Source organism: Labeo rohita, chromosome 3 (assembly GCF_022985175.1).
Source record: "Labeo rohita strain BAU-BD-2019 chromosome 3, IGBB_LRoh.1.0, whole genome shotgun sequence".
Taxonomy (NCBI): Eukaryota; Metazoa; Chordata; class Actinopteri; order Cypriniformes; family Cyprinidae; genus Labeo; species Labeo rohita.
The window spans coordinates 32751521-32819660 of record NC_066871.1 but is presented as its reverse complement, the minus strand read 5'-3'; the positions used below and the strand labels follow the sequence as shown (position 1 = coordinate 32819660).

Genomic DNA, 68140 nt, shown 5'->3' with positions numbered 1-68140 from the left:
TTAACAAATGGTAATTTGGCCCGCACAATGGGACATTTTCCGGCCCTCAACCTAAAATGTGACGTGGACCACAAAACCACAAAATATAAGGGTCAATATTTTGAAAGTGAGATTTATACATCACTGATTAAATATGCTTTCAATTTATGTATGGTTTGTTAGGATAGGACTAACTGAAACTCTGGAATCTGAGGATGCAAAAAAAAAAATCTAAATATTTAGAAAATCACCTTTAAAGTTGTCCAAATGAAGTTCTTAGCACTGCATATTACTGATCAAAAAATACGCTTTGAGATATTTACGGTGGGAAATTTAAAATATATTTTTATGGAAAATGATCCTTACTTAAAGAAGAAGTCCACTTCCAGAACAACAATTTACAAATAATGTACTCACCCCCCTTGTCATCCAAGATGTTCATGTCTTTCTGTCTTCAGTCATGAAGAAATTATGTTTTTTGAGGAAAACATTTCAGGATTTTTCTCCACTTCATTGGTGCCCCAATTTTGAACTTCCAAAATGTAGTTCAAATGCAGCTTCAAAGGCCTCTTAACGATCCCAGCCGAGGTAGAAGGGTCTTATCTAGCGGTCATTTTTTCGAAAAATAATTTTTAAAATAATTTTTAAGCACAAAAGCTTGTGTAGCACTAGCTCTGGGATTTTCTGAAAAAAAAAGAAAAAAAGACAGATCGTAAATTGTTGTTCTGGACGTGGACTTGTCCTTTAATTTCCTAATGATTGTTGGCATAAAAGAAAAATTGATCATTTTGACCCATACAATCTATTTTTGGCTATTGCTACAAATTAACCCTTGCTACTTACAACTGGTTTTGTGGTCCAGGGTCACAAATGAGTTTGACACACCTGCATTAAATGCTGAATTCATTGATCACTGCCTAAACACTGACTTATCGGGTAGTTATAAAAGTATAAAAACCATAAATAAGTTTGTTAAAGGCTGCTGGGTTGGATGTGGCTTGTGGCTTGTCTTTTAAGAGGCTTGTCTTTTGATCATGAAGAATACACGAAATAGTGACCTGCAGCTGGAAGAACAGAGATATCAAGTGGCAGCAGGTGTTGAGTAGTTTAGCCTGACTGCATGATCTGAAAGAGCTGCTGCATTAATGAACGCAGCAAAATATTTAGGCTGTACACAGCAGGTACTCATATTAGGCCTACAGTCATAAAGTAAACCTGACTGAACATTTCAGAAGTACTTGGTGGATGTGTGATCTGTAGGCATTGATATTCATCTCTGCACTGACACAAAGTCACCTTCAGCAAGCTTTTCTTTGTTACTGTAGTAACCAGATAGTGAGTTAAATATTTACTATGTCGAAACCTCAATTAAAATTCATTTTGATTCCCATTGCCCATGACACAAAACCAGAGCTTTGTTTTTTGGTTCAGCCTGAGGCCAGAACGCACAGATAATCAGGAGTTATTTTTATTTTGCCTTTGTTTGAGCCAATAAGCATTAATAGTGTATTTTAGAGTACATGTCTGCTTATTTTTCTCATAAATAGAGACTGAAACCTAATTCGCAGGAAGGAGTGGTTTTATAAAGATGCTTTTCCAGTTATAAAACAAAAATCTTTCAGTCACCAAGGCCACGTCGTGCAGCCAGCATTGATTTGGTCTCTAGGTGATTTCAGAACGATGCATAACTTGGAGGACAAAATGTGAAGTTTACAACTGAGAGTATTATAGTATACTGTTCCTATGCAGTGCAACATAAAATTAATTATAGTGGCATTTATTTTATTATCCAATCAATAACCATGGTGTCACACCCCTGGACTATTTGTATTGGTTTCTCCCTCATGTGCCCATATATGGTTTTCCTGTTCCTGCCCTCATTATGCCATTATTAGTTAACCATGTATCACCTGTCTTTATAAGTTGGCTTCAGTTCAGTGTTTGTCGTCTGGTCTCGTCTATATGTACGTGTGTTCCTGCCCTGCTTGTGGATTTACCCGTTTGGAATATATAGAAAACTTTTGATTTCATTGACCTTCGTCTTTGTGCTTATCCTTCACACGTAGTTGTGACAGAAGACCGGACCGTAAAAAGTGTAGCAGTGTGTTTACCCTGCGTTTTGTTTTTTCGTTTGGTTCAGTGTTTTATTTATTTTTTGGTTGTTGCTGTTATGGGTGACCCTGCCATCCTCGTCCTCCTGCTGGAGCAGGAGGAATGCTCTCTCGAGGACCACACCACGGACTTTGTGTTTCTTGTCAACCTGACACATTACCTGGACAGCTGCCTCTGCTCATTTTATCAAGCTGGACTAAACACCAGCACATAAAAACAGCTGTCCGGGGAAGGTCCTCGAAAGAGCCTCGCCACCATTGGGAGTGGGTGCTGGTGTCCTGCCAATCTTTACTGACTGTGGACTTTGTGGACTACGACATCAGCCCCACTCCTGATCCAGTGCCCATCCCAACATCACCCCGCAGCGCGGAGCATCAGCCCGAGCCCATCGAGGACAGTGAGCCAAAGCCCACTGTGTGAGAGACAGAGCTGAGGATCGCCCTGGAGCCTGATCCCATCACGTCCGACCAGGTGCGAGAGCCGGCAACATCGCACGCGACGGAGGAAATCTCAGTGGAGCGTGAGGAAGCCAAGGAAGGCCCGAACCACTGCACCTCCGCTGAGGGTGAGCAAAAACTGGAACTGGGACAAATGGACCTGGTAAACTTTGATGAGGATATATATGCAAACATGCCCCCCTTTATCCCACCATCATCAGAACTATCAGTTTACTCTGAACCCTTTGTCTGCCCTGACCTGTCTGTCTGCCTGGATTTCCCTCCCACCCACCCTCCCTCTCTTGCCTCATCCACTCATCCCTGCCTCAGCCATGCCACCTCTGTTCCCTGACAGCCCCTCTGCTCACCCTCAGCCCACCATCTGTACAGTGGGTTCGCGTGGGTCTGCCAGTTTCCATCAGCGTCGTGGCTGGAGGATCCCTCATCTCCAACTCCAGCCTCCGAGTCCTGGACTCGGCCCTCTGACCCCATGGCTCCGCCCCGGCTCCTGGCTCCCTCGTCTCCACCGTCGCCTGTTGGCTCACTAGCTCCACCATGCTCCCTCGTCCCTCCAGCTCCGTCTTGGTCGGTCGGCGTCCCGTCATCTCCTCAGGACTCCACTCCTCCGGCTATGCCTCGTCGCTCCGTCCTACTAGCTCTGTTAGGCTCCTCCCTCCCTCCGGGATCTGACCTCGGGATCTATGTCTCGGTCACCTGAGCCTTGGACTCCGCCTTGGCGCTCTGGATCCTCTGTATCATCTGGACTCGTCAGCTCTCCGTCTCAGGCTCTACCTCCATTTGCTCCGCCACCGTCAGTCGGCCCCCTGGAATCGTCAGCCCTTCCTCCACCATGGCTCCTCCTTCCGTCGGCTCCGCCTTGGGCTGGCATCATGGCTGCGGCCTGGGTCTTGCCTGCCTCCTCCTGCTCCGGGTTCCTTCTGTCTCCACCCTGGCTCCTCTCTACTTCTGATCCGCCCTGGAGCATTCTGTCTCCACCCTGGCTCCTTCCTCAATCGTCACCACAATGGACTTTGTTTGTTGTCCTTCTCCCGGGAGTCCGTCCTCCACCAGAGCCTCCTCCTGCACTGACTTCCTGTTCCCAGGTCCACTATTTTGTTCACCTCCTAAGTTCCCTCCGTCCATCCCTCTTTTTTTTTGTTTTTCTACAGCGTGAGGTCGCATCTTCTGGAATGGGGGAGAACTGTCACACCCCTGGACTATTTGTATTGGTTTCTCCCTCATGTGCCCATATATGGATTTCCTGTTCCTCCCTTCATTATGTCATTATTAGTTAACCAAGTATCACCTGTGTATTAATTAAGTTAATTGTAATCACCTGTCTTTATAAGTTGGTTTCGGTTTAGTGTTTGTCGTCTGGTCTCGTCCATGTGTACGTGTGTTCCTGCCCTGCTTGTGGAATTACCCGTTATATTAAAGACTTTTGATTTCACTGACCTTTGTCTTCGTGCTTATCCTTCACACATAGTTGTGACACATGGCAGTGTGGTAAAGCTCATTTTAGGGCAGATCACACTCGTTTGAGCAGCTTTGACAGTGTTGACATTAAAAACAAACACTTTTGCATCGGCAGGCTTTGCGTGTTTGATGCGTGTCTAGTGATGGTGAAATGAAAAGAGGCTTTAAACATGTGGAGGGCACAGGACAAACGCAGAAGCGCTTCATCTGAGCACGAGCGCTTCAATCCTCGCAGGGATCCATAATCCAGGCAATGTCCTTATCTGTCCCTGACCATTTCTGATTAGTTTTCATCTGGGAAATCACACAGAGGCTGGATTCCATATCCGGCAATCAGGATTAATGTCAGTCGGAATATCAAAATGGACTATGATACTTTTAGCTGTGTGCTATTTGTGGAGATGAGCTTTTGTGACAGCTGACTGAAGCATGACACATCAGCTGTGACAAAAGCATGAAGACATGAATTCATAGTGTACAAGTTTTGATATTCTTTTGTCACCTAATAACATGTACAGGTGATTATTTATTCTATTTGAAAGTAACTTTTTTCCTTATAATTGTGAGCTAAAACTTGCAATTTCAAGATAAAAAGTCAGAATTGCGAAATATAAACTCACAATTTTGAGTTATAAAGTCAGAATAGTATGTATATAGGTCTTTCTACAGAAATGTCCACTTTTGGTATGGCAAGATGTCTTTAAATGTATTTATTTTTCTAACATTTAAACTTAGACCACATTTTTAGATTACCTTTTGATTTCATAAATACATATAAATAAGAGCTTGATTTTTTTCATATATTTGTCACTGGTGTTTACCTTCTTTCGCAATATTAAAGGTTTTTATGAAATATTATTTCTCAATTTTTTTTCTGCACATGTTGTCAACATGTTACAGAACAATAATTAAAATGCAAGAAATAAGGATATTATGTTTTATTTATTTAATGTGACAGAAAAAAAACCCACAGTAACACCAGTGACACAATGAATCACCAATACATAAAACCTGATATACTGATCTTCACTGTTGTTACCCATAAGGAAGGTAACACCAGTGACAATTTACATGAAAAATGCCTTTTACTAAATGGCTGCTGCAAGGTATCAAACCACATGTTGTCAGTCATTGTATACTCACTAAATTAAGTAGTTTAATTTATTTGTATTTTAGTTTTTTTTTTTCCCTAAAGCAGGTCACACCAGTGACTTCAACTAAAAGCTTCATATGAGATAAATGAGAAAATTTCTGATAACTGAAAATAGATAGTGGACCTATCATGGGCCTTTCTTCATAGAACTTTAGAAAATAGGAAGAAGAAAGTCAAGTGATGTCATCAGTGTGATTTTTATTTCAAAATAAATGATTTTTGTTAAACAGTAGTGACACAACTCCAGGGGACCACTACTTTCATTATATATTATTTTATAATATTTATTCAGCATTTACTTTTTAATGCCATTTACATCCTATATTGGATAGTTATGAATACATTATTGTATTTTAAATGGTAGAAAAACCTGTTTTTGACCTCAAAAAATGTCCTTTGCTTCTGGACATGGCTGTGGGGACGAGCAGTTTTGTGGTGCTTGGAATTTTATATAATTAATGCCTCAAGAAGGTGTAATTGTTCAAATAAAATGTTTCATTTGAAAATATAAAGAAATGTAAGCCTAAAGCAGTGTTCGAATTGAGGGGGGGCTGGGGGGGTCTCGGACCTCCCATAAGCATTAAGGGACCCCCCATAAAAGTCGTTGCTGAAACCTGGAGTTTTGTTCAGATTGAACTCGCGAATTCCCTCATCATAAGCAACAAAGTGCAGATGTACGAAATATGTAAGTAAGAGATTTATTTATCATACAGTATATGGACAGCTTCACTGATTATAAGAGGAGTTAAGACATTAACTTAAGCATTAGCTAGACTGACTGTGCTCATTTAGAGTGCATTCTTTCACTGCATGATTCAGTGTAATAATATGCATTTTCCCAAAATTCAGGATATGGGAGCCGATTATTTCAAATAGTAAATCAATATCACACGAAGAGTGACTTTTTATTTATTTTTATTTTTTTTGCAAAAATCACAAATGTTCACAAATATTGATTTTATACAACAGTTCAATAAACCAGAAGCTATTATTAAAAGACTTACCTTATAAACACAATATTGCCTATTTTTGCTCTATTTTGCCAAAAAAATCATTCCAAACACAGCCACTGCACTGTTTTGCATCTCTAAACAACTTGACGGTATTTCGTTCCTGAAGGAATCAAACGTTTAAATGATTCGGTTCAATCGCAATGACTCACTTATTAACTGTGACTTACTGACACCTACTGGCAGTTGAAATTTCACATTTAAATTACCTTTTTATTTTTTTAAATGATTTTAAATATCAGCATTCAACCTTTTAGGATTAAAATGTCTGGTTAGGGGGACCCCCCAAGAGCTTTGACACAGTTCGAACACTGGCCTAAAGTGTTTTTCAGGTGTAATATTTCTGTAAAGGCTAGGGACAGAAAAATGGACATTTCCATAATTACCCATATAGGATAGTATAATAGGATATAATCTCATAATTCTGACTTTTTTCTTGCAATTGCGAGTTTATATCTTACAATTCTAACTTTTGTCTCAGAATTGTGAAACTCGCAGTTATGTATAAAGTATAATTCTGAGGGGAAAAAAGACTGATAGGTTCTCGGAATTGCGACTTCTTATCTCATAATTCTGACTTGCAATTTTGTGTTATAAAGTCAGAATTTACATTTCGCTATTTTGACTTTTTTCTCAGAATTGTAAGATAAAACATGCAATCATGAGAAAACTTACACAGATATAGAGATATAGAGATATAAAGATATAGACTCACAGTTTTGAGTCAGAATAGTAAGAAATAAAGTCAGGATATAATCTTGCAATTCTGAATTCTTTTGGCAAATGTAAGTAATACTGGCTTTTTTTCTCATAATTTTGAGATATAAAACCCGAGTTATAAAGATTCATTCTGAGGGGGAAAAAACTGACATGTTCTCAGAATTGCTATTTTCTATATCACAATTAATACTTAATAATGCAAACTCGCAATTCTGAGAAAAAAAGTCTGAATTTTGAGTTTATATTTTGACTATTTCTCAGAAATGCAACCTTATTTTTCATAATAATTTTTCATAAAAGTTTATATCATGCAACTCTGACTTTGTAACTCACAACTACGAGTTTATATCAGGAAAAAATGTGAAAAAAGTCAAAATTCATATATAAAGTTCATATCTCACAATTTCTTTATTTCTCAGAATTGCAACTTTATTATTCACAATTGCAAGTTTATATCACGCAATTCTGAGAAAAAAGTGAGAATCGTGAGATAAAAAGTTGCAAATGTGAGTATCTCGCAATTCTGACTTTTTTACTCGCAATTGCGAGTTTGTCTCACAGTTCGGATTTTTTTTTTTAGATAAAAACTCACAATTGTGAGTTATAACGTATAATTCTGACGATAAAAAGACTATGTTCTCAGATTTGCAACTTTTTTCTTACAATTATGACTTAATAACTCAGAATTCTGACTTAATAAGTCAGAATTGTGAGATATAAAGTAACAATTCTGACTTTATTTCTCAGAAATGTGAAAATTGCAAGTTTATATTAAGCAGAAGATTAACATAAGATTTATGTATTTGAATTAAATATGAAATCTATCTGAAATGCATAGCTTTAGTTATTTTTTTAAACAAATTAATAAATTGAACGGGATGCATATTTGTCATACATAAAAGAAACGAGTAAGAAACAGGTCTGATTTCTGTAAAAGAACTAATAAACAGAGTGTGTTTTAAATACACAGTATCTAAGTTTCTATATCATGAATAAATCCAGTTTCTTTCAATCTCATTTTAACGGAATATTGCTTGTTCCAAAGCCATATTTTAACCATGTTCATACTTTTTAACTAAATACATTTAATTATTTTCACAATAAACATATTTATGTTGATTCTAAGCATTTGAATAAATGCAGTTTGAAAATATGATTATTTAAATATGTGCAATAGTTATATATGCAATAGATGCAATTAGTTAATAAACTTCCTTTTTTTTTTTTTTTTTCAGAAATCTTACCTGTTTCTTACACATTTTATTTCTTTATTTCTTTATTTATTGTGATCTAAGTGGAATGGGAATTTTATATGCAATTCAACCACATAATTCTTAAAACATATATAGAGACTTGATATGCCTTTATTATTTATTTATTTGTGAAAATAGTAATGAGAATTTAGGGGGATTTGTGCTTAATTACTCTGAAAATGATGCAAAACACCTTACTGGTCCTAAAATAGTCTTCATTTACTTTTTTTTTTTCCATGTTCATTTGCATTTTTTGGTCTTGATTCTGGCATTAACTGACCTAGTCATGTGTTTGTGAGACCTGAACTGTTACATATCCAATCTAGATCTAAAGTGGGTTCGCTTGATGTTCTGAGGGTGAATTGAACATGAAACAGAATAGTAACCACACAAGCTGTTTTTAAACAGAACACCTAGGGTAAGCAACAAACTTCAAAAAACACAAATTATGTAACGAAGGAAAATATAAAAAAAAGCAAAGATGACGTTTTTGGAGACGCTAGTTACCGCAAAGAAGGGATGAGCAAGAGCGTGAAGAAGGGCTTGTGCGGAAAGGAGGATATGACATTCAGGTTTCATAATTTAATGAGAGTTGTTGAGCTGAAAAGGCTTTTGTGAGTAGTTTTCATGGAACAGGATTGTCGAGCGGAGACTCTGTGTGCCTGGAAGAGGTCATCCTACTGTTCCACATCCTCTCTGACTGTAATTACGGAGAAACACATGTTAGCTGGCTGGATTTTCACTCACAGATCTTTGTCTGAGGGCAGAACTGAAACTGTGGCATTTTAATTTGCCCCCACAACTGTGAAACTTGCCCTTTTCCAAATGGATACAGAACTGTGTGTGCTAATTACTAGTTCATACTCGGCTACTCTCGGCTTCAACACAACCTCTAGGCAACAGCGAGAACTTGTGCTCCTTCTCTGTGCTGAGAAGTCCCGCTTAGGGAATGCATAATGAAGGGAAATTATAATTAAAACCGCAGCCATGTTTTTTACAGCGTTTGAATTAAGACTCTAGTTTTATATTTTTAACCTCACCATATGTGCCCAAAGTAGAGTGCAAATCATAATTCATTTAACATTATTTTAATCACAGATAAAGTACCGAACATCCTGTGTGCTTTGTGGTTTAGGTTAATAGCAGATATAAAAATGGTTCAATGGCTCCTAAGAGGATTTTTTATTATTTTCTTTAATGGACCCTTGAGAAAAAGAAATAGACTTAAATAGACTTGCATACTTTAAAAAAAACAGTATGGCAACACTTTACAATAAGGTTCATTAGTTAACATGAACTAAGAATGAACAGTTCAACAGCATTTTTAAATCTTACTCAGTATTTACTAATGCATTAAAATCTTAAGTTGTGTTTGTTGACATTAGTTAATGCACTGTTAACTAACATTAGCTAACAATCAACGACTATTTTTATTAACTAACATTAACAAAGATGAATAAATAGTGTAATAAATGTATTGTTCATTGTTCGTTCATGTTAGTTAATACATTAACCAATGTTAACAAATGACACAAAATAATATACTTTAAAAATGAAAAATGTATTATAGATAAAATGAAAATGTGTTATAGTTTAAATTTTTATTAAATGCAATTAGATCAATTTTAGAGTGCTTTTTGGACACTTAAATAGGTAAGTACATAATTTACAGTAAATGAAAATATACACTGTAAAACATAGTTTTTAGTTATAAAGAAAAAAGATTATTGGAATAAGTTTAGCAAGAAAATATTTCTACAGCCTTTCTACATAATTTCCAGTTTAATTCAACATTACATAGTTTCTTTGTAATTAAGTGTGAAATTTACCAGCATTTTTTGAGTGAAAATTATTTCAGTGTACTTCAATGTCAATTACATTAAAACTTGTATTCAAAAGCAAAAACTAAATATATATATATATACTAAATATATATAATATATATATATATATATATATATATATATGTCGTGGAAAAGTTCATTTATTTCAGTAATTCAACTCAAATTGTGAAACTCGTGCACTTAAATTCAGTGCACACAGACTGAAGTAGTTTAAGTCTTTGGTTCTTTTAATTGTGATGAATTTTGGCTCACATTTAACAAAAACCCACCAATTCACTATCTCAACAAATTAGAATATGGTGACATGCCAATCAGTTTATCAACTCAAAACACCTGCAAAGATTTCCTGAGCCTTCAAAATGGTCTCTCAGTTTGATTCACTAGGCTACACAATCATGGGGAAGACTGCTGATCTGACAGTTGTCCAGAAGACAATCATTGACACCCTTCACAAGGAGGGTAAGCCAAACATTCATTGCCAAAGAAGCTGGCTGTTCACAGAGTGCTGTATCCAAGCATGTTAACAGAAAGTTGAGAGAAAGTTGTACACCACCTGAGAGAACCGCAGCCTTGAGAAACTTGTCAAGCAAAATCGATTCAAGAATTTGGGTGAACTTCACAAGGAATGGACTGAGGCTGGGGTCAAGGCATCAAGAGCCACCACACACAGACGTCTCAAGGAATTTGGCTACAGCTGTCGTATTCCTCTTGTTAAGCCACTCCTGAACCACAGACAATGACAGAGGCATCTTAAGGAGAAGAAGAAACGAACTGTTGCCCAGTGGTCCAAAGTCCTCTTTTCAGATGAGAGCAAGTTTTGTATTTCATTTGGAAACCAAGGTCCTAGAGTCTGGAGGAAGGGTGGAGAAGCTCATAGCCCAAGTTGCTTGAAGTCCAGTGTTAAGTTTCCACAGTCTGTGATGATTTGGGGTGCAATGTCATCTGCTGGTGTTGGTCCACTGGGTTTTTTGAAAACCAAAAGAAATTTTATAGCACTTCATGCTTCTTTCTGCTGACCAGCTTTTTAAAGATGCTGATTTCATTTTCCAGCAGGATTTGGCACCTGCCCACACTGCCAAAAGCACCAAAAGTTGGTTAAATGACCATGGTGTTGGTGTGCTTGACTGGCCAGCAAACTCACCAGACCTGAACCCCATAGAGAATCTATGGGGTATTGTCAGGAGGAAAATGAGAAACAAGAGACCAAAAAATCCAGATGAGCTGAAGGCCACTGTCAAAGAAACCTGGGCTTTCATACCACCTCAACAGTGTCACAGACTGATCACCTCCGTGCCACACCGAATTGAGGCAGTAATTAAAGCAAAAGGAGCCCCTACAAAGTACTGAGTACATATACAGTAAATGAACATACTTTCCAGAAGGCCAACAATTCACTAAAAATGTTTGTTTTATGAAGTATTCTAATTTGTTGAGATAGTGAATTGGTGGGTTTTTGTTAAATGTGAGCCAAAATCATCACAATTAAAAGAACCAAAGACTTAAACTACTTCAGTCTGTGTGCATTGTATTAATTTAATACATGAGTTTCACAATTTGAGTTGAATTACTGAAACATTCTAATTTATTGAGATGCACCTGTATATATATATATATATATATATATATATATATATATATATATTTGTAACAAAGTAAACAAATGATATGGTCTTGATAATAAATCATCTATTTACTTTGTGTGAATGTAAATTTTTTGTTTTTGGATAAATTTATATTTTTGATTTATAACAAATCAAAATTTTAGGTTTGAACTAAATCATAAATGTAGTTTGAAGAAAAACTAAGAAATGTGGCTGTAACAAATTAGAGTAATTTTTTTTTAAGTTGGTCCAAATTTTTTTTTTCAGTGTATGTCATGTATTTAAATGTATTTGTAATTACATTTAAAATATGTACATTTTAAATGTAATATCAACTATTTAATACTACAGTTTAAACTAAAATCAAGCTTTTTTTTTTTTTTTAAATTGTACTTAAGTGTGTAAAGCAACAGTCATGAAAGTGTCTCCATTTCATTTCATTAATATTATATATTCTACAGTTATTATATTATATTATATTACAAGCACACTTTTCAGTTTCATTAAGTCTAAACCTTGTTTGTTAAATTCAATAGCCGGACAGTATTTGCATAGTTTGACACACTGTCAAGATGTCTTTTGAAGCACTAAAGAAGACACTTCTCAGTAATGTGTGATTAATGGGGTTGTTTACTCGGGAGATAATATCTGAGATTAATGAGATGCGAGCACTAATAAGATTCTCTATTTAACATCATTTAGCAGAAAAAACTGAGATGATATAAAGCATCTCATTTGTGATGTTTTTTCCTATGGGGCGGCTGCAGCTGAACCCAACAATAGCGCTGTCAGATACTCACCATGCTTCATCAGTATCTTCCTCCTGTCATTTGTTTTTATATTGTATGTGTAATTCTGCCATAGTTAAAGCACTACAGCAATTACACAGTGACGCCTTGGGAAAAGGAAACCCATGAATTAATGCCAATGACAACCCCGAGAGTGCAAATTAAAACAGAGAGCCCCGGAAAAGCACGACCTACATTGCTCTTCTCATAATCCGCAGATTTTTTCATTTCCACCTGGCGTCTTGCCAGGATGAAGGATTTTGCAGCTGTTGGGAGCAATTTGATCCAAAACAGAGGACCGGAAAAAAACTGCCATTTATGTCTATTCAAGGCTTCTGTGGACGCAAACAAAACGGCACAGCATCTCGCTTCCATTATGAGAAGAAAATCAACACAATGCCTTCCCAGAAAGCCCATCTTACGTGTGATCTGAGAAGCGATGCGTCAGATAACAAGCAGAGTCTAGACATGTCCAGAATAGAGACACGCACACGGTCCACAAGACAATTTCATTACACGTCATCCCTGAGCTCCAGTAATAACTCACTCTGTCAGGCTTTGTACGTTGCTTCACCAAAGCAAAGTCATTTACGAAGAGTTCAAGGACAACAGAGGTGCTACATAGAAAGGGTTTGAACCCATAATCTACTGTACGGGGTTTTACCCACAACAACTGTGTCAACTGAGACATGGTGGTTTGAGATCGTGGTACATAACGTTAGGATGAAATATTTATATCTATCTTTAAATTATTTCTAAAGATAAATGGACAAAATTAAAAAAAGAGAAGTAAAAATAGCATATTGTATGAGATGAGGCAATCAAGGTTGCCAGGTTTTCACAACAAAACCTGCCCGTTTGCTACTCAAAACTGGCCCAAAACTAGCCCAATCGCTTTTTGGAGGGGGTCCCCCGGTAAATATAAATAAATAAATGCTTTTTGGCAGGGTTCCCCTGGTAAAATTCCCATTCCAGGAACTAAATATCACGTTATTGGGGTCGCTTGGACATGAAAAACCACCGCGACAACAGTGTAAAAGTGGTCCAATTCTGTGTGAAAATCACAGACTTGGCAACACTGGAGGCGATCAAGAAACTGACACAATCTTGAATTCAGACCAGAGGGTTTGTCTGATAAATCTTCAAATGCGAAACACCATTCATGTGTGTCAGACTTCACAACTCTCCTTAAAATGGTTGCAGGCTTTCATAAACTCCCATTGCAGAGGAAGGACAAAAGGGAAAAGTACTGTAGACACAGCAGGAACTGCACATCTTTGGTCTTAAATCCTCTAAAGCTTTGAATAGAAACTGATAGTTCCATTATAATGAATTGAATGGACTATCGCATTAATGTATCCATTCGACCTTGTTAGTGTTCAACCATATCGTCCAAATAAAATGGGTAGACAATTAATTCTGAACTTAATGCTTGCTGAGCACAGATTGACAGGTTATGAGCAATCATGAAGAGATGGATTTTTTTTTTTTTTTTTTTGGTTCCAATTTTGAAAGTCATTTTTATGAGACCAATGACTCATTAGTAGATTTGTCCATTTCTGGCTAAGCCGCAGAAAGTGTTTTAGGCACAGTTGATTTATTTTTTTAAGCAAGTACACGTTATAATTACATTTAGATAAATTCGGTTTACGTGGGATGAATATGCACTAAGTCTGAGGTCAGAGCCAATTTTCTTTAAAAGAAATTAATACTTTTATTCAGCAAGGATGCATTAAATCAATTTAAAAGTGACAGTAAATACATTCTAATGTTACAAAAATTCTATTTCGAATTATTTGAATTTTTAACTTTCAATTGATCATAAAATTCTAAAAAAAAATATAGTTTAAATATATTGTTTATATTTCAATCTAAAAATATTAAGCAGCACAACTGTTTTCAACAATGATAATAATAAGAAATGTTTCTTGAACAGCAAATCAACATATTATGATTTCTGAAGGATCATGTGACATTGAAGACTGGAGTAATGATGCTGAATATTCAGCTTTGAAATCACAGGAATAAATTACATTTTATAATATGTTACAATAGAAAACAGTTAATTTAAACTGTAATAATATGTCACCATATTACTGCTTTTAATGTATTTTTGATCAAATAAATGCAGTCTTGCTGAGCATAAGAGATTCTTTCAACAAAAATCTTACCAACCCCAATTTTTCTGAAAAGTAGTGTAAATGGTATCAATATTACTTAAAATTATTTAAAACCTGATATGATTTTTTTTTAGGTTCGATATGCATTTCATGTTGTAGTGTATTTCAAAAGCTGATAGAGTGCGTACTGTTAATAAACAGAAAAGAAACAGACTCAAGTGTGTTGCAACTGTAAAAGACTGAAATATTCCCTGAGGCACAACTCTGATATATCAGTGATTTTCAGAATCATTTATTGGGTGAAGAAGGACATTCAACCATTCCTCCATGCTGAACAACATCGCCAGGTTGCTCTGTATACAAGGAAAGAGAGATTTCACATTAAACCCATTTTTTGGTCTATTATTTCCCTCGCCCTTGTCATTTCACACTGCGGTCTTACATTAGAGGTTGAATCCTTGAAAAACCCAGAAAGCACAGTCGGTGCTCAGAAAAAGGCCATTCATTTTGGACAAAAATATCATGTTACATTCTGAAACAAAATCAGATCAGATTATAAACAAGTAAACATTTCGCCCTAATGCTGCCTTCAAGTCCAACATGCATGTGTGTTTGGAAATCATAATTACGATTTGGTCAGAATAACATGGACACACTGGACAATCCGTAGTTTCTATTACTTTTTCAATTTCTGAAATGACAAGAAACCAATGAAGAGCAAAAGATGCACATTAGGAGTGCAACTGAAGGTTTATCTCTTCACCACCCAAATTTAATTGTTTGTTCTTCATCAACAATCATGACCAATATCAGTTAGCATCCACCATGATTCTTTAATTCAATTCAGCGGTTCCCATTGGTCGTTACGACATATAATGATCTCAACAGGACCTGAAGGCAGCATAACAGATCAAAATGCATTTACATACGAGATTTTTGTTCCTCTAAGTACATGTATGACACAAAATAGCAGTAGATTACATTCAAAAGAAAGAAACTGAGTATTCAGAAGAGTGTCATCTCATTCCAGTGCATTTCGGTAGAGCGGTAGAGCTCTTGTAGCCCAAATACAAACACGTGTCGACAAGGGAAACACACTAATGCATTATTAGTGTCTATTGTGTAAGAATGCCGCACCACAGTGAATTTCACAGACTTTGATCTGGCCTTTGTGCACAACACGTTGAAAGATGAAATGAAAACATCCATGTAACACAGCGAGACGGAGCGACAGCGACAGGCCCGCCGGTGCATTTAGACGCGAAAACACAGAAACGATGCTGAGGACAACATTTACATAAAGTGTCCCATATATATTGCACTGCTCTACTTCAACACAAATGTACAATTTGAAGAAGTCATCTAAATATATCAAGCACTAAGAAAATCAGAAAGCACACAAGTGAATCTCACGAAAACATCTGCAGGTTAAAAAAAAGCCTCTTTTTTTGTGACACTATTATTATTATATGCACATTTCCCTTTTTTGAGTTCTCAAGGTTGATTCTCGTTATTGTAATGCCAGTAATACTGTTTTTATTTCAATAAAATTACAGTAAAATAATATTTACGTAAAAAAAGCAAACAGGACTACCATAAACACTTCACAATAAAAATATATTTTTTTGCATTATGGTAATGAGAATCTGGGGCAAATGTGCTTAAATTTAATGTTAAAGTGCATTTTCTTATGCAAAATATAATTTCTCTTTTTTCTCTGTTTTAAATTTGGAGGGGAAAATATGACCTGGGCATATTCTTGACAGGTTTCGTGAGATTCACTCATTTGTAGCATCAAACTGTCAGATAAATCAAACTTCCTGACATCACGCTTTAAACAAGCGCAAGCGCTGTCAACCTCATTAGTGCCTATCAATATTTCTGTTTCATCTGAACGAAAAATATGTTTTTTTGTTTCAGTAAAACGCTATTAAAAAAGTATAGCACACATTCCTGGTCGAGTTCTCACAGTTAATCTCATTACGCCATGTTCTGCGCATGTCAAAAATCAGCACAATTTGGGATTCACAAACTGAATGAAATTAAAGTAGCTTCACGAGGTGAACCACATCAGCCAGACCGTCCCGTTCTGTCCCGCAGCCAGACCTTCCCCCGGGAGCTTCTGAGAGCTGCGGGTCAGTCCTTGGCAGCTTTGCTACTTTTTAAGGTTTCTGGATGTCAGATCTGCTCGAGACGGCAGCTGCTGAGGGATAGCGATGTTAAAGCAGATTTTTCAAATGTGAATGTTTCCTCCACTAATCTCTGGATCAAAGACACAGACATAATTCTGTCTGAATGCTTCCTCGTGTGTTGAACGTCACAGCTCATTCATTAATGTTTAACAAAGAAACTATGCAGTTGAATTCTTTTCAGGGGTTTGAAGGGCATCGGCTTATACACAACATGACAAAAGCTCAAAGCGAAAATGGCAAAAAAAATCCATCATTTACTGCATTTCTTAAAATACCCATGAGTTTGTGGAGAGAGAAGAAGTTTCTGAAGGACACAGCACAGAGAAAAGCATATATCATATCAACAAGAAAGTTTAGCTTCAACCAGAGCCGCAAATACTCTATTCTGACCTTGAAATGTGCAGAATGATTTTTTTTTTCTAATTAATCACAGTCATTTTAGTTATTGGTCCAGCTGACAGCAAAGTCTCAACAAACAGAAAGCAGAATAGAAGACGATATAATCCATCATGTGAGAACGTAAACGTGTTTTTTTGAGCTGTCTTTGTTTCCCAGAGCAGTATTGGGATGTGGGTTACCTCTATGACGAGAATGCTTCCAAACTGACAAACGTGTCCTTAGGAATCAAAGAGACGGTCTTCGCAAATCTCCAGCGCTGCTTTTGTGGCACCGCCAAATACCTCCACGTTGGCATCGACCCACGGCACCACATTGCCAGGCATGTAGGCTGAACAGTTGGCCATAGCAGAGATGTCTATAGGACGCAGGACTCTGTCCCAAATGTTGAAGTGGCTTAACTCTCCTACGAAAGCTTGAGTGGCATCAAATCTCCCACCTACGATGTCCTGTGGGATAACAGCACACGTCACTACACATGGGATGGGTCACGATGGTTGAATTGAAATAAAACCATTCAAACATTTAGGATTGGTAAGATTTTTTTTAATGCATTTACAGTTGAGGTCAAAAGTTTACATACACCTTGCAGAATCTGCAAAATGCTAATTATTTGACCAAAATAAGAGGGATCATACAAAATGCATGTTATTTTTTATTCAGTACTAACCTGAATAAGATATTTCACATAAAACAAATGTGCATATAAATCCACAAGAGAAAATAATAGTTGAATTTATAAAAATGGACTAAATAAAAAGGGACTCTTATGTAACCATTACAGAAGGTTCAAACACTCTCTGATGTTTCAGAAGAAAACATGATGCATTAAGAGGTGGGGGGTGAAAACTTTTGGAATTTGAAGATCAGGGTAAATTTAACTTATTTAGTCTTCTGGGAAACATGTACATATCTTCTGTAGCTTCTGAAGGGCAGTACTAAATGAAAAAATATGACATTTAGGCAAAATACGTAAAATGTACACATCTTCGTTTTGTTCAAAAGTTTTCACCCCTCGGCTCTTAATGCATCGTGTTTCCTTCTGGAGCATCAGTGAGCTTTTGAACCTTCTGTAATAGTTGCATTGAGTTGTCCTCAGTGTAAAAAAAAGATGGATCTCAAAATCATACAGTCATTGTTGGAAAGGGTTCAAATACACAAAAATGCTGAAAAACTAAAGAATTTGTGGGACCTGAAGGATTTTTCTGAAGAACAGCACGAAGTTTAACTGTCCAGGACAAACAAGGGACTCATGAACAACTATCACTAAACAAAAAACACAGCTGTGCATCATTCAGGTAACAACGCAGTATTAAAAATCAAGTTTATGTAAACTTTTTAAAAGGATCATTTTCTCTTGTGGACTATATGTAATCAATTTTATGTGAAATATCTTATTCAGGTAGGTACTAAATAAAAAATAACATGCATTTTGTATGATCCCTCTTATTTCGGTAAAATAATTAACATTCTGAAAGGTGTATGTAAACTTTTGACCTCAACTGTAACTCCAATTGTATTCGTTTGAAAGAAAAAAGTCATATACACCTAGGACGGCTTCAGGGTGAGTAAATCATGGGGTAATTTCCATTTCTGGGTGAGGTATCTCTTTAAAAAACATTTATTAATTATTATCAATGTTGAAAATAGTCGAACAACTTCCTAGTTTTGTGGAAACTGTGGCACCGTGATTCTTTAATGAATAGAAAGCTCAAAAAAACAGCTTTTATATGAAATAAATCACTATCACTTTTGGTTAATTTAATGAATCCTAGTTAAATAAAAAAATTTAAAAAAGAGAGAGAAAATCTTATTAACCCTGAACTTGCACTTTATCTGTGAAACATTTGACATCTTTTTTTATGATTTAATTGTTCTTTTCATTTAACTTCTTTCATTTCGCCTTTAGAGCACTGCGACTAAAGTCAAACACATTCAGACAGAAGCCATTGTGTTTCTGAGTGTCCTGTCGTGAGGGTTGCATAATTCAATCACAGTCTTAGGCTGAACCGTTACAAACAACGATCCTCGAAATTACACCGTCAGAAAAAGTCTTTCAATGAACTTCTTGTTCAGGCAACCTACAAACCGGTTACTGGCTAATGTTAAAAATACATTATGTAGCTTTACATATTTCTAAAATCTTTCAGTGTTTTAAAAATCTCAGCAAACTGGGACTCTGATCCAAACCCTAATGAGCTGCCTTGCTGTCTGCTTCGGCTTACAGTATGTAACCTGCTAATGCTAACTGATGGAAGCTCACAGGAGACTAGACTAAAATCCTCTGCATGGGAAATTCTGCTGAGACCTGAAGTAAGTTAATCTGTCTACGTACTTTGTAGCTTGCTGCCTGAATAAAAACACATTCAGTGTAATTCTACAGACATCTGATATTCCTTTCATGCCAGTTCCTTTCTGGATTCCCTGTACTCTAAACCGTCAACCCAACATCAACCAAATGCATGGGTTGGGCCTGCTGGGTAAGGAAGCTGAGTTGATATGACCCAGTTTGGGTTGATAATCATTTATAAGCCAATGGTGGTGGGCTGGGAATGCGGCATCATGCATATCACACAAGTTCAAAGGGTTCTTTGAGTGTCGAGACCACTTTGTCTATCTGTTTTTGTTGCACTCAGGAGAGAAATATGTTTGTTAAATATAAGAAAGCTAACTGAAGCAGAGAAAGAAGAGAATTTTGAAACTGCCTGCAATGAGGATTGTATTGTTTTAAAACTGCAGGAGTGTTTTTTTCTCACACTGAAATCGGTTGAGTGGTGACCGGTGACTGGGACGTGAAAAGGCCAGACTGACGGTTGAGAGGATTGATTAAAAATGCTTTAAATGCAGACAGTAAGATCTTGTCATTTTGATAAAATACATAGCTTTTTCTTTTTTTCTAAATTTCATTATTTATTACGGGTTTTCAGTTTCTTGGCGGCACTCAGCACCTTATGCTTTGGCCACGGTGGGTCTTTTTTAGCTGGCAGGAAAAAAAATACAAAATAATTGCATTTTTAGAGTGTGTAGTTTAACTAGTAGAATATGAGAATAGTAATGCCAAGGACGTTGGTTCAGTCCTCAGGGAACTGATTAAAATTCATACCCTGTATGCTCTGCCAAAAGCAGTAAAAGCATTACTAATGAAGATGATGAATTCTGCGATGTTTTGTAATGTTTAGTTCTAAAACAATCCATTTGTTTAATAAAACTACTGAAATCTGTATAATAACAATTAACATTTCAGAAAACGGTTTCGCATATGAACTACGCATGTAAGTTAAAGGCATAGGTCACCCAAAAATGAAAGTTCTGTCATTTATTACTCACCTTCATGTCATTCAAAACCAATTAGACCTTCGTTCATCTTCAGAACACAAATTAAGATATTACTGATGAAATCTAAAAGCTTTCGGACCCTGCATAGACAGTAATGCAACTGACACGTTTAAGGCAATAAAGGTAATAAGGACATCATTACGATAGTCAATGTGATATTTGTGGTTCAATCTTAATGTTTTGAAGTTGTTAAAAGCTATAAAGCTGTTATCTCTGTTTTCTTTACACACAAAAAGTATTCTTGTATCTCTCAGCTCTCAGATTTCATCAAATATCTTAATTTGTGTTCCGAAAATGAATGACGGTCTTATTCATTTACTCATGAGGGTGAGTAATTAATGACAGAATTTTAATTTTTTGGGTGAACTAACCATTTAACTGTTAGTCCCTCAGAGCAATGAATCTGAATTAAGATTTTTGGTTGGCATTAATGGTTCCATGAAGAGCCTCTAACGTTAGTGGAACTTTTCCATTACACAAAGGTTCTTTATAGTGAAAAAAGGTTCTTTAGATTATTAAAAAGTGTATCATGTAAGAAGTGTTTGGGTCATTCTATAATTGTGTGTACGTCTCATGTCCGTGAAGTATATTTTTAATATATTTCCATCAACATAGTACACAATTCTAGTACACAGTTATATTTTTTCCCCATCACACTATTATATGTTGAAAAAGCCATATCTTTTGTTCAAAAATGATGTTTATATCACATACAACCCTGGTATTCAGCTGTCTGGTTTTGTAAAGTTGCTAATTCTACTCTGCATTTAAGCATGAAAATGACCTCAAATATAAATTAATTTCATAGTTTTGCCTTCAGTTAGATTAGGTTATCAAGACATTTGGGTTTGTGCTTCAAAAATAATAAGTGTTTATTGTGATATAACTTTTTTTATTTGTGTCCAAAAAAAAGTTACCCTCAAGAAAACCCTCCCTCAGAAAGGAATGGTTTGTCCCATTCTCACATAATTTGCACAGTATGATGATATTTCCTCTAGAAGCACATAGATGAAACACTAGACGTTACGGTCTCTCTCTTTCCCTTAATATTGATTAAACTAGCAAACCTGTGTCAAGAGTGGATTAACTGACTGTCAACAGTGTTACACAAGTATTATTGCTGCAAATATTGTTTTGCTTATGAAAATATATTTCTAAACATACCATATGCTCAGTAGTTCTAGGCATCCATGTTGAGTATAGGCCCAAAACACTAAAAATGTCAACTAAGTTACCTGTCAGCTGTGTTACCCAGTAAAGATAACATTGTGGACAGTAGCAAACATAGATAGTATTTTATGCACATATTCCTACAGATCACCTTTATTTCTATAGCACTTTATACAATATAGATTGTTTCAAAGCAGCTATGAAAGGTCGTGTTTGGGTTTTTGGGAAACAGGAAAACTTTTTTCTTCACATTGTCAAATTCTAATTATAGAATGACCCCTATGGCATCATTATGAAAAACTGCCTTTTGGGACATTTATTTTTAAGAGTATTTTAAATATATATATAGCTTACAACACAAGCATATTCATTAGGGCTGTTTGATTCCGAAAATTTTCGAACCGAGTCCGATTCCTGGTTCTTGAATCGATGAGATTCGATTCCAAGAATCGATTCCTCACTGTTGTTTTCGATTCTTGTTTGTTTTTTTATAGTGAAGGAACCTAATTTCGCCATGACTGTAGGATATAAAGGTCTTAGAAAGTAGCCTTATCATAATATTAAGCTTTATTTTTTAAAAATATGATACATTTCTGTATTTAAATTGAAATTTTGTCCGTATTGCACATGAAATTAGTCATAGCCCACAGTGCAGCAGTGGACATGCGTTTATTGCATGAATGGAACAAGGCCCATTTCAGCTGAATGACGAGTACTTTAACGCCAGTAGCCTATGCTTTGCGCAAAATTAAAAAACTGTACACTAAAACAAGATAACCAGAACAACAACACTGATATAAGAGCTGGTGGTTTATCTGTCAAATCAGATGTACTCTCTGCGTTTTCTTTCAGAATTATCATTGGCTGATAGAAAGGTTAAAAAATAGTATTTTATTTAAGATGAAAATAGGATCAAGACCCTTGATCACATCATGATCTATTCTGTTGTGCAGCGCTCAAAACTGTTGACAATATAAGGCCATTTCACCATAAAATAACTTCTGAATCGTTTTTGGACTGGTTCATTCAAACGATCTATCCAAAAGAACCTTATCGTGGAAACGAATCAGACTTATAATCATTATTAGCGAGCAAGGCTGCATCCTCAAACTCAAACGAGCTCAGTACTGACTCTTTTTTTATTCAGTTTATTTTCGTGAATCGATGTTCAGCGACATTTGATGACAGCAGCCGAGATATGCAGCCTTCGTATGATGCAACCTTTCGTTTGAGAGGCGCTCATAGATAAGCTTTGTTGAACTGAAAATGGCTATGAATGGGGAGTCGATTCCCCTTGATAGGATCGACTCTAGATTCCCAACGCCTCGGAATTGAGGCATCGATTCTTTTTGGAATCGACTCCCAGGCCTAATATTCATTCTAAAAGAGTTCCAATTTTAATGCACAACAAAAATGGCCCAAGGTTTTAAACGGCAATACTCACTAATATTATTTAACTGCACTGACAAAATTTAAACTCAACTTACACTAATTTCACAACATCGATACTTACTGAACTGAATTGAATCAACACTGAACTAAATAATGAGCTGAATAATGACACTATTATCCTCTGTAGAGCTGCTTTACAGCTGAAATCAAATTTGTTTCTTAACTGATGAATTATACAACAGTAACCCTGTTGCATTTTCCTACTTATTAATGAAGCTGCTTTGAAACAATCCGTTTTATATAAAGCAGTACATAAATAACTATGACTTGACCCAGCTAAAAGTTATTAATCTATCACTTCTTGCAATTTAGGTCACAGATTGTGCTTTCTCATGCACTGTTAGCAGTGTGAATGTGCTCAATAATCAGAGACTCTCAGTGCAGGTGACCAGATTATGTGGATTTTGTGTGCCTGCTCTCTGTGTCACATGTAACATTTCTCTCAAGACATCCCCGAGCTGAGTGCTGCTGAGAGGTGACGTCTTCTCATCATCGCGTGTGAAGACTTATTATTATCGTTGCATGCCTTCCTCGTGAGGGATCAGCTCTTTTACGTCCTCTCTCTCACTCCCATGCACTCACCTGTTCTTGGCCTAGGATAATGACTCCTCCAGGTTTAATTGGGTGCCAGGGGGCCAGATTCTCTCCAGTCCCTAGTCGCTCTCCATCCTGATAGGCCTCCCAGAAGCCGTCTCTGGTTGTCCAGGTGATGCAGATGTGATGCCAGCGGCCGTCACTCACGGAGAGAGGAAGCTGAGCTACCTGTGACAGCAAGGGCCAAACCGTAGGGGGTTATTACTGTGGAAACTGATGCTAAAAAGTGCATATTCAAGAGAAAGTAACTGCTTTCACAGTAATTATTCACTAGATGTACGCTGGTTTCCTCCGTTGTGTCCCTACAGACATAATCCTGAAATGTCTCATTGTAACTCACTTCCCATCGAAGAATATAACTGGATTTGCTGAAGGAAATGTAAGTGTGCTAGTCACAGTCACAATGCTAAGGTGTTTTGAGTTGTTATGTGGCTGTTCTGGGTGGTTGGCCATGTCAAACGAGTAAATCGCCATATTCTGATCCCTAAATACGGCTCAAGTCCTTCTTTAAATGCAAGTCTATGAGTCTGCACCAACAGGATGTTTGAGAGGGCTCTGTTCAAACTGTGAACTGTAAGAGAATTATAAAGCAATGAGCCCCTAGAAGCCATGGTTTACAGTGAATTTATAACAGCAAAAGGGGCCTGTTTGCTATGCAATGTCTATTTACTTCTCTACAATGTTGTCTGCTATTTCAAATACGCAAGCCCTTTAAATTTCAATGAAGTCTGATTAGCTGTCAGTGTTTTATTGTTCATCAGCTGTAAAATAAAATTGTTCTGAAAGTGATCCCAACAATATCTTTCCCCTGTATCGTTATAGGTGTGAACTCTGCTATTCTCTTAAATTTAAAACGATTTTTAGAATGTTATCTTTATAGTTATAGTTATCGTTCTTGGCGTGAACCGGCTTTAGGCCACAGTCTATAGATACAGTCCAGATACATTTGAACTGTGTATTTGTTTCAAAACGCTCTCTGTCCACCCTAGCATTGTCAAAAGTTTCTGAAGTTAACTAAAAAAAAAAAAAAAAAAAAAAAAAAAAAACTTTACATTCGCTGTACTGCACGCTCATTTTGGCTGATAGCCGATGCCGATACCGATATGCTTCCTTTTGTTTGGAAACATCAAGTTCTTTTATAATGACAGTACACTGAAGCTTTGAAAATAAGTATAAATAAACTATATATCAATCGCTGCATTTGTTTTTGTTTTGTTTTGTCCTCAAAAAAATGCAGTGGTAACCATAACATTTTATTTTAAGATTTAACGTTTGTAAATGCTCTAAAGCAAAAGAGTTGTACAAATTCTGAAAATCTTAATTTAAAGCTCATAATTATTTTTGAAAAAGTTAACATATTATACATTAATTGACATCAGTATATATAAAATTATTTAATTTACAAGTGTCATGATTTTTTAAAAATCATGTATGCCATAGCTTCTGACCTTTAAAACATACTCATCGTTTTACGACATCAATTATGACTTTATTTAATCAGAAACAATCTAAATGTTATTTGTGCATTTTACTTTCATTTTATTAGAAGTAGGCCAACAGTGCCCCCAATGGAATTAAAACTCCTTACCGAATGGGCATTAGGACATGGGATAATGACTACTATCCCTACTACTGTTACTGTTGACTCTATCACACACCCAATGCATTAATCTGTATGTGCAATCTCAGATTAAATGCAGCGATCCAAAACAGTGAATCTAATCATCATTCGGTCAAAACTTTGCGTTAAGAATGAGCCACACTGCTGACCTGATCTAACCGCTAGCACACCCTGAGCACATGTGAGTTATTCCTCCATATCAGCGTAATTATTCATATCGGGCTGATGTTGATACTTTCAAAGCCATTATCGACCGATTCTGACAATATTGTGCATCCTCAAGAAGAGTGTACAAAGCAGCATATCTTTAGCAACAGTGTGAAAGTAGCATAAACAGGCAATATACCGGTATAAACATAGATATCTATTGGTACAATATGCGTCACATGACTAACAACATGTTCTCACTCCAAACTCGTCACATGTTGATGCTTGGTCAGGACCCTTTGGCATCACTTCTTGACGCTCAGGGTAGCGACTGCCATCTCTGCCCGCCGTCCTGTGTGCTGCACTGCAGTCTATCTGTGCGCGAATTCAAAAAATGCTGGCAGCCTTTCGGCAGACTTGTTGTGAAATGCTATTGGCTCTTGTGTGTCTTGTGTCCGAATGCATCACGCTAATGTTCGGGAGTATCTTTTAGAATGAGATGTAATCGCGTTAACGAAGCGGGATCATTTCAGTGATTAAAACCCTCAATCTTTGCACAAAGAGAGTGTATGGCTTTAGACTTGGAATGCAACAGGACTTGTTTGTAATGCTTTTATACTGCTTGTTTATGGTCAGTTTTTGCAATAAATACCTGTGACTGTACTAATATTTGTCTGCTACGTCTTTTATATTGTTTAGAAATAGGTAGGTTTAGGTGCTCCAACATTTATATAAAAGTACTTTTGTTTTTTACAAATGCATGCAAACCATTAAATTAAGACAAACAATGAAGACAACTGAAAACAATGGAGGATACTGTGCGTCGAAAAATTACACAAAAGGGGTACCTTGAGCGTCAAAAAGTGATCCTAACTAAGTGTCAAAATGTGACGAGTTGGGAGTGAGAACGTGTTGTGACTAAACATGCATTATTGTTTTTAATACGTCCACACTGAAAACCACACTGTTTTCCATAATAAAAACGCTGTCTCAGTGCAGACTAAAGGCCAGAATGGAGAGAAAATTATGCTTTTTTAAACAAAGTCCAAAGTCATTTAAATTTGTCGTGCTGACCAACAGAAAGCTGCTCGTTTGGGAAATGACTTCTGTGCAATCTGCACTTCAGACATCGACTACTGAAAACAGGCAATAGACCGCTTCTGGCAAAAATATCAAGTCCATAATCCATAATAACATTTCCCCTGTGAAAAATAAAACATTCTTTTGTCCTCTCACAGCAAAATCCATCAACATGTTTGCTTAGATGTGTTTTGGAATGTGTTCACTGGTAAACAGTGCTTGATCTGTGCATATTTTTCTTCTGATCCAGACAAGACAACTTTTTCACTGGAGAAAGCAATATTATGGATAAAGGACTTGATATTTTGGCCAGAAGCAACGGTTTGAGGTTAAAAACATCATAATGATGATGGATTTGTTTCTTACAAACACACAGCTTTTCACATCACAAGACATTAACTGATTGACTGGAGTTGTGTTGATTACTTGTGGATTATTGTGATGTTTTTATCAGCTGTTTGGACTCATTCTGATGGTACCCATTCACTGCAGAGGATCCATTGGTGAGCAAGTGATGTAATGCTACATTTCACCAAATCTGATGAAGAAACAAGCTCACCTACATCTTGGATGCCTTAAGGGTTCTTTAAAAGTTGACTTCCATTCATACATATGCAAATATTTTTGACATTTTCAGTCTATTATGTTTTTAAAAAGACACCTTAGAGTGTAACGTCATATTATGACCATTGCGTCGTCTGTAGAAATTTTGCATGCTCAACGTCTAGCCTGAGTGCATCTTATGGGAGGATATAAAGTGTCTCGATGAATCATCATAAACCGCCCTCTAAAGTTGCATCTGATGCCCCACATACTTTAAAATAGTTTATATAGTTAATCTGCAAGCTAGACGCACATTGAGTTTGACAGCTACTGCATCCTGAGACTAGGCCTTTAATGCTCATAAGTCGAGCAGTATGCAAAAAGTACGAAAACACAACATTCAGACAGAAGTAATGAAGCACTGAGGTGTGATGCATTCACTGGAGTGAGAAAAAGCACTGAAGACACACTCGACAGGTAATCACATTCAGCATGGCAGCATCTCTTTCGATCCTCGTCACTTTCTTGTTCTTTCCAGCTTGACGTGTACACACACACACACATACGTATACGCACACACTGTACATGTATAATGCATGTTGTGCAGGGCTGCGGGGCAAGATGCCTCTCTCAATAAGCGAGATGCCAAACTGACACTTCCTGAGTGAGGTATCAGGGGAATTAGCGGGGCAGCAGAGCTCATTCGTTCTTTTTCCCATCTCACGCTCTCTCAAGACCCTCAGGTTACACTCGACAAAAACCAGCGATGGCGCAATCTCCTCCACAAAGATCCAGAGATACGGCATCCATGGTTACTGAGACATGCTAACCTCATTTGCGGATGAGATATTGGAAGCTAATTTTCCCCAAAGAAAAGCGGCTCAGTTTCATATTCTTGATTTAGAACCACGAAGGACATATTTAATTCATTTATGTGTGCTTTAATACTAAACTTTGAAATCATCGAGGGTCTTGTGCAACAACAGCCTCTGAAAGCTAGTCATCTAACATTCATTTTTATTAAAAGTGCATGTGAAAACCGTCTGTGGAGTTTTGTGGGACTCTCTGCAACCAACGTGATCTCTGAAGAATATTTTTAAGAAATGGGTTTGTCGGAGTTGTACAAAACAATCTAATTGCAAGAACCTTAGTCCTTGAAAATGTCTTCCTATAATAAAAGAACTTTTTCTCAGTCCCATTCGTTTTAAGCTGTTTTTTTGCTTGGTTTATCTTAATGTGATATGGAACTACAAAACCAGTCATAAGGGTCTTTTTTTTTTTTTTTTTTTTTTTTTGTAAATTAAGATGTATGCATCATCTGAAAGCTGAATAAATAGACTTTCCATTGATGTATGGTTTGTTAGGACAACAGGACAATATTTGGCCCAGATACAACTATTTAAAAATCTGGAATTTTTTTGCTGGAAGGGTGCAAAAAAAAAAACACACACACACACACACACACACACACAAAATATTGAGAAAATCACCATTAAAGTTGTCCAAATGAAGTTCTTAGCAATGCATATTACTAATCAAAAATTACGTTTTGATATATTTATGGTTGGAGATTTACAAAATATCTTCATTGAACATGATTTTTGGCATAAAAGAGAAATTGATCATTTTGACCCATACAATGTATTGTTGGCTATTGCTACAAATATGCCCGTGCTACGTAAGACTGGTTTTGTGGTCCAGGGTCACATATTTCACATGTTTTAATGATGGATGGATCAACTGGGTATTCAGACTGGTGGAGTATCCTGTAAAAATCGAATTCATTTTTTTCAAATTCCATTGAATGGGTGCCTGTGCAAAAGGCACTATGGTGTTCTGAGGGATAGCTTACAGGCCAAAAAGTAACCTGACAAATCTCTATGTCATTCTGGTCTCTGGTAGATACAAGTCCCTTCATGCAAGTCTGTGGAACTTTTTCTCCAGTTTTACTGTACACCAGGTGAAAAACCTGACCATAACATGAGTTATGGGGGATGAGTTATGTCCTGAAGTTTAACACCTTTTAAAAACTTTCTAGAGGTCAAAAATTATATTTAGGCAAGGCTGATATATCGGCTGATATTTTGCATCTTTAAACATCAGCATCAAGTGTTCACTTACTTTTGATAAATGTTTTTAGCAGTTTCTTTCTTTTTTTTTTTTTAATGCCATAAAAAGATCACAGAATCAAAAAGTTCTTTTTACAGATTTTTTTCCCTCAATTAATTTATTTTTTAAATAATTTATGTCCAATTATTTCTAAGTGTTATGCCAAAGAAATGAAAATTATGATTGTTTTAAAAATCAAATACTGTGAGACCACATATTATTTCATGAGTTCACCCTTACATCTAATCTGGTTGAATAAACAGTAAGCATATTTTGGCGTGCTGTCCTGGGGGAGGGCTCCGAGCCCGGAATATGGCCCGAACCCAGAGAACTGTCCCAAGTATAGGATGAGGATAGATTAAGAGTGGGGAGTTGGGGTGGAGGGGGATGCCGAAAAACAGTGATTAGTTGGCTGTGTGCATATATATGACTTGTGCGAGTTTGGATGATTAGCTAGACGAGTTGCACTTGTGCCAAATTAGTTGATTGTCTGATCGTGTTCCTCCCGAACTTTGTTATTAAACATCATATATTGAAGAATTGGGCTGCTTTTTAACTGTTGCCATGGGTTGATTTTCCCCTGTGGATTAAAGTTTTGAAATATTGCAGAAATTTTAGTACTAGTCAAAAGTTTTTTAATATTAAACTTTTTTTTTTTTAAAAGAAGTCCCTTCTGCTCACCAAGCCTGCATTTATTTGATCCAAAATACAGCAAAAGTAGTAATATTGTAAAATATTTTTACTATTTTTACTAATAACTGTTTTCTATTTTAATATATTTTAAAATATAATTTATTCTTGTAATCAAATCTAAATTTTCAGCATCATTACACCAGTCTTCACTGTCACATGATTCTTCAGAAATGCGGATTTGGGTGGGTTTTTTTTGGAAATTAAAACTTTTATTTAGCAAGGATGCTTTAAAAAATGAAAAAGACCTTGATAATGTTACAAAATATTTCTATTTCAGATAAATGCTGTTCTTCTGAACTTTCTATTTATCAAAAAGAAACCTGAAAAAATTCTGCTCAGCTGTTTTCAACATAATAATTATAATAATAAACATTTTCTGAGCAGCAAATTAGAATATTAGAATGATTTCTGAAGGATCATGTGACTGGAGTAATGATGCTAAAATCTCAGCTTTGAAATCACAGGAATAAATTACATTTTTAAATTTATTTAAATAGAAAACAGTTATTTTAAATAGTAAAAATATTTCAGATTTTACTGTTTTGCTGTACTTTGGATCAAATAAAAACAGGCTTTAAAGACTCTAATTTTACTGTTCTAATTTTTAACTTTTGACTGATAGTGTACATTTGACTGAAATTCTTATTTTGAAACATTTTGCATTATACTAATGCAAAATGTGAACTAAACGATCGGTCTATCACTACATCTAACTACAGGTGCCATGAATCAACAAGCAGACAAGCAGAGTTGTGTACTTATTATTATTTGTTATTATATATACATTTTTTACTTGTTATTATTTAACTGACAATTCTGCAGCTATGATGTTGTATTTTTGCATCTTATGCCCTGTTTACTTTTTAAAGTTACATTTTTATCATTAATCAAATGCTGAGCGATTTCATGCAGTGACTTCCAGGGTGAGTAAAGACAATGAAGCTCATGTGACATGCCTCCTGTCAGGTACTGTAGATGCAGTTAATCCTTATTAGCAATTTTCCAAATGTATATTTGTCTGTGAGTTAAACTTTGTATTACATGTATGACAAATAGTGTACTTATGTGTGTGCGTGTGGGCACAGTAGTTCTTTTAAAAAGCTGTGACAAATGAATTTTTAAAAGTGCAAATATTCAGTGCAACCTCTCAATTAACATGAGATCAAGAAAAGCACATAATAATTATACATTTGATTCAATACATGCTGTTTTAGATGGAATTTAACATCTCACACCACATGGCAGTTTAATTAATATGATCTTCAAGCACCTTCATGTAATTTGTATTAAAATCAGGCTGTGAAAACCTCTTATCTGAGAAACCTTCGGGGACCATTTACTCTAGAATGAACTACCATATTTTTCTATGAATCATATGTTATTTTAAGACACCTATGACAATGCCAAGTTTGTATTCATTGTCAGCAACTAATCAGATAGCTTTTCTGTATCTCACAGGCTTACCTTATCATTGACGAGGAGCTCCATAGGGCTGTTTCCCCACTCTATCAGCACAATCTCATTGGCTTGTCCCGGGACGCCATAAGAGAACGGGGTTCCGATTCCAGGACTGGCGCTGGACTTCAGCCACATACAGACGGTGAAGGCGTACATCTCTGGCAGGCTCTTCTTGATGCGGCCGTACAGGTAGTTGGTGCGCAGAGGCAGAGACACCTTGAAGTCCTCTGGAGATTTGAATGCACTGTTACCTGCGAAGAGAATCGAGGGAAAGGTTTGCATTGAAGGACGGGAAGATGCAAACTGCTGACCTGAGATTGTGTTAATTTGATTTTGGCAAATTGAATCTGGGTAAGGCTTTCAGGCTCAATTAATGAAATGAGCGATCCATGCAGACTCATGTAATTGTCCTAATATGATATGACATGATGGGGCTATGTAAGGTGATGTAGCTGCTGCTGATGCATTGGCGTTAATCAGTCGCTTTGCAAAAGTGGCTTGATTTGTGCTAACGCTCTCTGAATTCGGAATAGGACAGGATGATGTGGCCATCCAGTGCTAACAGATGGGGGCTGCATAAATCCCATGTCCAAAAAGGCCAAAAGGAGCAGTAATGGCAAACAAATGATTGCAAATAGCAAGTTCATTTACATGCAGACATTCTCACACCGAACGAAAACTGCCGCAGCTAACAAATTCTGCCAAAGTGGTACCTTTGTTTCATCCTACAACATTTTCAACATAAAAATGGCCCAATGCATTGAAGTTTATGCAGTGAAGCGTTAGCTAAAGGTTTCCCCTGATGCTGTGTTGAGCGCTGGTTTCAACAATGACCTTTCAAAGTGCAGCCAATGATTAAAAGCAATCTGCATGATGTATGCAGTGCCTGCCTTTGCCATGACTGCTCCAACTTTGCATCTGCACTACCAGTCATGTTTTTTTTTTGCTAACCAAGCCTGCATTTATTTGATTCAAAGTACAGCAAAACAGTAAAAAATGTTACATATTTTTACTATTTCAAAAACTGTTTTCTATTTTAATATATTTTAAAATGTAATTTATTCCTGGGGTCAAAGCTGAATTATCAGCATCTTTACTTCATTACTTCATTACTTCAATCTTCAGAAATCATTCTAATATGCTGAGTTGCTGTTCAAGAAATATTTTTTTTAATTATTATCAATATTTAAAACAGTTGAGTACATTGTTTCAGGATTCTTTGATGAATATCTATGAATATCATCTATGATGATCCGAAGGTCAGCATTTATGTGAAATAAAAAGCTTTTGTAACATTATTCTACCATTATTCTTCAAAAGCATGGAGTCAGTATATTTTTTTTTCATTCTAGAAATTAATACTTTCATTGAGCAAGGATGCTTTAAATTGAACAAAAGTGATGATAAAGGCATTTATAATGTTACAAAAGATGTCTATTTCAGATAGAAATGCTGTTCTTCTGAACTTTCTGTTCATCAAAGAAAAATTCTACTCCGCTTTTTTCAACATAATACTAAATGTTTTGAGCCGCAAATCAGAATATTACAATGATTTCTGAAGGATCATGTGACAGTAATGATGCTAAAAATTCAGCTTTGAAATCACAGGAATAAATTACATTTTTAAATATATTCAAATAGAAAGCAGTTATTTTAAATAGTAAAAATATTTCAACATTTTACAGTTTTTGCTGTACTTTGGATCATATAAATGCAGGCTTGGTGAGCAGAAAAGAAAAAAACATTAAAATTCTTACTGTTCAAAAACTTTTGACTGGTAGTGTAAGTTAATTTTTTACACTTTTTTACATTTACATTACCAAACTGTGGGGTCAGTAAGATTTATTTGTTTATTTATTTATTTGTTTGTTTGTTTAAAGAAATTAATGCTTTTATTCATTAAGGAAGCATTACAGTGAGTAAAAGTGACAGTGCAGTTATTTATAATGTTATAAAAACCTATTTTACATAAATGTTGTTCTTTTGAACTTTCTGTTTATCAAAGAAACCTGAAAGAAACGGTTCCACAAAACTATGAAGCGCAACTGTCTTCAAACTTGATAAAAAGAAATGTTTCTGAAGGATCGTGTGACACTTAAGACTGGAGTAATGATGCTGAAATTTCAGCTTTGCAGAAAACAATTGAGTTATTTCACAATATTACTGTTTTTATTTTATTTTAGATCAATTAAATGCACCCTTTGTGCAAAAAGTCTTTCAAAACCATTAAAAACTGCTACCGACTTCAAAGTGTTGAACAGTATTTATTTAATTATTTATTTATTGTTTGGTTTATTGTTTTCTTTTCAATACGTTCTCATCCTTGCTGTGATGTGATGTTTGTTTAGTATGCATTCCCCTCAAGGACTGCTTTTGTTGTGTGATATATCAAAACAATCGGCAGGATTTTTTTTGTCTTCTAAGCTCAAATGCATATTTTCACTGTGAATATGTGTATATCTCATGCTTGCTTTCTTTACCAGCCTGTTGCCCTTCGGTGGCGCTTTCTGCAGCGGTTTCATGTGGAGTTCAAAGCGGTGTATGGCGCTTACATCGAGTGCGAAAGGGCTTTGACTAGTCTACCTATCCCATACTGGGGACGGCAGGTAAAAAGAAATGTTTTGAACTGGTAGGGCACCACATCAGTAAGAAAAAAATGATGGATTCCATCTCATTTGACATGCCTGGCTGAATAATTTATGTCTGATAGCAGCCGTACTTTTCTCCAGCTCGGTGATCCTTTCCAGCAGCGAGTTGAGGGTGTTCTCTGTGCGCTGGCGGTGAGCGGCCGTCTCGTTGTACAGCTGGCTCTTTTCCTCCTCCAGTTCGGCCACTCTGGTCAGCAGCTGGCTCTCCAGGTCTGTCAGACGACGCTTCAGCAGGTCTCTCAGCTCGTTGGGAAACATTCCACCTGATGTGTTGGTACGCAGCTGCTGCTGCAGAACAAAAGACACCAAAATATTAATCTGCCTCATGCTGTTATAGACAGAAATTGTTTATAATGAAACTGCTGGTGATTCGTGAGATGCTGAATTAATGTTGGATGCTTTAAGGTGGTTCCACTTTATATTAGGTGTCTTTAACTACTATCATTACATTACATCAAATTATATTTAATATTAAGTTATATTTGTGACCCTGAAGCACAAAACCAGTCATAAGGTCAATTTTTTGAAAATGAGATTCATATATATTCTGAAACTGAATAAATAAGCTTTCCACTGATGTATGGTTTGTTAGGATAGTACAATATTTGTTTGAGATACAACCATTTGAAAAGCTGTCCAAATGAAGTTCTTAGCAATACATATTAATAATCAAAACTTAAATTTTGATATATTTATGGAAATTTACAAAATATTTTCATGGAACATGATCTTAATATCCTAATGATTTAATAAATAAAACAAAATATAGCCGTGCTACTTATGACTGGTTTTGTGGTCCAGTATGTAACTGGTTCAAGTCAAAAATATAATTTAATTTTACTGAATCAACCTAATTTAATAAATGTATACCAACAAAAGTGATTTTTATGGCTTAAATCAGGTAGAAATATATCTTTATGTTAACAGTTGTATACTAAAGTGCTGTAATGCAAAATACGACTATTGAAGTGTGAAGCATGTAAGGTTAGGGACAGGTTTAGTGGTATGGGTAGGTTTAAGATTGGGTTAAGAATTAGGGTCAAGAGTGTAACTATACTGTAGATGTAATTACAGGAATTAATTACAGATGCAATTACAAGAAGGTTTTTTTTTTATAAATATATGTTCACTGTAAAAACACAATAATTGTACGTAATCTAGCTGACGACACCCTGTGGGTCCATTTTTTTTTTATTAAAATGGGTTGTAATTCAGTTTGGAGTTTTGTTAAATTAGATCATTTCATGTAGAGTTACATGACATACATTAATTTAACCCTACCAGAGTGAAAACTGGTATTCATTTTGACCCATTGACTCTGTACGAATTCAAGTTTTTCATATTGGTAATTATCCATATTCTTCTGGCAATTAACAGAAGTGATATGTCAATTGAGTACACCAGAATCTTCGAACAGCCTTGTCAGTTGGTGCATTTAATTTCAGAAATTCTGTGTATGTATATAATTCGCTATTTTTATATCTTGTATGCAACTATCTACATTATGAGCAGTGTAGTTACATATAGGCCTAATGGAATTATGAAATTTAATTACAAAATACATGTAACTGTAATCTGTTAAAGCTATCGAGAAAAAATGTGTAATTAAATTACAGTTACTTATGGAAATGTTAACAGTTACAAAGAGGGGTTATGTCATGAATATTTTCACACATATACAGATTTGATTGACTTCTTTCCAAAATGCCATTGACTGCTCTAAAATATAAGACACCAATGTTTTAAAAGTTTAGGACACAGAATATGACATGTTTACTTGATAACTGTTTTACTTCCTATTTGGGTTTGTTTATATGCTGTATTTTTTAAATTAATTGTTTTTTTTTTTTTCCCTAAAGCATTGTTAGATGCTAGTGTTTCTTTTTTTTTTTTTTTCTTTTTTATTCAAGTGATTAATTCAAGGATTTTGAAAGTCTGACAGTAATCAGTGTTGAGTACTACTGCAAAGTTAACCCTGCCTGCTTTAAATGTTTAAAAATGATTAAAAGTTTTAAAAGATTCTGATAAAATTTAGAAATGTAAATTTAGAAAAGTAATCCAATATAATCAGTTGCATTACTTTAATAAAGTAATTGAAATAGTTACACTACTTAATACATTTTAAATATGCTAACTTGTAATCTGTAACTTATTACATTTCCAAAGTAACCTTCCCCACACTGTACACTCTTAAAACAAGATTCAAAAATGGGGTGTTTTGCATCAATGTCAATGAAGAACTTCCACTGAAAAGAACCTTTAGTGGTTCCATGGATGTTGAAGGTTCTTCATGGAACCATCGATTTGAATTAAGAACGAAGTTCAAAGAAAAAAAGTTCTTTGTACTATCAGTATTTCCTTCAAATAATGGCTGAACATGTATTTGGTCACTATTTCATATCTACACTATATATGCTCGTTATTAATATTTGTCTTAAGTAGCACGGGTATATTTGTAGCAATAGCCAAAAATACATTGTATGGGTCAAAATTATAATTTTTTCTTTTATGCCAAAAGTCATTAGGATATTAAGTAAAGATCATGTTCAATTAAGATGTTTTGTAAATTTCCTGCCGTAAATATATCAAAAGCTACTTTTTGATTAGTAATATGCATTGCTAAGAACTTCATCTGGACAACTTTAAGGGCGAGTTTCTCAGTATTTTTTTTATTTTTGCACCCTCAGAATCTAGATATTCAAATAGTTGTATCTCAGCCAAATATTGTCGCATTCTAACAAACAATACATCAGTGAAAAACTTATTTATTCTGCTGGTAAATCCATTTTTTAAAATACCCTTATGACTGGTTTTGTAGTCCAGGGTCACATTTAATTCAAAACGTGAATTCAAATAGGAAAAGTCCCTCCCTCCTAGTAACATGGTTCATCTGACCTTGTTTTGACAGGCGTAAATCAAGCATCGCTAATAAGCAAGGCCAATTTTCACAGATCATTAGAGCTCTGTTTTCCATAAAAGCATCATAGATGGTTTTTAAGTGGCCATTATCACTCATAAGCATAAACTCTCACCTCCAGGTTCTCCAGTCGGTCTTTGAGGCTCTGCATGGTCTTACCCAGCTGCTCCACAGTTTCGGTGGGGTCACGCGGCAGATCGCCCATCGTGTTTTTACTATAATCCTTCCTGCGCGGGCTGCCTCGCGACTTGGCGTCCGCCTCACAGCGCGCCAGTTTGGAGTTAAGCTCTTTGATGGTGCCCTGCTGACTGACGATAGTTTCCTTCTGCTGCAGGATGGTCTCTCGAAGCTGAATGATAGTATTCCGCAACTCTTCCTCCTGGGGACTTGTGCTTTGGACCCGGTTGTTCGTGTCCACCGGGCAACTAAGGTCGGTGCCCGCGGGCACGGCAGTGCACACGAAGCGGTTTCCTTTTGCGCCACTCGCGCCAGCCACTTTCCCGCTCCCTGACGCGTATAAAAGCAGCAGTGCCACAAAAAGAGCTCTCATCATCATCAAAAACTTAAGTAAATTCAGTTAGTTGGAGTAAAAAAAGACGTTTGGCGTAAAAAACGCAATTCCACAAAGTCAGATATTCGAAAAAAACATTGAAGTATGTTATTTAAATAAAAATGCGTGTAGCTCTTTGACCACAGGCTAATATAAATCACTTAAAACAAGCATAAGACCGAAACACAGATGTAGTTAGTGGAGATCCAAAGCTTTTTTTCCAGTGAGAACCGAATCCGAGTGAGAACAGTCAGTGCATATGTTGAACAAACTGTTGGAGTCCTTCTCACAAACGCGTCAAACGCATTTAACTTCCTGTCACTTAAACAAAATCACACACAAGTAGCTGTCCAAACGAAGAACGATTTCCAGAGCTTTCCGTCCTTAAACACCCACTGTCAGCGCTTTAACTCTCTTCACACAGTCAGTGGTGCTGAACGGATAGCGGCGCTTTACCGGATTAATATAGAGACTCAGGAGCGCGCAGTTTGGCTCCGCTGGAGGAGCGCGCGGATTGACTGAGCTTCATCTACGTCACTTACTCGCGCTTGATGCGAGTCACGCTTGTAAATGATATTGCCGTGGCTTTTTCTGGCCCTTCGTGAATGTCGCGTTGAATAAACAGCGCGCTGAGCAGATGCAGAGAGCTCTTTAAAAAACCGCAGTTTCAGCCAATAACTGCTTCTCGGCCAATTTAACCCTCATGTTCTGTTGATGTTCTTTACCTTATGTTTGGGTCCAAAGATGATTCATACGTCAAGTTAAACCACCTTGACAACAGTTGGTTAAACTTAATAAGATTTGGAAAAATTAAGTTAATTCTGGGTCAGGTGGTTCTCAGCCTTTTAACTGGTCCCCCACTGTCAATATATATGCCCTCATACACAGTATTGTTTGTCTAAATTTATCTGTGTTCCAAATTACGTACTATACACTATAGAATTCAACGTGTTAAATTAGGCCCACGTACTATACACTTCTTCTTGTTGAATGTTTTGGAGTGAACACACTTCTCACAGTTAAGCTATAAAGATGGCTTCTGACAGTTGCAGTTGGCGGTCAGTTTGCACATATTGACCAACTCTTTCCACTTGTCATTTCTAGTGAAAAAATTAATTAAATTATTAAATGACATTATAATTAAATATTAAAATTGTTACATATAAACTTAAATATGAAATAATATAATTAATATGAAATTATAATGAAATATTCACCTACTTATCACCAAAACAAAGCCAAAATCTGGACATTTTTGACAACATAGAAATCCCGACCAAAAGGAGGATGTATGTACACACTTGTTTTTTACAGAAATTATGGCTAACACTTTAAATAATTAAATCACAAATATATATATATGTGGAAGAAAATAAAATAAATACATCACAATACCACAATACTGTTCTTCACATGCACAATTTGTTACTACAGACATTGTTCTTAACTTTAACCTGCTAATGTAACTCTTTAAATGTAATATGAGAAAATGAAATTATTATTATTATTTTTTTATTTAAATATAATTTGCCAACACAAAAGTTTTAAATCAAATGTTAGTTGCTAAGAGGACAAATTCAAAAACTGTCATTTTAATTGCTAAGTGTCTTAAAATACATGTAATTCATTTAAAATCATTTTTAGACATTTTAAATTTGTAAGTTTTACTGAGGCCCCCTAGTGTGGCTTATAGGGTATAGTTAATAATATAGCTCATTTAGATGTGAAATTAACTTGTTAAAAGCCAAAATGTTATTATATTGACTTGCATTAACATTTTGACCTAAGTGAAAAGGTAATATGTGACCATGGATCACAAAACCAGTCATAAGGGTCAATATTCAAAAATTGAGATTTATACATCATATGTGACCCTGGACCACAAAACCAGTCTTAAGTCACTGGGATTTATTTGTAGCAATAGCCAAAAATACATTGTATGGGTCAAAATTATTGATTTTTCTTTTATGGCAAAAATCATTAGGAAATTAAGTAAAGATCATGTTCCATGAAGATATTTTGCAAAATTCCTACTGTAAATATATTAAAACTTAATTTTTGATTAGTAATATACATTGTTAAGAACTTTATTTGGACAACTTTAAAGGCAATCTTCTCAATATTTAGATTTTTTTGTACCCTCAAATTCCAGGTTTTCAAATAGTTGTATCTCGACCAAATATTGTCCTATAAAAGCATACATCAACGGAAAGCTTATTTATTCAGCTTTCATATGTGACCCTGGATCACAAAACCAGTCATAAGGGTCATTTTTTCAAAACTGAGATTTATGTATCATATGAAAGCTGAATAAATAAGCTTTCCATTGATGTTTGGTTTGTTAGGATATGACAATATTTGGTCGAGATACAACTATTTAAAAATCAGGAATCTGAGGGTGCAAAAAAATCAAAATATTGAGAAAATTGCCTTTAAAGTTCTTCAAATAATGTTCTTAACAGTGTATATGACTAATCAAAAATTAAGTTTTCATACATTTACAGTAGGAATTTTACAAAATATCTTCATGGAACATGATCTTTACTTAATTTCCTAATGATTTTTGGCATAAAAGAAAAATCTATAATTTTGACTCATACAATGTATTTTTGGCTATTGCTACAAATATACCCCATCGACTTAAGACTGGTTTTGTGGTCCAGGGTCACATATATCGATTAAGTATAATATAGTCTTTATTATAAATAATCTTTTACTTTTCATAAATATTTATGGATTTGGGAAAATAAATACGTTTGATTAATATTAAATAAAAATGTATGGTATAATATAATTTATGCAATATAATTTGAGAGAAAAAGTAAAAAAAAAAAAAAAACTTTTTACAAATTTTATTTTTGAGTGTATTGTCATTGTATGGAAAAGGTCTGCTTGAAGATTGTTCAAAATATCCTCTTTTTTGTTCCTCTGAATAAAGTAAATCATAGATTTGGGATGTTATGATGTTGAGTACTGTAGGGTGAACAGTTTTTTTAAGTGTCCAATAATTTTTAGGGGCCACTGTATGAACGTCTTACGTTGTTGTTGTTGTTTTCTTACACCTAGTTTATATGTGGCCGTTGTCTTCCTCCTATGCGGCTTCAGAGGCAGTATCTTAATGGCCTGTTGCTGGCGGTAATACTGCGGGGGGGCGGCTCGGGTCACGGGTTTGGTGACAGTTTCCTTGTTTGTTGAGACACACGCAGCGGGCGGCTGCCACCTCTCCAGTGACTCCACCCAAATTGGAAAACACATTCGAGTTTCTCTCTCGCTCTTGTCTTTTCTTTCTGATCCAGGTGGCTGCTGGAAGCTTAGTATTCAGCACAGATTATTCTCCAAAGACCCAAAAAAGGACGATAATTCTTTCAGCTTGTGCCAAAACTAAATTATTGACAGAGACTGATAAATGTGTACACAATGCAGCAACAATTAATTGTAATTCCTGTGTAAGAATTAGTCCCAAAGGCAGAGCTTACAATGAAAAATTGATTTTTCGAAGTTAAATAAAACAAAGATTATTGGAGTACATACAGTCTTTTATGTTTATTTAATTGTGTTACCTGCTGATTCTTAATTCCAAATATTTGTGAGATTTACAAGCAATTTCTGAGTAACAAACACTATATATATATATACACACACACAATATTTTTAGCGCACCAAAAATATAGTCACACCAATAGATTATCTGTGTGTTTTTCTCCCCATGTGCTCCCCGTGACCCAGTTTCTCCCTCTTGTTGATTACTCATTTGATCCACCTGTGTCCCATTAATTATGCCTCATTTATTTGAGTATTTATAGTATTGTCTGCTCCATTATTCCCTTGTCTGGTGTTCACGTCTTCATGTGATGTGCTACGTGTGTCTCCTGCCTGCCCTGAGTTACCAGTCAAATTGTTTATTAAAGACTGTTGTTTGTGATTATCCCTCGTCTCCACATTCCTGGCCTCTACACGGTAGTCATCCTGACAGAACACCAGACCTAAACCAAAAATGAAGCAGAATGTTCCCCCATGTTTTTTTGAAAGTGCTTCAAGTTTTTTTTTTTTTTTTTTTTTTTTTTTTTTTTTGGTTTTGCCCAAAGAGGAGCAACACATTGCTGAATGGGAGGACAGTTTTATTTTTCAAGACGGCTGTAATTTGGAAGACTATGTTGAGGAGCTTCTCAACACCAGCCACTGTGCCAGCTGTGATGAGGTCTGTTTGAGGGATTTTGATGTGGTCTGAACAATGACATCTGCTTTGTCCTGCCCAGGGGACTTCCACAATGGGCCCTTATAGACTACATCAATTTCGCTCTGTGGGTGGATGGATCCAAAGCGGCTGTAGACGGTAACATCATCGTCCAGCTACATCTCGCAAATGTCTCATAGCCAAACCCAGAGCTCAGCCCACCGATGACAGCGAGCTCAAGCCCACCATGACCAACGAGCCATCGGTGCATGGAGCGACCGATGCTGCAAGTGACCTCAGACCAGGTGCGAGAGCTGGCTACAACACCCGCCATAAGGGGAGAAAGCTGTGGACAGCAAGATCGATTAGAGGAGCTCTGCATGGTTGAGGGGATTATCAAGGACTTGGAACTGTTGGACAGTGATTGGGAATTCGAAATGGATTTATATGCCGACCTGCCCCCTCTCCTCTCTCCTTCATCGGAGCCCTCTGTCACTCCTGTTTCTACGTTCAGCCCGTGAGAGGGCTACTCTTCCCATGTATGGCCCAGGGAGGGCCTCAGATTCTGAGTCTTGCCCAAGGAGGGCTTCTGTTTCCATGTCCTGTCCAGAGAGGGCTCCTGTTCCCACGTCTAACCCAGAAAGAGACGTTTCCAAGTTCAGCCCAGAGTGGGCTTTTGTCCCCGCATGCAGCCAAAGGAGGGCTTCTGTTCAACCCACAGAGGGCTTCCATTGGCAAATTAGCCCAGAGATGCCTTCTGTTCCCGAGCCCAGCCCAGAGAAGGCTTCTGTTTCAGAGTGCAGTCCCGAGAGGGCTTGTGTACCCAGGTTCAGCCAGGAGAGGGCTTCAGTTCCAAATGGCAGCCAAGGGAGGGCTTTTGTTCCAGAGTGCAGCCCTGAGAGCCCGGAGGCTCACAAATGTCTGGCCTAGTCTTTCAACCCCTCTGCTCACCCTCAGCCCACCATCTGTGCGGTGGGATCACCGTGGGTCTGCCAGTCTCTATCGGCGTAGTGGCTGGAGGATCTCCAGTCTCCACCTCCAGCCTATTAGTCCACTACTCTGCCTTGGCCTGCCGACCCAGCGGCTCCACTCTGTTCCTCAGTCTTTTATCGACCATCCTTCGCCTGTCCACTCCTCCGATTGAGCCTCATCCCTGCGGCTCCATCAGGCTCGTCCTTTTCTTCAGCTCCACCTTGGTCCTCTGTCACTCCGGATCCATGCCTCCACACAGTAGTCATCCTGACAAATATATTACTTTTTTCCCCACTCAATTCTATTCAGAAATTTGTTAAAATTTTATTTCTCTACACAAGGCCAGCTCCAACTAAAGTGCCATCAGAAACCAGCCATCTACCAGCTAGTGAACCAACAGAGATTCTGCTAGAACACACCACAGACCATGGACTGTCGCAATGGAGCTTGAGGACTGGAAGAAAAGCCCCACCCACAGTCCCATTGCTGTGTGTGAGTTTGATATGGTTTCTGGTAGATATATTTTTAGGAACTCTTATTGACTGGTTTGGGGAAGTAAAACCCAATTCTCCTGAGTCTCCGCTGGTTCCATCCAGCTCTCCTGCATCTCCTGAGCTTCCTGTGTCTCCTGAATTTGCAACCAGCCTCCATCTCTTGCTCCTCTCCTAAAAATAGTCAGTACCTCAGCCCTGTCTCTGCTGGTTCTAGTCAGTCCCTCAGCTCACCCTCAGTCAGCGCCATCCGGGTACTCTGATCTGCAATCGGGTCTTCCAGTCTCCAGCTCTGCCTAGGCGTGAGGACCCCCTGTCTCTGCCTCCAGCCACCGAGGCCTGGATTCCACCTCAGTCCTCAACTCATCGGCTCCACCTTGGCTCCTAGCTCCCTCCAGCTCCACTTTGGTCAGTCTTCGTCCATCCATCACTATGGCATTCCACTCCTCTGGCTTCACCTCGTCTCTCCATCTCTCTGGGTCCTTCAGGCTCCTCCTTCTCTCTGGCTTTGGTCCCCTGTTGCTCAGGTTCTGCCATGGTCTTCTGGATCCCTGCCTCTGCCTCGGTCACATGAGCTGTCATCTCCAGATCCTTTGTGTCACCCTGGCTCTGCGGTTCTCCGTCTCCATCCTGGGCTCATCTTCCACCAGCTTTCTGTCAGTCAGTCCCCTGGAGTTGCAGCCCTAACTCCACCATGGCTACTCTCTCTGTTGATTCCACCATGGGTCTCCTTCCTGGCTATCCATCTTGTTTCTCCTGCTCCTGACTCCCCACCGGCTCATCCCACCTTCCACTCCACCATCGACTGTTGTTTCCCTGGACTCTATTTCTACACCTTCCACCAGACAGCCGCCGTACCTCCTCTGTTGAACAATTTACGGTGTGAAGACATGCCTTCCCAGGAGGGGGCGAACTGTAATGATCCAAAATCTCCTCCTATATCCTCATTCACTATTCCCTACTTTAGTCCACCGATACAGTTCACTTGATAGACTGAATGAAAATGAGTGAGTGGATTCGGACACTGAGTGCACTGGAAGGATTGCCGCTTTTGGATAGTTTGTGCTTGCTGTTTAATAATCATTTTAAACTGGCAAACTAGCAGCTCCAGTAGTAAGACTAAATAATTGATTTTGAACTCTCATGGAAATTATGTATAAACCCTGTTTAAACAACTTAATAATCAGTTTATGCAAGAATGTAATGCAAGAATGTCCACTATGGTTTCAGACACCACTACAAAAGGATGTCCCCTAAATTAGTGCCCTGTTTAAGAGTTTGGAGGGTGATTTGGGGTACAGGAGGAGCTTTCATGAGTTTGTCATTATATTCACCTGTGTCTTGTTAATTATCTCATTAGTTAATTTGTTTGCACTGTGTGCTTAAGCATTTAGTTCTCCCTCAGTGTCTGCCAGTTTTTTGTTAACATTAAGTGTGTCTTTACTTCTGTATTTATTCCTGTATTCCAATGTAATATTAAAATCTATCTCTGAGTTGTATTCCTCATCTTCGTGTGCTTCCATACCATGCAACTGTGAGAGTATGGTTTTCTCCTGTGAACAAACCAATACATCTTGAAGAAAAACTGCCCAAAAATGGCAAAAAAAAAAAAAAGCATGAAAATGCCATAAATGAGGATTTAATGTGCAACAATCCACCTTCTGAAAATGTTCTCCCCCACATTCATGTTCATGACATTCAATTAAAGGGCCTCATCAAGTCTAATGCTATAATGTATTTGAATTTATTTTAAGCACATAACATCTAAAGTTAGCAATGCATCTCTGCAATAGCAGCCCCAAGGTCTTCCATCTGACATCAGATCTGCGGCATTAATCTGCTGGCATTCAGCTATGTCATATAACAGCTCTGTGGTGTCGTGTGCGTATTGTCACGACCTATGATCATCAGCCCTCCGCGTCACAACTGTGACTCAGGACTCACAGATGCGCACAACATGCGGATGCTTTCTCATTTACAGCAGAACTATGTGTCCCCTTGAGCAAAAATCATCCAAACTTTGAACAGAGACGGGCTCCTGTCTGTTGCGATTTCTTGCCAATCATCCTCCTCAGCAGTTGTACTGTCAATTTTATTAGGTAAATACTCAAGCGACAGTCTCGTCGCTGATTTGTATTCAAACATTCATTCTTGGCTTTTGACAGAGGCTCTTAAGATGAACTCCTGCAATATACATATGAATTTGCTCGGGGTTATTTGAGAACTAGATCAAATAACCCTTTAGTTCCTGAGGGTGCTGCCGTTCTGCAAACGCTGGGTTGGTTCGGGTGAGATTTGGATTAGAGACCCAGAGATCTCAACAAAGACATGATGCAATGCTTTTGGGCACAGTGTGTCAAGCTTGGTTGAAGAGAGTGTGTGTGTTTGAGCACATGTGTGTGAGAGAAAAAGGCTGTGGCTCATAACAGAATACTATTTCCACACTATGTAGTGTGCACTGTTGGAAACTAGCAACTCAAGAAACACTGTTTTTCAGTAGTGAGTAGAAGTTGTCTTCTACTTGTTTTCCAAAAAGAAGTGCGTTGTAAAAAAAAAGCTTCATTGCTATTTTATGGCATGCATTAATTTACTGCGTATTTTTGGTGAATTGGTGACATTTAGCATCAATACATTTTTTCTTTCGCTTTTAGTTCCAATAATCTACATTTCCATTTATACATTTGGCAAATGCTTTCATCCAAGTGGTATTGCATTCAGAGTATACATAAATCAGTTTATGCATTCCCAGGAGCTTCTGTTTGCTTAAAAAAAGAAAAATATAAAATAAATAAATAAATAACAAATCTGTCATGAATTATCCAGTGCTACTCACTGAGTCACCGTGCTGCCCCCATATACACTATTATTCAAGGGTTTGTAAAATCAGGCAAATTTAATTATTTATTTTTAGGAATGGAAGTAGAAGAAAAAAAACAATATTAATTAACATTTAAAGCAATGACACAGGAATCCTATTATGCCCTTTTAAAAGAAGCAATATAAGTATTAGCTTAAGTTTCAGCTCAAAATTTTCTTTTTAACATTAAATAAACCTGCACTGTAAAAATTAAAAAACACAATTTGTTGAGTCAGCTAAAAATAATTTGTTACCCTGCTGCTTTAAAATTGTAGCTAAAGTATGTTTAGTCAACTTGAAATGTTAAGTTGTACTAAATAACAACTTAGATATTTGCGTTTGCTAAAGTTAACAGAGGGGTAAGTAACCCATCAAGTTGACTGAACTTAAAATTTTAAGGCAGCCAGGTTACAAATTATTTTAAGTTGACTCAACAAATTGTTTTTTACAGTGTGAAAGAAAATATCACAATTTCCGCCAAAATATGCAGAATAACAGCTTAAACTTTTATAATAATAATGTTTCTTGAGCATCAGCATATTAGAATGATTTTTGGATCATGTGACACAGGAGATCGGAGTAATGATGCTGTAAGAAATTAAATATAGATATATTAAATTGAAATGACACTTCATAATATTATTGTTTTTACTGTATTTTTGATCAAACTAATGCAGACTTGGCAAAGACTTCTTCCAAAAACATTTACAAAATTGTATCAACCTCATACTTTTGAGCAGTAGCTACAGCGTTGGCTACCTTCTTTGTCTGTACAAAAAGGGATAAAGAGAGAGATATTTATAGAGATGGAGTAAATTGATTTTCTCCTACAGTTGTAATGATGAGTTCATGTCACCCTGACTTAGCTCTTTCTACATGCTCTGTGATATTTGGCCTGGGTTATGAAATGGATTATGGTCTGTGTGTCTCTAATCACCCTCTGCTTTTAAAGCCACAGTAGAAAAGCTCACACTCATCTTGTTTTGCTCAGCATTTGGACAGATCTATCTAAAATGCAGTTTGCTGAATGTTTTATTTGTGTGTAGGCCTGGGATCATTTCTAAAAGGAATAATTCCCCCCAAAAATAAGGGTGAGTAGATGATGAAGGGAGTCTCACCATATGACACTCTTTTTTCCCTGAAAAACAAAAAGTGAAGTTTAGCAGAATGCTGTCAAATATCGCTCAATATCGCTGTTTATACCGTAAGTCTTTTAATGTTATAAAATGTAAACAATCATGTTTTAAAGTTTCAAATAAAGCAATTATTAAAGTTTGCTGAAGTATGTTTTACAAGAAAATACTATTTTAGTGTTTGTACTTCAAAATTGCATGTTTTCAGTGTTCTGCAGCTTTGTTTGAAAACATACCAGAATTACAGCTTATACTAACTAAAAATCATGTCCACCGTAATATGTGTGAAATGTCTTTTTCTAGTAAACACCTACTTTTGAACTAGAAACAATTTTCCCATTCTGTTCTCCACAAAAAAAAAAAAAAGTCAATAAAGAGTTGTAAGTCATGAAGCACACCAAATAGCTCCAGGAAGAATCACAACAATTGATTTGAAACATGAAGCAACTTGAAAATCTAAAGAAGAAACACATGATAGTTGACTCAATCTCTTTAATCAATTCGAATGACATTTCTGATCAAATCAATTAAATAAAAGTTGTTGATTTTAAGTAAAAACATAATTTCTTCTAAAAAACACATTTTATTATCATTTTACTCACCCTCATGTTGTTCCAAACCTGTGTGCTTTTTTTTCTGCTGAACACAAAATAAGATATTTTGAAGAATGTGGATAATAAAACAGTAGCCATGGTTAATAGTAGCCACTGACATCTATAGTATGGAAAAAATACTATGAAAAGTCAGTGGGTACCGTCAAATGTTACCAACATTCTTCAAAATGTAATTGAAGTCAACAGCAGTAACACTTCATTTTAAAGAACAATTCTTATTATTAACTATTTGTTTATTAGCATACATATTACTAGCATATTGGCTGTTTATTAGTTCTTATTACGCACATTAGTGTCTTATTCTGCATGAGCATATTCTAGCAGTGGCGGCTCATCAGGGGAGGCAGAGCTTCCTCAAAATGCTGAGGTGGAAATGGGAGGAGGACGATTTAATGTTAATAAAATTCACAATTCATTTCAGTTCATGTCTCAGAATGTGTATTTTTTGTCTGTAATTTCACAGCTGTAATACCATAAGATGTTACTGAAGCTGGAAAGAGCCACTTTTCTATTGCAAATCTGCTGATGTAATTACAACCACTAAATGATAGAGAAGGGGAGCTGTGATCTCGTGACTGCGCTGGCAGGGCTCTACGCTTACTTTTCTTTTTAGGAGCATTTGTGCTCCTAACTTAAAACATTTAGAAGCACAGTCAAAATTTCAGGAGCACCTTCTAATCAATAGTTAAAAATCTGATCAGAAATTAGCTTTCCATTATGAGGTGATATTTGACTCCTTTATACTTTATTTATTTCAAGTATGTCATCTTTTATGTCAATTTTTTTTAAAAATATGTTTTTTAATATGTTTTTTAAATTTCTAATCAAACAGAATAAGAACAAGTAGAATAAGAACAAGTTACCAATCAAATTAAATTAGTATTAACAAAATTATTTTGTACTACAGAGGTGAAGAACACAAACGTGGCTTGTAGGTGTATTTTCACGTTTAATGAGGCTCAGAGTTGGCACGAGTGCAGTCAAATTCATAAATTCATGTTGAGATTAATGGTTTAAATATTGCATTTTGAATACATAAATATTAAATGGTTTAAATAACTGAAAAGATACTTTAAAAATAAAAATTAATCTGCCAGTACTTAATCGGCCATAGTGTTCATGCACTCAACAGATATGATCGTGATTGGCTAAAATGATCAGCGCTGAGTGCTCACACAGAAGCACAACGGGAGCATTTGAAAGCCATGTCTGTCAGCGGTACTTTTGACAACACTAAAGTGTTGGGGTGGGCGATTTGGCAAAAATATCATTTCATTATTTTTTTCAGAAATATCACGATTCACGATTTTATCACGATTCTTTGTCATGTTGGTTTTACTATTTTGCAAGCTGACTGAGCAGTACAACTAAACTAATTTCCCCAAAGCCTTTCAAGGTGACAAAAAAAGAAAGGCAGATATTTAAATCAAAGTGAGCGAAAACAAAAATCTTTGTCATTATTTGATCTTCGTTATTCAGAAACAAGAAGATTCACATTACAAATAAACATAATATAAATAAAACAAACAGTGCTTTATTTTTCAGGTACAGTAGGTGCATTTAGCAGTAGCATTCAAGAAATTGAATTAACAAATATAAAAAGTTAAACACTATATACGTCAATTGTACATGGATTCTTATTAAAGAAACTGTATTAAAGTTCTGCAGTCAAGAGCACTGAGTGATTTTTCTCTTTGTGTTTTGTTGTTTTATTAACCTTAAAAGAATAGCTCACCCCAAAAATAAAAATTCTGTTATCTGTCTGTTAAGCCTGTCATAGTGTTTTATTTTTATACCATCATTGTTTTAAACCTGAATAAGTTACTTTTTTCCTATTGAACGTTATCTATTTGATAATTTCTATTATTAAATTCAATGCATGGGGACCAGGTACTGTTTGGTTACCCACATTCTTCAAAATATCTTATTTTGCGTTTAGCACAAAAAAGAAATTAATCCAGGTTTGGGACAACATGTGAGTAAAAAATGACAGAATTCTAATTTTTGGGTGAACTATCCCTTTAGTACAATTAGTACAGTTAGCCTGCTGTCCCTTTTAGAGCTGCACACATCTAACATACAGGCACTCATGCGTTTGTCTCTCAATTGTTTACTTTCACTTTAGACATAAGCAACTGTTTTTAGATTGTGGAGACATTTTTATCCTCCACAATCAAAAATCGTCTTATCGTACACCCCTAGTTACTATACTCTATATAAATTGCGGGCATCAGGGAGTCGCTATTGATATGCGAGGCATTGAAATCTCTTTTTAATGTGTGCTCGCTTTTTACTTTCACTTTCGAGAATCGCGACCACAGGTATTCTGTGTATACTATGGAGAGACACTACTTACCACACATTTTACAAGATTGACTGCTTGTCAGTGGTGCTCAGGATCTGCAAATCACTCGCCATCGTCCTATCAATCATCTCTCCTTACTCTATTAATGTGGTGAGTGAACGTTTATGTACTTTAATGTAACACAGCTAGCAAGTGGCTAACCATGTCCCTTTAGTGGCTCTGTAGAACGTGTTATTCATTTTCGGTGGCTTCCGAATACAGATTCATGCTTCAAAGCCCTACCACGAAGTCTCACTCTAGACATCGTCTGCTGTCAATTTGGTAGGCATCACCCAGCCCTTGGGTGAACTATTTCTCTCTCTGAGCTCATAGTAAGTCTCTCTTGAAAGGTTTACACTCAAACTCATAATTCCCTATGGAGAAAATGAATAGGATCATAACTTTGGCACCCTGCTGTTGCACCCTCATGTTTTTCATTTATCTCATAACCATTTATCTCAAACCGCAGTGTGAATATATGGAATTATGAACAAAGTGTGTTCCTCTGAAGGCAGAAAGTCATACGGGTTGAGAATGACAAGATAGTGAATAAGTAATGACAGAAGTGACATTTTGGGTGAACTAACCCTTCACAGTGTCCTAATGTTGTCAGAATACTGGCCAACAAAAGCAACCCAGAAATTTATATAAATATTTGATAAGGCAGCGGTGCCACCGGAGTCTTGCAGAGATTTTTCTTTGCTGTGAAATCAGAGTATTGTGCACAGTAAATCACTGAAGGAAATAAGTGGGAAGGTAGATGAAACACATTGCAGAAATATAGCACTTCAAGAGATTACCTGCATTCTCCATAGCAATATTTTATCTCAAGAACACACACAGCTTAGAATATCTAAATATCTATTTTTCTATTGAATACAGCAGATCCGAACGTGACAAAAGGCGCTTTGAACATAGATCCTGTTTCTGTATAATATATAATCACGGTCCACCTGTGAATCTTGTTTTCCATTCCTAAGATAAAATAACACGAGAGGCAGCGGTACTCGGATCAAATCAAATTGACATTTCAAAAGCATGCAGAATCCAGTACGCTTTGATGTGAAGTGTGCCGTCGATAAAGAAGTTTCAATATTACCAATTTCTCTGAGTACAAGGCAAAACCCACAGCCTTTCACATACTCGCAGAGGCCTGAAAATGTGAAATATCTTCCTCAGAGGGGTCGGTGTGCTGACATTTATGTCACTGACTCTGTGGTTTGCATCAAATATTGATGTCAGCACACCACAAGTCATGACCTGTAGTCAACTAAACAGACAAAGCGAGTTCTCCTCTGCATCAGCTCCCTATGGTCCTTCTTTAAATCATTCATCAGTAGTGTCAACTAAGTCGAACATAATTTACTGCTCGTACTTGGATTACTTAGACGAAGTATGAGAAATACTGCTGAAACACTTATAAGTAATACTTCTTTTTCTTGTATTACTTGTTGCATTAATGTTACCTGAAAATTCTGTCATTCATTACTCACCCTCAAGACCTTTGTTCTTCTTCAGAACACAAATTAAGATATTTTTAATTAAATCCAAGAGCTTTCTGACCCTGCAACACAACTGAAACGTTCAAGGCCCAGAAAGGTAGTAAGGACATTGATAAAATAGTCCATGTGACATCAGTGGTTCAGCCATAATGATATGAAGCTATGAGAATACTTTTTGTGTGCAGAAAAAAAGATTAATAAAGATGAACGAAGATCACGGGTTTGGAATGACATGATGGTGAGTAATTAATGACAGAATTTTTATTTTTGGGTAAACTATCCCTTTAAGTACAGTCAGCTAATGTAATAACTAGGGATGAGCGAGTACAGCATTATCTGTATCTGTATCTGTATCTGTTAACCATATGAATTATCTGTATCTGTATCTGTACTCAGAGTGGGCGGGGCCTAACCCGGAAGTGGGTGGGATTTAACCTGGAAGTGGGTCATGTTGTCTTGAAATGGGCGGGGCTTTAACCGGTATGTTATTTTAAGCAAGATATGGGTTGATCAGAAATTGTTATATTTATTGCTGATTAGAAAACTATTTACATGACAGCATCAGCATTGAGCTTCAGATCAGTGGTTTTGATCATGATAACAAACGAACTATATACAGAACAAGTTTTGCAACAATGAATACAACACATGCGGTTGCAATTATGAAGTAAAATGTAAGGAACAAGAGTTTTCATTTCAACATAACTTTCTTTTTTTAACCTTGAGCAGTGTGATTTTTTATTTATTTTTTTATTTTATTTATCTTTTTTATTTTTTTTATTTCCACACCAGGTATGTGTGTACTTGTTTTTGCTACATAGTGGGGACCAAATGTCCCCACAATGATAGTAAAACCTGAAATTTTTGACATTGTGTTAAAATGCTACATTTGACAATGTTAAAAAATGATTAAAAATAGTAAATGATGTTTATCTGAAAGTGTAACGATGCAAACATGTTTTCTGTGAGGGCTAGGTTTAGGGTTAGGGTTGGGTTAGGGGATAGACAATATCGTTTGGTCAGTACAAAATCTATAGAAGTCTATGGAAAGTCCCCACAATTCACAAAAACAAACATGTGTGTGTGTGTGTGTGTGTGTGTAACTAATTAATTTGTAATACCACTACTTCCTTTTTTTATTTATTTATTTATTTATGAAATACAGAAAGAAAGTGTCAGACACTCAGTGCGTGAAGTAAAAAAAACTGGTCAGAGCCAGCTGACGGTTTAAAAAAGAAAAAAAAAACAGGCAGAGACGCGAGTCGCTTTTACCAAGCACCACGTCTGAACAAACCCCACGTTTACCAAAACTCTACTGGTTAAAAAGTAAGTACTACAAACAAACCAAAGTAAAAAACAAACCTGAAGCTGAAGAAACCCTAAACGTTAACGGAAAAAAAACCCGCAAACCTGAGTGACTGAGGGAGAGAACAGGTCGTTCTTGAACGATTCGTTCATTTTGAACGAATCTTTAATGTGACTCGGGACGAACGAGTCGCCTCGGAGAGTGATTCGTTTAGTCGCGCATGCGCAACATCCTATTAGGTTCTGCACTGGAATTAGTTCACCTGTTTTAGAGTCGTTCGTTCACCTTATGGGGCTGTCACGTGATGAACGAACGACTCAAACCCGAAAACTTGTCAGATAAGAGGCGAGGTGAGCGAATCATAGACTAAAGACCCAGGTAAACAATGAATAAATCTTTTCTGTTTCTTATAGCATTATAGTTTTGTTTTGTTTGTAGTGTGATCAACGTTTGTGTAAGCAGTAGATGTGTTAGGGAGGTAAAACGTAACATTTTAATTATATTTTGCTAAAATGAACGAAATGAACGAAATGACTCGAAAAAAGATTCGTTCATTTTGCTGAACGAAACTCAAAGGACCGAGTCGGTAAAATGATCCGAACTTCCCATCACTATTCTCTGTGTGTGTGAGCAGAGCGGGACACAGCAACACAATAAATCTGTACGTGTGTAGGGGAGGGGGCGCTGTGACTAGCCTATCACAGAACGCAGACACAGTAAACTACCCAATGAGAATTTTTATTCAATCCGAGCACAGATATTGACTCGTATTACTCGTATGATACTCGTACTCGGCAAAAGTGCTTTATCCGTGCCGGATACTCGTTTCAGCCGAGTATCCGGCTCAACTCTAGTAATAACTCTACCTAAGCAGATTCATTTAACACATTTTCCTCATTTGGCATTATGTAACGATCTATTTATTTATTTATTCACTGTATGAGTTCTGCTGCCACATCATTTTAACTCATTTTTAAAGGGGTCATTGGATGCAAAGTTCACTTTTACATGTTGTTTGAACATTAATGTGTGTTGGCAGTGTATGTACAAATCTACCCTATAATGATACAAATCCATGCAGTGGTTTTTAATTAATCTATAAAAATAATATCCCCTTTTTCAAATCGAGCCGTTCTCACACCGACAGAGGCCGCTCCCACGATAGTTGATTGACATGAGCGTCTTACATCAGATCAACTGTCACAGTCCGACCTCCATTGTTTTGATGCCAGAGCAGGGATGCAAGTTAGACAAGAATTGAACGATTGAGGTGTTGTGTTGCTGGATGTAATAATGAACATAGTGGTCGTCATTTACTCCCGACATCTGAGCTGCTGAAGATGCAGTAGATTACGTTTGTTTGTGAAGGGAATGCGCCTCCCGATGTACGGATATCCGTCTATGTTCGCGCAAATCATTCGTGATCCAGCTTCACTTACAGCAGAAGTGAGTATGAGGATTTTCTTTAATGAATTTTTGCGATCACCCCTCCTAATAATATGCTAATTAGCAAGTTTAGTGGCTAAACGTGGCTAAAGTAAACAGGCTCGTCACTCGAGGAGAGAGGGGCGGGGCAAGCAGAGCTCATTAACATTTAAAGCAGCCTCGACCAGAACAGGATGATTTTTGCAGAGCTGATTTTGGCAAGGTAAAAAATGTGTTATTTACACTGCCATTGAGAATTTTTAACCAAAGTATATTATAGACTTTTCATTAAGACCCTAAAGAATCATATAAACTTGTGGAAAATGGGCATCTGATGACCCCTTTAAGTATTTTATCACATTTTCCAAGGTTAAAGTTTAAAATGCTAAAATGAATGAATGAAGTAGTCTTCAGTGTCACATGATTCTTCAGAAATCATTCTAATGTGCTGATTTTCTTCTTATGAATCAATGTTGTAAACAGTTAATGTTTAATAATATTTCATAATATTTGATATTTTTTGTGGAAACTGTACATTAACATTTAAAATTTTGGGGTAATGATTTATTTTTTTAAACTAAATGTACTTTCTATTCATCAAAGTTTCCACAAAAATATTAAGCAGCAAAAACAGTTTTCTACATTGATAATAATAAGAACCATTATTAATAATTTAGTACTAATAATCATTGATAATTGAGCATTAAATCAGCATAATATTCTAAAGGATTACTGAAGACTGGAGTAACGATGCTGATTTTTCAGCTTTGCTTTGCAGGAATAAATAACATTTTGAAATACTTAAAAATCTGACATTGTTCTTGTTGTTTCACAATATTACTGTATTTTTGATCAAATACAAGTATTAGCACAAGAAACATATTAAAACTACAAAAAAAAAAAAAAAGTGTAAAAATGTTGAACAACAAAAATGTTTTAACTGGTATTGTAATTTTTCATTTTATTTTATAAGCATAAGAAACATGTAAAACTTTAACAAAATCATAATAATTGCTAACTCTTGACAGATAGTGTAATTTTTAATTTTTCTTTTGTTTGCTGCAGGACAGAAGTGGGATAGATAGATAGATAGATAGATAGATTGATAGATAGAATCAGTATCATAAATGTTATCAATATTATTTGCGCAAGTCTTCTAGGCCATATGACAGTGTGAGTAAAACACAGTTATTACCGTTATACTTAACTCCTTATGCACATATAATTGTCCTCATCTGCCAGCTGAAGTGTTATGACACACATTTTGAAAAGAGTTTTAGATTTCTAAAGCTGTACATTCATAAATACCTTTAGCCTATGTGATCCACACAGCATATGTACATAGCATACAAACAAATGTATGTGGAGGTCAGGTGTCGAGGTTTTATAGGAATATCAAAGCAGTGTCTGTTTAAAGGCATTGGTACTACTGGATTGGCATTGAAAAAGTCTCTGAAGGAAATGGCAGAGGAAGTAGAGAAAGGCAGCTTCTGGCTATGGTAAACAAGTCAGGATGAAAAGTGTGGTGTGTTGAAGTGAGGAAAGTTGTGCAACAGTTGTGTGGTTGGAGAAGTGTATGCTCTAAAAAGAAATTTAGGGGATATATTACCACAGCTGAAATGCATACTAATTAATTGATTTAATTCTGAGGTCCTTAATCCTGCTCCTGTAGGGCCATTTTCATGCAAAGTTTATTTCCAACCAACCCGCCTGTGATTTTCAAGTGCACTTGACTTTATGATATAGACTTTAATTAATAATCCTAGACTTTATTTAATAATCCCAGACAGGGCATTTAAGGGATGAATCTCCTGACTCGTGACAGTAAACACTAGCCAAAACACACTAGCTGAATAAGAGGGCTCTTGACAGTAAACACATAAAACACCCAAAACCCAAGCATCAACCACCCAGCAACTTCAGAAAAAAACAAAAACAAATAAAAAACAAAAACAAAAACATGTGATCTCAGTACCAAAATATCATGTCGGTAGAGGCACTTTTGACCTGGCAGCATGTTTTGCACCCACTGTCAGGGTTGGGGTGTAGGGAAGAGGCGAGGACTCAAGTTGCAGGAGAACGGGCTTTTTATTAATATAAAAATAAAACAAAAACCACAACAAAAACTACCCCATGGGGGAAAAAACACTGCTGGCCGCTTGGCAGGACAGGATCAGGACACGAACAGGGAACATACAATGACAAACTGGCGCAGGATTGAAAACTCAAGGACAATAAATAGAGAACAAATGAGGCAGGTAATGAGGAAAACACAAAAGTAACCAATTATCAGGAAACAAGATGGGTGGGGTCAAGACAATAGACATGAGAGCACATGGCACATGGAAACAGGACAAAAGCCATGTGCTCACACAAAACACGAGCACATGGCCAGCAAAACAAATCACTGGCCATGTGCAAAACAGGACAAACACGCAGCTAATGAGAAAACTCATAAGCTGCGTGTTCACACAACACACGACATGAAAGCACGCAGCCTGCGAAAAACCAGCTGCGTGCTACACATTACAAGACATAACACAACATGAAAGCATGCAGCCAAAATCTTGAGCTGCGTGCAACAACAGCACAAAACAACACAAAACAAATCACGTGGACAGAAGAGCATGCGGCCCGAGCAAGCTAAAGACCGCACTCTCCCACAACAAGACAGAACATGGAGCATGAGTGTCCGAACTCCGACACGAAACCGAAACTCATCAAGACATGAGTGCTGGGATCCGAACACCATGCTCCAACAAGAAACAAGGCATGCAGACAACATGAAAAGTAGACATGATGGGAGTGCCAGGGCTCTGTCACAAAACCACAAGAAACCTAGACAGAATTGACAGAACCCTGACACCCACAAGCACCACTGACATTTTCTTCAAAAATTGTCAACATATAATGGTAACACTTTATTTTAAGGACCAATTCACACTAGTTGCTTATTAGCATGCATGTTATTCGAATATTGTCTGTTACTTATAATGCACATTTTAAAGGGGTCATCTGATGCCAATTTTCCACAAGTTGATATGATTCTTTAGGGTCTTAATGAAATGTCTATAACATACTTTGGTTAAAATTTCCCAATGGTAGTGTTAAAAAAACAGCCTTTTTACCTTGCCAAAATCAGCTCAACCCATTTTGTTGCATGCTCCTTCAAATGCTTATGAGCTCTGCTTACCCCGCCCCTGGTGCTGTGAACCCAGACATGCCAGCGCTTGGCTTTCCAATGTATTTGGGACTTCAACAGCAGGTACAAAGCAGCAATCGTAGCTATCTCTATCATGGTTGATCGCGCCTTGTTGTTATTTGCACGGGTGATGCAGAAAACATCCCGTGAGTAATATAGAGCATGATGCGATGCATATATTTGCTTTGCATTTGAATGCACCACTATACTCATTTCTTTTGTAGGTGAAGCTGCATCACGAATGATTTGCGCGAGCCTAGATGCATTTAGGTAGATCAGCGAGAACATTCCCTTCAAAAACAAAAGTAACGTTAATCCTCTCGTTTTCAGCGGCTCAGATTGGGAGTAAATGACGACTGCTGTGTTAGTTATTACATCCAACAAAACACTTCAGTCGCATAGGAGACATTCTTGTCTACCCCTGCTCCAGCTTCAAAACAATGGTGGACAGTTCAGAGCTCACTCAGTGTAAGGTAAGATGCGTCTCACCTTGTTGCCCATTGACAGCAACATTGCCCAGCAACAACAATAACAACAAAAAGTATTCTTGTAGCTTCATAACATTACGGTTGAACCACTGATGTCACATAGACTATTTTAACAATGTCCTTACTACCTTTCTGGGCCTTGGATGTGGTAGTTGTGTTGCTGTCTATGCAGGGTCAGAAAGCTCTTGGACTTCATAAGAAAATATCTAAATTTGTGTTCTGAAGATGAACGAAGGTCTTATGGGTTTGGAAAGAAATGAGGGTGAGTAATTAATGACAGAATTTTCATTTTTGGGTGAACTATCCCTTTAAGTACTACAACAACTACCTTACTATAAATACACAGAAAATTAGGATTTATTGAAAGAAAACTCTTAGGTAATAGTGAATGCGTGTTCCCTAATCTAAAGTGTTACTAATTATAACTTTATGTCTCAAAATTCAGACTTTTTTTCTTGTAATTGTAAGTTTATATCTTGCACTTTTACCCTCACCGCAATAAACAACTCACAATCACAAGATATAAGCTTGCAATTTTTAGAAAAAACATTACAAAAAACATACATTTGCAGTTGTGGGGAAAAAAAAAATCCAAATTGTGAGATGAATTTTAGATTTTTATTTTGTGGTCAAAATATGCTTCCAAATTGTCATCACATTTGCATTATCATTTTTGCTTTTCTTTCTAATTAGTCCCAAAACATTGCAGCATTTCAACAATTATGTTGAAATTAGTTAAGTAATCAAAATAACTTTTGCTACAAATGCTACAAAGTAAGTACAGGGGTTGGACAGTGAAACTGAAACACCTGGGTTTAGACCACAATTAGTATGCCGTTTGGCCTCCTTTTGCAGCCAATACAGCATTATTTCATCTTGGGAATGACAAATACAAGTCCTGCACAGTAGCCAGAAGGATTTTGAGCCATTCCTTTCGCAGAACAGTGGCCAGGTCACTATGTGATGTTGGTGTATGAAAACATTTCCTGACTCGCTCCTCCAAAACACCCCAAAGTGGCTCAATAATATTCAGATCTGGTGACTGTGCAGGCCATGGGAGATGTTTAACTTTACTTTCATGTTCATCAAATCACTCTTGTCACCAGTCTTGCTGTGTGTATTGGTGCATTATCATCCTAATACACGGCACCACCTTCAGGGTACAATGTTTGAGCTATTGGGTGCACATAGTCAACCTTCACACTCTGCTCTTATTGGTGGAATGTGGGATCAGTAAAGACTGGCCACCAGGCTGCATAAATATAGCCATGAAACCTCCAACACTATATTGGCCAGTGTTTCAGTTTCATTGTCCAACCCCTGTACCTCAACTCAATGTAATTTGTTGGTTAAACGTAATTTAATTAAAAGACTTTGGGAAAAAAAAAAATCAAAGTTTGATGCAAGTTGTTGCATTACTGCAAAACTGCAAAGTTTGTTTTAAGAGAAACTGTGACTGGGGAGAAAATGCTGATTGGATCACTAAATTGCATAAGTTTCTGACCTGGGCTGGGCAAATCTGGCCCTTGAGTACCACTACAGTATCTTTCAGAGTTTAGCTCCAATCCTAATTAAACACATCTGTCTGCAAAGTCTCCTTAATTGTATAATAATCCTAGACTTACACTGAATAGGATGGCCTTTCTTGACCCGGGACAGTAAACGACTATAGAACACCCCAAACCATCATCATCCACCCAGCAATTTCATAAAAAAACATCCAATATCTGCACCAGAATACCATGAAAACAAGACTAGTGTACAAACAACTCCATATGGTTTAGCACCAACAAGCTCCACTGACATTTTCTTCAAAAAATGTCAACATCTAGTTTATAATTTATTATTCAGACACAATAACTGTTTTCACATACATTTCCCCTCATATCTGTTTTTTGCCAATCAATCCGTGCTTGTGGGTCCATTTGGTTCCCACTCCCGTTTTCATAATTCATCAGTCTAACATAAAGCAGAGATGCAACAGTCTGTTCTTACACAAGACCTCTTCTGATAATCGCTCAGGCCCGTGGCGGCTCACTGCGAACCACGTGTTTTCAGTATTTCTTCACGGGCAACTGCTACATGCATGTTTTCTAAAGTGTTGTTCAGTTGCGCTGGTTCATCACATGCCCGTCTTATGGCTTCTCCACACTCTGACAATGGCCCGAACAGCTTGTTGTTATACAATGTTGGTGGAGATATTGAGTAACACGGGCGCTGACGTCCCACACAACACATGTCTGGGCGTTAGGTGTTGGCGGTGGTACAGGCTGGAGGCGTGAGCGTGTGGTCATTATCGTGTAATCAAATTCATGTACGATGTGATATCACTATTTAACGCCTCCGACTCACTGCTGCTGTGTGGAAAGTCTTTTCAATGCTTACATTATATACGTTTCAATATGAGATTATAATGCCACCCGCAGTCCGTTGACCTACTCATCAATTCAATATGTACTTTTAATGAGCTCTTGCATTAGGAGCCACGAGGGACTGATTTTTAATACTCACTTCTAATCTCTTTTAAATGAGGAACCACCAAACATGCTTTGCATGAATATCTTTGGGATAATTATGTCATGTCATTGACAATATAAATGTTTATCTAAGGTCTTGGTATTGCATTATGCATATGATTAAGCTGTCAGAGCTTTAGATTTGATTTAGTCAAGGACAAATTGGATTTTTTTTCATGACCTCATAAACACACGCGCTGATCTAAACATTCATGAACAGTCTGATGCATATTGAACCTGTAGCACAATGGCACTGCTTAACAAAAATGAACTGTGGTTGGACGCTCTACATGTAGAAGTGGCCAATTCTTGGATAAAATAAACACAGAAGCCATCCAGAATTCATGCAGATATGCTTTTATGCTGCAGATGCTCATATTTTCAGTCCCTTAGCATTTATATGCAAATCAAACAATATTGGCGACACACACATATTTATGAAATGAGCATCGGATCCAGAAAACAATACACTAACGAGAATTCAGTCATGTTTTATTTACTTATAGTTTACAAGCGGTTTACAGAAGGTAAACACCGAATGTAATATCATTATAGCGCAACATGTGTTGAGCTTAAATGAAAACATTATACATTATTAAACATGCATAAAGGCAAAATTCTTTGTATAAGCTGGTACGCATTTCAGTTTGGTGACAGAATGAAAAAGCAGACATTTCAGAAATGCCTGAATAATATCTGACGAGTGGAGCCTCGTGTCTGAAGAACGGATTTACAAATCTTATTTTTATGAAGGTAAATGGAACTGTTGTTTCCGATGAAGTGTCTCTTCAGAATAACCAACGAGGCCATCGATTGAGACAAATAGGCTGAGTCACTGTTTCGCTTCATTGTTGTGAAACTGTGCAGTGATTTATGTGTATTTATCAGAAGCTGAGTGAAGTAAACTAGAGCTGCCATCAGATCTATGGCCGCTCTGTGTCTCCACAGATCACACTATAAATTTGTCATGTTTAACATTGAAAAATGCTTACAACAAGTTTGATTCAGATGAGAAAAAAAATTGACCACATATTAACAGTTCTTTTTGTCAAAAGGTGGCAGATTTTTTTTTTTTTCCCACAAAATGTTAAAAAAAATCTAATAAATACATAAAGTGAACAAAATTTGGACAAAATAACACAATAAGACAAAATACTTTCATGCTTTCTAACAACTCTACTGTATTGTGTCTTATTCCATAATTTTAAAACAAGCCCTAATCATAAAGAGTAACACTCTCTGAAAACAACAATTAAAATGTCAGGAAAAGTGCACTGAACTTAATCAGCAGTCGTAATTACTACATGGTTAGTTCTTACTGTTGATCCCATAAGCCCTATTCGGACGGTAATTGTTTCTCAGGGGGACGTCTGTAAAAAAAAAAATCAGCACCGCTCTTCTGTATTTGAATGGAGGTAAATTCACGAAGGAAGTGTGAGTTTGTGATAGTTGTGTGGTAGTTGTGTTGCTGTCTATGCAGGGTCAGAAAGCTCTCGAATTTCATTAAAAATATCTTAATTTGTGTTCTGAAGATGAACAAAAGTCTTATGGGTTTGGAACGACATGATGGTGAGTAATTAATGACAGAATTTTTATTTTTGGGTGAACTATGCCTTTAATGCACATTAAACCATACTTGGTTTATATTTTTAATGCGTGTAATTGTATATAATACATATTTTTACATTTTATTGTATACCTGTTGCTGCTATTATGATGGCCCATTTAAAGTTTAAAATTTTTCAATATACAGTTGAAGTCAAAAGTTTACTGTATACCTTGCAGAATCTGCAAAATGTTAATTATTTTAACAAAATATGAGGGAATATATATGTTTTTTTAGTACTGGCCTAAATAAGATATTTCACATAAAAGATGTTTACATATAGTCCACAAGAGAAAATAATAGTTGAATTCATAAAAATGACCTTGTTCAAAAGTTTGCATACACTTGATTCGTAATACTGTGTTGTTACCTGAATGATCCACAGCTGTGTTTTTGTTTAGTGATAGTTGTTGAGTTCCATGAGTCCCTTGTTTGTCCTGAACAGTTAAACTGCCTGCTGTTCTTCAGAAAAATCCTTCAGGTCCCACAGATTCTTTGTTTTTTCAGCATTTTTGTGTATTTGAACGCTTTCCAACAATGACTGTGGATTGTGGACAACTGAGGGACTCATATACAACTATTAGAGATGGTCCAAATGCTCACTGATGCTTCAGAAGGATAAATGATGCATTAAGAGCCGGGGGGTGAAAACTTTTGAACAGAATGAGGATATGTACATTTTTCTGATTTTGTCTAAAAATCATATTTTGCTCTTCAGAAGCTACAGAATATGCTTACATGTTCCCCAGGAGACAAAATGAGTTAAATTAATTTACCCTGATCTTCACATTCAAAAAGTTTTCACCCCCTGGCTCTTAATGCATTGTGTTTCCTTCTGACGTATAAGTGAGTGTTTAAACCTTCTGTAATAGTTGCATATGAGGCCCTCAGTTGTCCTCAGTGTGAAAACATGGATCTCAAAATCATACAGTCATTGTCGGAAAGGGTTCAAATACACAAAAATGCTGGAAAACCAAAGAATTTGTGGGACCTGAAGGATTTTTCTGAAGAACAGCAGGCAGTTTAACTGTTCAGGACAAATCAGTGACTCATGAATAACTATCACTAAACAAAAAAACACAGCTATGGATCATTCCGGTAACGACACAGTATTAGGAATCAAGTGTATGTAAACTTTTGAACAGGGTCATTTTTATAAATTCAACAATTATTTTCTCTTGTGGACCATATGTGAACATTTTTCATGTGAAATATATTATTCAGGTCAGTACTAAATAAAAAATAAAATGCATTTTGTATGATCATTCTTATTTTGGTAAAATAATTAACATTTTGCAGATTCTGCAAGGTGTATGTAAACTTTTGACTTTAACTATACTTTCCTGCGTTTCAGTAATGAAAGTGTCCATCTTTAAAACTCATGCAAATGACCACAAACTGCAACCAAAGTTACTGTTCTGTACTTGGCAGTGGCCAAAAATTATTATTGAACTTTTCCTCTCTCATAAACTTAGAGATGTGCATTCGGACGGCAATTTCATTACCACAACCTTGGTGTTTGTCCAAAAACAGTAAGTAATTCAGCAGGGAATTTTTATGCAGGTGGTGGGAGAAAAACACCCACCTTCTTGTTTCGGATGGCAGTAAAATCATTGACTAGACCCTGCAAATTTTGAAAATACCTTATGTCCCCCTGAGAAACAATTACCATCTGAATAGGGCTGCAGCGGTCAATATAATGTAAACACTATAGATTTTTTGTCTACATATTCCAGCACTATTCCTGCTGTTTCTTTCGCCTATTCAAACGAAAGTTCATCCAAAAATGAAAATACTGTCATCATTTACTCACCATCCACTTGTTCCAAACCTGTATGGGTTTCTTTCTTCTGATGAACACAAAAGAAGAAATTCCGAAGAATGCTGGTAAACAAACAGTTGACAATAGCCATTGACTTTCCACTATGTAAGTCAATGGCTAGCATCAACTGTTTGGTTAACCTATATATATATAGGTTACAGCCGTATTAAACTCATACAGGTTTAGAGTAACTTGAGGGTGAGTAAATAATGACAGTATTTTTATTATGCCATTAAAGTTTCTTTTTTAATGTTGCAAATGAATCTTTTAATTTAATTTTATCAATTTTAATGAATTTCCCACAGCTTTCAAAGACCGGCAACAAAGAAAAATGTCTTTGTCATCTATGTGATTTCAAGCCAGTTGTTAACTGTGAGCATTGTCTGCAAGACAAATGAAAACAATAATCACTTTATGAGGTAAAATTAAACCCTGCATTTTAGTTAATATGAGCTACTATCTGGATTAAATGTGTAAATGTGTGCCGTAGTGTTTGCAAACCAGCCTGTCAGGTTAGAGTACCTCCGCACTTGTTATGTCCTACATTTACTCAGCAGTGTGTCTGCAAACTATGCAAATTGAAGTGAAAATAAATGTGGCTGAAAAAAAAATTGGATGTCATTTTTTTTATTCAGTTTATATCACCTCAGGAGTGAGTATAGGCAGATGTGTGCAAGCATAAAGAGCATCCGTTTTGTGACCATTACAATGCCATTATCACAAGTTACATAAGAGTTAAGAAAGCACGTTTACATTCATATTAAAAATGGTGAAGGCCATATATTGATATAAATTAGAGCATTTAAGTATCATGAATTACGCATTTTATTTTCAGTGAAATAATTTATCTTTATATAACACATCAGGCTTTATTAATATCTATTTATAGATATAAAAAAAAAACCCACAGTTGTTTATATTTATATACAGAAGTACATTATGTCATCCTACTAAAAACCCTTAATCTGTGCGATTTAGACTTGTCTTAGGCTGATGACGTGGCAGGTTGAACCAGTTTTTGCAGTGAACACTTAACAGGGAAAAAACAAGTTAAATGCAATTAACTTTGAAATTATGTTCGGTTTTAAGTACGTTTAATATGTTCTGACATTTCTGACTTCTATCAACCTCTTATTTGTGATTTAGAGATCTACCACCACTCATTAAAAGATTCTGGTACAATTGTCATGATGTTGAAAGGCACAGCAAGAGCTATTGCATGTTTGATCTGTTGCTTAACAGATGATGGCAGGTCAAAGAGAGATAAAAAATTGATAACAATGAACAGGATGTTGCCTCATAAATAGAGTTGCCAAATATTACCATATAATTCACACAAACACCAACTTCTGGCCTCTTTTTGAGAATGCAGTTGGATATATTTGTTGTGTAACTACTTTAAGCACACTTCTGAATCATAAGGCACCCTAAAACATGTTGAGTCAAACAACGCTAATCTGAAGTTATTCAGCTGGATCCTGCTAAATTCCCTGCCCTTGTGAAAAAGCAGTGCTCTTAATTGTTTTGAATGTGCACTTGTTGTGAACTTTAGATCCGAAGGAGTATAGCTGTACTTTTAAAAGTAATGCATTACAATATTGTGTTACTCACTAATTGCATAACTTAGTTATCATCTTGGCTGGGCTTTTAATGTTTGTTTTTAATATAAAAAAAAAAAACTATTTTGTCTAAATGTAAAAGCCCTATTACACTAAAAGTGGAACAAACAAGACTCAGGCTGAAGGAAATGTCACTAAATGGGAAAACAAAGTAACTGGCATTTGTCACACCCCTGAACTGTTTAGTTGGTTTCTCCCATCAATTCCCCCTACAGCTTTGTGCGTTTTGGTATTTCCCTTATTGTCTGCACCTGTGGTTGTAATCAGTCTGTGTATTTATAGCGTGTGTTTTTCCCCCTTTCCTTGTGTGACGTTAATGTTACTACCCTGTGTTCCTGTGTCTCCTGTGTTCCCTGTTGGATTTATTAAATACTTTTCGTTTATTTACATCGTTGTTCGTGTGCTTCGTCTAAGCGGAACAGCATTATTTATTTGAAAAGCAACTCTAATATTTTCTTGTAAATTAAAAAGTTATGTCTGTCTTTACTAGTTACTTGAAAAAAGTAATCTAATGTAATGCATTGTAATGCATTACCCCCAACACTGCTTGCAAATAATATAATATTAGGGTCAATGTAATTTTCTTTCAGTTAAAAATTTGTTTAAATGCATTAAAAATATGCCATATATATGAAGTACCTGTCCGATGTATGGACCCAATTTAACTATTCAAAAAAGACTAGTTATTTGTATTTTTTTTTTTTTTTCTGTTATTCAAAGTGTCAAAATATCATGTGGTACGACTGTCTGCACATAACTGTTGTTTTGGAAATGTCTTTGAAATTACCCTAAATTTATCCTGATTAATTTTCTGCACTGTTTGGCATGATTTCCAAAGTGTTTTGTAATCCTGTATAAAACTGCAAAGCATTTGTATTTATATTTCCATCATAATATACAAACAAACTTTGTCCGATGATTTCCATGCTATGAAATGTCATGTGGTGTGACCAACAAGAAACTACATTTTGGGATTTATATTTTGAAATCCATTCAAAGACAGGACTTTGCCTCATTTAGCAGTTTCCCAATGACCCACAGAAACATCAAGCAACTCTCTTTTAAATTTGGAAAAAAAAAAAAAAAAAAACTTTTTAATGGCTTGTATAAGTACCACATTTGGATATCATGTGGTATGACCTCAAAAAACAATGAATATTAAGTAATTTTTTACACGTAATTATTTTTATTATACATTTCATAGTGACCTTTTGTGGAAAGCTAGCTTGTTTTGTTTATGTGGCCAATTCTGTGCTTGTAAATTTTGACTGAATTTGAAATATCATGTGGTGCGACCGCAGTGTTTTCCATCATAGATATACTGTATGTCCCAGATTGTTTTTGTGCTTTTAAATTGAATTGATGGTTTATATACATGAAATACTTTATTTTAGTATAATTTGAAACAGATTTTTATGCAATTTGGGTAATTTCAGACAGTTTATGTTAATCTTTGTCTAATATGAGAAAAAAAAATAGAGCCTAAAATTTTAGTTTGGTAATGATGCATTTATTAGTAATTTATTTTTTGTTTATCAATAATTATTTTAATCTATTTTACCAGATTCCACGGCCAAGCAAAGTAAAATAAATGCTCGCCATAGGCAACATGTTACTTCTGACTCTGCAGTCAAGCACAAACTCCAGATGTCATTTTGTACTACAAGAAAGATGTTAATGCTGTGACCTCAGAACCTGAGCCAGCAACCTCCTGCTACTCTAAATTTCCCCTTCGCAAAGACCCCCACTCCCTTAGTTTCGAATAACCGATCATCTCTTTATCTTTATTAGTTATAGCATGAAATAAACATGAATGAACATCAGAAGGTATCATGTTTTACCCGTGAAAAGATGTCAATACACACCATTCTTCAAGTTCAAGTCCACCGACTTTAATCTACTCTTCTGTCTGGTTTGTTTGTCAGACAAAATATTTGGTATGATGATTGGTCAGATCACCTGTAAATCAAACTCCTGGTGAAGGGTAAAATGAGCAGCCTAGATTGGGCAAAGTTCATAAATAACTGGGGCTAAAGAAATGCCTACAGTTAATGCCATGTGCTGCACTTTTCACACGTCTCTTTTTTAAGCATATTTTATGGGCTTTAGGGATTGGGAAAGAACCTTGAGATGGGAATTGAACTCGGGTCGCTGCAAGCACAGCGTTATGTGTCGGCACACTAACCGCAAGGCTATCAGTGCCGACTACACATGCGTTTCTTTAAATAAATCTTTAATGATAAAAAGGCCTTTGTGTCATTTGGAGCAACCCCTCATCATGTGGTGCGACCAATAATAGGAATCACTGTATTAAAATAAAAATAAAATATCTAATTTCTGTGGTTGAAATATGAATTACTACTACAGCATGCTTAAGTGAATGGTATTTTTTTAAACAATTTCTATCAGTTTTATGCAATTTACAGGGAAAAATAAGCCTGCTAACTACATTTTAAGAAGGCAACTCAGAAATTATAAAACAAAAATATGAGATGATTATTTACAAAAAACTCTTGCTTTGTTTCTTTGTTTCTGAACATGTAAATCACTGAGAACATCTAAATTAAATCTAAAATGTTAAGTAAATTAATTTTAATATAAATCATGGTCGCACCACATTAAATTTTTTAAGGCTATGGCCAGGCAAAAAAACCCCACTAAAATCACTTA

At 36.4% G+C, this 68140-nt stretch overlaps 1 protein-coding gene across 2 annotated transcripts; it reads right to left on the bottom strand.

The window, feature by feature from the left end:
* Positions 1–14765: 14765 nt before the first annotated feature.
* Positions 14766–37920, bottom strand: nptx2a (neuronal pentraxin 2a). 2 transcript variants are annotated; one of them, XM_051106690.1, is made up of 5 exons: positions 36965–37920; positions 34004–34217; positions 31291–31535; positions 23622–23801; positions 14766–17530 (listed from the first exon to the last, which is right to left on the bottom strand). In XM_051106690.1, the coding sequence occupies exons 1-5, from the start codon at positions 37403–37405 to the stop codon at positions 17303–17305; spliced, it is 1308 nt and encodes a 435-aa protein (XP_050962647.1). In that variant the 5' UTR covers positions 37406–37920; the 3' UTR covers positions 14766–17302. The 2 variants fall into 2 exon arrangements, with proteins under 2 accessions (XP_050962647.1, XP_050962646.1); XM_051106689.1 differs by having other exon boundaries at positions 34004–34220; positions 36965–37918.
* Between the last annotated feature and the right edge of the window lie 30220 nt (positions 37921–68140).

Bases quoted from the DNA above. Each gene is read 5' to 3' on its own strand.
- nptx2a (XM_051106689.1), bottom strand. From the start codon at position 37,405: ATGATGATGAGAGCTCTTTTTGTGGCACTGCTGCTTTTATACGCGTCA. The intron at 31,536-34,003 runs GTACGGCTGCTA...TTCTCTTCGCAG, and splicing joins GATCACCGAGCTGGAGAAAA to GTAACAGTGCATTCAAATCT. The intron at 23,802-31,290 runs GTAAGCCTGTGA...TTGCTGTCACAG, and splicing joins AGCTCCTCGTCAATGATAAG to GTAGCTCAGCTTCCTCTCTC.